Consider the following 72,089-nt stretch of genomic DNA (forward strand, 5'->3'; position numbering starts at 1 on the left):
ACAGTAAATGTTGCTTAACGTTAATTCTCTTTATCGTGAAAGTAGTATATATATACATATTAATAGTCTCCAATATTCTGATATGACCAATACACTAAGGATTATGTCAGGTAATCACTCTCCTACATACTAAAAATATATTATAACTGAGTGAAATAGATTTAGAAATGTATCAATAAGTGAACATAAATACAGACAAGTCTATTCAGAACACTTGAATCATACACAAAAACTATGTAGTCCATAGAATGAACCCTTAGAGTTGTGTTCACTAGAGTTGATAATGTAAATACGTTTGAATGAACAATACGTCATAAATCTCTACGTATCACTCACATGCTTTCAATTAGAGACAAATGAAAGCATAACCTGATTCAGTTTATTTTATGTCCACCCATGAATGTAGTTGTGACAAATTAAAAGAAAAAATGAAGAAAGACAACCTTAGACCATAGTGATCACTCACTGATGATGAAACAGAAGCTATTTGCCCTGATACATGGCCATGTGGGTGAGCAATTTATAAACTTCTTAATACTAATGCATAGTTATAATATCAATTCATATTATGACAATATCATCACAGAATATTGAACAAAATGCTAGTCAAGGAAGAGCATTACTGAAGCTGTTCTGCACAGCCACAGTTCCTTAGAACCTCTACAATAGAGTGTTTATCAAAGACTGTGTCATGCAGCAAGATACAGGAGTATGCAGACTCCCTTCTTTGTTATTAAATTGTTAAAAGTAATGACACACTAAAAAATACAAAACCTATTAAGCTGAACAGTGCCTTAAGAAATCTCTCTATCTCATATCTATTTAATTAGTGTTCTACTTGAATTTCTCATCAAGAATTATAATTTACAAATCTGTCTTATTTTACTACTTGAAGCAGTAGCAAAAGCAGACCATGAAGACATTTTCTCATGGGCCCTTTACTTTAAAGAAATAAAGATGAAATTCCAAGGTGAACTCATTTTACTAACCATCTCAATAAGAAACTGATAACCTTATTATTTAAACAGTTGTCAATATTCAGTAAAAATATCAGCTGCATAATTGTCAGCTATACAACTAATGTCTGAAGGATTAAAGGTAGTTTATGTTATAAATCCCTGCCTTAACCAGATGTGTAGCATACAGAATATCATTTAGGATTTGCGTTTCTTAGGTACCTATCTCTGTAAATGTGTAATTCAAACAATTCTTGGTAGAATTAATGACATCTAAACTACTTTATTATACTAATTTATGTGCAATTTTACTATAGGTTTCCCAGTACTGCCCCGTCATCAAGGCAACTCCCACATTACATCAACAGACACTCGCAAGGCTGTTTGAGATGCCAATTTTATGAGTTATAGAACCATGACTTAACGTTTTGCTGGTAATAAATCAACTGTTCATCATAGAAAATAAGTACACATGCCGACACAATTTAGTAGTGCAGTTAAACAACTACTTGCATGCTGGTGTAAGAATTTTAGCTAATTACCAGCATCTTTGCCACTTTACTGAAAGTTGAACCCCACTTACCAAAGATTAGAAAGCACTAAAGGGTGAGGAGAGTGATCAGTAATTTACTATCTACTGTATTCACTATTTACTTGGTTAATACTTAATCAATTCAATTGAACATGTCTAGGCAGTGTAAGCAGAGGAAAATAACAACACTGTACAGTACAGGGTTTACTATGTTATCTAATAAAGCAATGTGCACATTATATTCAAATAAGCAGGAGTTATAAGTACAAGGTAATAAGTCCCTTTGTAGCTTCTGAAATTAGATGATTTCTGTTACCAGATTAATAAAGTATTTAGTATAATATGTCTAAAACCTATCTTAATTTTACTTATTATTTGCACAGAAGTATATCACAACTGCAGCTAATATGTGCATCTCACACACGTATTTTCCTATTTACACTTGCACCACTGTAACAGATGCTTACAAAACTATCAGACATGTCATTTTACTGGATCACCATAGCATGGTGTATCTTTTAGCCTAGGTAGGAATAATTCAGAAGTAAGAAAGGACTTTGGTTTACTTCAAGTGTAACAATGTAGTCTGCAATGCTTCTATTACTTTTTCAATTGGATGTTATTCAATGTTACTGTAAATTCTTCTTTATTGTGTTACCTACATGAAAAACAGCTACTCTGTCACTGATTTCACACATATTCTTTTTATTTATTTAAAAGAAGTCAGGGTTTATAGATTTTAATAATCCAAAGACCATGGCCAGGATTCACTAATCCTCCGTGTAAGACTAAATAAGTCTTACTCAGAAGCCGCAGCCTAAGAGTATGATGTCAGTGCGTCATGCATATTCATGAGGGCATGCTGACTCAACTCTAAGGCTAACACAGAGCGTGCACGAGTGCAGGGGGCATGTCAGACTGCAGAGCAGTCCAAATATCCACGCCCCTGCAAGTGCCTAAACTGCAAATGTCAACTGAAATGAGCGAGTCCACTCAAATGTCTACATACCCAACATTACACTCCCCCAGATTCTAAATCCCTGTACAAGTTTAAAATGTAACGCTTTCCTTTTTTTTTTTTATTATTCCTGATATAGTTGCCCATATTTGCGCGTGTTTGCACGGGTTTGCCCATTGCTTAGCTACAGTTAGCAGTGTAGACATCGAAGAGGATAATAAACTACTTATATTCAAATTAAGCCAAATAGCAATAGTGTAGTGGTAGAGCCTTCGCACAAAGAGAAGGCATTCCCAGTTCGTGTCCCACCACTCCCTTTCCCATTTTCTGTAGGAAATCTGTGCATAAAAATAACTCCTGACATTTACCTTTTAAATTTTAGTAAAATGCATTGAAATGGCCTCTGTAGTAGTGAACGATATTATATATATATATATATATATATATATATATATATATATATATATATATATATATATAAGAAGGTGAAATGGTCATGCATACTGATAATTGCATAAGTAACGTATCTTAAGCAATGTGAAGCACTGCTAAGCAAAGTTTACTAGTATTAAGCACAATTAAGTATAAGTGCTCAAAGCTTAGCACTGCTTTAACTAGCACAATGGCTTTGCATGGAGCTGCGCATCACGCCAACTAGCACAAACAAAACATGTTTGTGCGGAGCTACTCACCGCACTAATTAGCACATCGGGCAATGTAGAGCAACATAGAGCAACGTCGAGCAACGTTGGGGAAAGATGAGCAAAGTCGGCTAAACATAGCCACACCTCCTAGTCGGTCTGGCCAGTAGTAAAATAAAAAGCAATGACGTGCCTCGAATCCGGGATACTGTGCACCATAATCACAGTACTAAACCACTAAGCCATGACAGCTTTACATATGGATGCATTTCCAACACACTCATATATATCAATGGAAGTTTACCCATTGCTAAGCAGGTTTACTTTTAGCTGAGATTTTTCAAAACCATGCAATCACAAATAGGTGTGGGAAATGAGGCATATTTAAACTCCATAGGCGGGAATAATTACCATAACTGGTTGTAGCTCCCATATGCAGTCAGTATGGCCGGTGTTGGAGAGGGCTCTTGTTTTTGAGTGCAACGGCGGGGCATTGAGAAGTCAAAAGTAATGGTTTGGCTCCTCGTCCATCATCATGATGCAAGACTCCTGCAGGGCCAGTTTCAAGGCACTGAGTACAAAGTGGAAGCCTGGAACCGTCTAGCACATGATCTCACCAGTGCCACAGGTGTCCCTCGGACTGGTGAGCAGGTCAGACACCACTACTCAGACCTGAAGAGATGCAAGGAGGACCAACTGAACCAGTGGATACAGGAGGCCTGTGAAATGGAAAATGCCCCACTACTGAGTATGTAGCCATGGAATGAAGTATGTAAGAATTGCTATAGTAGTCTATATTATGGATAGGTATGTCTCAATATCCCTTCATTCACAGCTGCAGGTGTCCGTGCTGTGAATCAGCAAGCCTATGCAGATAGGCTGCTAAGGCTGTGACACCAGGCAGGTTAGTAATTATTCAGCATGTTTTGTTATATAAAAGAAGTGAGAGAGTCTGAAAAAGAGTGTTGTAATCCATTAATAAAGGTATAATAAGTCTTGAATAACTTCTCTGCATGTACTGTTATATAAAATAAGTGAGACAGCGTGAAAATGTGTTGTAACCCATTAATAAAGGTATAATACGTCTAGAATAAAAGTCCTCTGCATGCACTGATATATCAAATAATTGAGAGAGCCACTAGAAAAGTGTGTAATGTAATTAATAAAGGTACAATTCCTGGAGTGTGTCCATGTCACTTTCTTTGATATGTTGTTGTGCCCTTGCATTATTGAAATAGTACTGTTGTATTAAGTGCAGTCAACCCACACATGGGTAGGCCCATATAAAGTGGATGAAGGGAGTGGCAGTAGCTGTTAAGCATATATACAGTCCTCAACTGTTGGTTCATGGCCGGCATGTACAGGTTAATCTGGCACATGAGTAGCTTGTTATTGTGTTCCCTAAAAATGTCAGTGTGCTGCTAGAAATGTAGAGGGCTGTTAAAATATACCTGATAATGTCACCTGAACACATCCAGATATGTAGATATATAAATATAAATGAAATATATAAATACGTAGCAGTAACATCTGCATCCTGGACAGTTTGTATGTCAGATACAGGTCAGAACTAGCAAAACCCATGTCACAATTTAACAGACATTTCCTAGTGTAATAATACATGTAGGGGATATATAACTGCAGTCAATAGGAATGTAGTGTAAACTATAAGTATATATAAGTTGTTAATGGAGGTATCTTTTACACCCTACTGTATGTGCATAAACAATGCAATTCCACACCTCAGTGGGTATGTCTAATCTCATAACATTTGTTGGGACACATGTCCTGTTGGTTTATAAAAATCTGCATTTATTTTGATGCATGTGCCCTGTTCACATACCACAATCTTGGTGGCCTGTTGCCACCAATTAATGCTGTTGGAATGTCCACTGTTGTTCTATATATGCATGTGTTATGCTTGCTGTTCAACTGTTGGAACTCTGGTGTGTTGGGTCAATGGGAATACTTCTGCATGCTGTTACACCTAATTTGGAATGCTATTGGCTATTACTAACCCATATTGTCATTAAATCCTCCTAAACATAGAATGTATGGGAAGCCCGGTCCCAGTGGACCCACCTGTCCCACCGCAGCTGGCAATGGCAACTGGCACCAGCAGGTCCAGTGCCCAGCCCGGGACCTCCTCCTCTGTTGGCCCTGTGCCACCTTCGGCTGGAAGCACTACAGGGGATGGGGCTCATCCCCCTGTGCAAGCGCGGCCGGAGGAGGGCCACCTATCACCCTCAGAATGGTCCAGGCTGTGGTGCATAGGGAGATCGAGCGTTCAGTCGCTGATCCTCTACGCCAGCTCGAGGCAAGAGTGGCGCAACTCACGGGTGAGCCTACCCCTCCTACGCAGCCCCCAGCACAGCCACCCTCTGAGCTGTGAAGGTGCAGTGGTGACTGCCCATGGGTGGGGATCTCAGTTCCACTGTTGCCATCTGTGGGCTCATGGGCTTGCGAATTCCAAACATCTTTCCCGTCAATGGTGTTCACCCACCCCATGTGTCATATTCTGCCCCTGTATGCATCTTGTTTGTCTTGTCTGTTTACCTCCTCAACCTACCTCCCCAAATATACTTATTTCCCCTACCCCACATTCCACTCTCACCTGAAAAAAAATAAAAAATGGGCAATCTGCTCCCACAAAAAAATGACGCCCCATACATTGCTGTCCATTTTGCACACAAGTCTGCTGGACACATAAACTGAAATTTAATTGGCAGTAAAACATACTTCATTGTCCTCACCTCTCTCTCAGTGGTGGAAGGTTTCAAAATTCCCTCCAAATTACTAGTATATGCACAGCTGTTGCTTTTAAAGAAATGGGCAGCTATGGACCTTCCCTACACCCGTCCTGCACATCCCTAGCTGTTTTCTCTACTGTCGTTTCCTCTTTGTGCCCCTTTTTCACCACTGTCCTATCTCCCCATTTTCTTTTCTTTCAAAGAAATGAGCGTAGGGGTTAGCGGGAGTAAGCACTTTTAAGCAGTAGTTAGCAGGTTTGAGCGAGTGTGCACTTGTGTGCACTTAGCTTAAGTATTGCTAAGTGTCACGCAAACCTGCGCAAACCCGCTTACGACTGCTTAAAAGTGCCTTAGTCACCCTGCATGTGAGGGCCCTTGTTCTGCTCAACAGCAAAATAAAACACCACTGCCAGTCTCGAACCCCAGACCTTGTACACACTAGACTGCATGAAGTACCACTAAGCCACAGTAGATATACTGCAGGTTGTTGCTGAAATATATATATATCATGCATCAGAATGAGTGAATGTTAAAGAAAGATAGGAAAGCCATAACACAAAACCTGTACTGTGGAACTTTACCAGCAGTTGTTGAATAATTGCATTACATGACTGTGATAACAGAACCAGCCATTTTAGCGGTAAATAATGTTACAGCATCACTTTACAACCCACACACAGTATCATAGCAGGACAATCCCGACCCAAATGTACAAAATACCTGTGTGTTCAAGGTCCAGCAAGGCTGTAGGTTGGCATACTCAGTACTGGAATTGTCCAGTTTTCATGAGCATCTTGTGCTAATGTCAACAAAAAAAAACACAAACTGTGCAGAAGTGAGTACATTAATATCTACAGTATAGCAGTTCACAAACAGTGCATGTGCCAAATGAAAACATCTCAATAACTATGTATGTATGGCAGCTAATTGTATAAGTAGAAAAGAAACTACATACTCCCATGTATCTTGTGTTAGCATTTGTAGGGGTGAGTACAATTCTACACTGACAACTGTGTACTGGAAGTGGCAACATTCAGGTCTGAGTACAACATTCAAATCACTGACTACACCCCTATCATCAGATACAAGAAGTATGCCAACCTTCTGACTTACACAACGGTATCCACAGCAAACAAGCATGGTCCCCACTTTGGAAAGCTGAAAGGGCTACGCCTACTTGACTTAGCAATTTACAGCATTGGGTTGCTATGACAGTGAGTACTGCAAGTACCACACAGCAGGCTGCATGCAATTGCCAAATGGTGGCCAACAATTGGTGCAGAGGCCATCACATGTACATGTGCTGATACCTATAAAAGCAGGCTGTGCTTGCTGTCCACACATGCAATCATTTCATTGCAGGTATGGAGACAGAGAGAGAGAGCGACACAGAGAGACACAGACAACAGCAACAGAAAAAAACAAAAGATATAAAAGAAAATATATTGAAAAAAAATAAGATATAAAAAAAAGTTTACAAAACACACAGAACTGACTAATACAAACACATACAAAGGAAAGGTATATAACAGATATGTATTTACTGGCATGTAGTAGATGTTTTTGAAGAGTACTTTACATAGTTTGAATCATCCATATGTGGCAGCAGTATGTATCTATGCACAGATGCCCTGCATAACTACTGCCATGGAGAAATCAGTGTGTAGCTGTGTGCAGTGGGATATGACTGTGACATATGTAGTTCAGCATTAAATGTCAAACATCTGATCCATGTTATCTGTGTTCTGTACAGTAGTGTGTACAATGTCTGTTTGGGGGAGTAGCGCATACAGTTATATAAACATAGATGTGACAAATGCATGATAGTCATATTAACGTGTAGCTTAGCAATGACAGCAGCTGTACCAGGCTAGTATGCTAATCTAGCATTTGCAGCTATATATACACCCTCTAATATTACTGTCTGCTCACATGTGACACCTGTTCATGTTGCAGCAAGGCCCAACAGGTCAGCCGTGAGGTACATGGACTTACAACAGTGTGGTCCTTGTGTGTGCATGGCACACACATACTGAGAGATCTGTCTGTGTCAGATATATATTAGCATCTGTACATGCGCATAGAGCAAGGGACATACTGCAACTGTTTGTGAAAGGTGGACATATATATGCTGTTGAAGGTTGTTATGTGCATATTTCTATGTAGGTTGTAGTGTGTGGCAAACAAGACAGCATACAGTGCTGGTATATGACATGTGCTGGTTAAACTCTGTGGGTATGATTCGTCAGGTTTGCAGTATTGCAGCCAGTGAGGCCTGCTAAAGCTACATGGGCTGAGAACACCTTCAATGCATTCCGCACAACACTGTGCAATATTATGACATAACTGTATACCTCACGACCTTCGCATACTTGATATTCCCACCATGAATGGTGGACTGTATATGTGCCTATATGTATATCTATATGTACACCAATGGATGTTTATATGTATATGTGTATGTGTGTGCGTGTGTGTGTGTGTGTGTGTGTGTGTGTGTGTGTGTATATATATATATATATATATATATATATATATATATGTATGTCTTTTGGCTTTTCCCGGTTAGGGGTCGCCACAGCGGAACTCCGGTCCGCTAATGATTGGCAGTAGACTTTGTTATGTGCTGGCTTGCCGGACCTAACGCACAACCTTCAACGAAGGAACACCCATTCACGCATGTCGACACACAGAAGATGCTCTAACTGAGAATCAAACGTGCAACGTCTAACTGTGAGGCGACAACGCTACCGCAGCACCACCACCGCAGTTTTATACATATATATATATATATATATATAGAGAGAGAGAGAGAGAGAGAGAGAGAGACAGGGTCATATTTACTGCAACAGATGCCTGGTGACAAAGCCAAGGACTCAAGCTCAATGTTGACACTGCATTGGCATCTCTCCTTGCAAAAACTCTGTACACATTAACTACCACATAGGTGGTAATCTACTTAACACTGAAGGTGTGATGAGAGACCATGGGACACAGGTGGACAGTAGTGTCCCCTTTGATAATCACAATGCCACACTAGTCATGTAATCTGTCTACGTGGCACACATCATCACAAAAGGTGTGTCATCCAGGGAAATACAGGTCAGTGTTCCCCTCTACTCCACACACATAAAACTCATCATAGAGTACAATGCCCCATGTGGTATGTATCTCACAAGACATCTACAGCAACTGGAAAGGACACAGACATACCTCACAAAGAGTAATACCGGCATCAAACAGATGCCCTATGCAGACCATCTCACAAAACCACAGCTAGACTGTGTCACATACCACCTACCCATAGGTGACCTCTGCCTAACATACCAAGCTATGTCAAACCCATAGCTGTTGGACATGCTCCACATAAACAGATCACAATCCCTACGAGCTACACGCTCTAGGGACCTAAACCTTGTCACCTCAATAAACAGCACATGCTGGAGGGATAGATTCCTATCTGAGAGACATCCCATACTCTGGAACAAACCACCTATCAATAGCAAACAAAGCTCCTAATTAGAAGTAGTCATAAATAATCCTGATGATTGTATGGGAGATAGGAAATAAACCCCGGGAATCACCTCTGTGGCTCTGCTTGACAGGGCCACGTGAAATGAAATTACATGTGTGTCAAAGGCCAGGGTAGCATATGGCTAGACATCTATAGGCCCTAGGGCCAATAGCCTATTACCTACCTATGAACCGATACACACCCACATGTACTTGTTGCAATAATTGCTATGTGAGGTTGACTGAGTGTGATGGTGAATGTATTGGTGAATGTGTCAGAGTTCTGTATATGTGTGATAGCTAAGTGGGAAACTGTTTCTGTCATGGTATTATGTGTCCTAGCTGTGATCCCAGCAAAAGATGTGTATGCTATTGCTAGGCAGAAAAAGCAGTATGCCATATGGTCTGACGTAGTCCCTTGGTGTTGACTGGGGTGTCCCATTGTAGGCTACAGCAGTACATGTATGCTTATTGAGTGTTACTGCTGGTGAATCCAACTCCTGTATGAACTGTAGTACTACCTGAAGCTGTATGCCTAAACAGCACAGTATGGTGTATGTCCACATTTCTTGGAACCACTGTTTTGTGTGTTCCCCGTAGTCCTCACAGATGACATACCTCAGGCATAAGGTTTTGTAACTACTGACACACAGTACTGTATGGTACACAGGTAAAGGTCATCTGGGTTGCCATACCTTTGTGTCTGGTATGTATGTCTGATGTGTGTGTGGGTATGCCTGTACCATGGCCTCGGTCATATGTGTGTTACAGGATATAAGTGCATATCTAGCAACATGTATAGTCTAGTACAGCAGTATGCCACCTATATTAATGAATGTGCACATATGTTAGGCAGGGGTTTGCCATCAACGACTAGTGTGGTATACTGATAATACTGTAACTGGACTTTACAATCATAGCAATGGATTACATGTTTCTTTATGCATTAGCTTAATATATACCTCATGTGGCTAGGTGGTGGATTGTGTCGCATACAGTGTGCCATGTACTGTTGTATAGTCTTACATACTGGTTTATCTTTGTTGCTGTGCAAAACATGGTTTGATATATAGAGTGTGCCAGGCACTGTCAAGCAGTTGTGGGTTGAGCACTGATATGTGGTATTGAAAGTGTGTAACCTCTGACAGCCAATAGGTTGCTATATATGGCAGTTAATTGATATCTGTACTTTAGACTAAGTGTGCCACATGACTTGCTCACACATATTGTTTCATTGTCTTCCAGGGTCATGGCCCACCATCATAATCCCTCATATAGCCCAGCAGAGGTGGAACTGATTACAACCAGCTTGGTTCAGCACTATGCCCTGCTGTTCTCAAGAACCAGCCAGGACCAGCATGAGCGGACTGCACTGTGGCAAGATCTTGTCCGTAGGGTAAATGACATAGGCATGCATAACCGGACATATGAGCAGGTACGCCATCACTGCAGTGATTTAATTAGACATGTCCGGCAGCGTGCGTCTGATATCTGTAGACAACAGCTTGCCACTGGTGGTGGGGTAGCCATCTACCTCCCCCTCACCAGAGTGGTGGAGCTGTTCCTGAGCCAGGTGGCTCTTGGCCAACAACAACAACAACAACAACAACTAATATGCATCATCATGGAGGCCGGAGCCACCCAGCAAGTTGACATGGAGCGTGTAGGTAACATGGCATAGCTGTAGACTACTGTTTCCTCTATTGGTAGATCATGCTTATGTGAGATGTGTACTGTGTAGTTAGAAGATGTGGTGCCTAGTGTTGTGCAATACTAATAATTAGGAATATAATCTGCAGGCCTGTGACTGTCAACCATTGTACTACTGTAAGATTGCAAACACACAATAGCAATGCCACAGTTGTTGCCACTGACAAACTGTCTCATATCCTTGTAGGTCCCCCTGGTGTGACAGCAAGGCAGCAGACCCATGCTGGTGAGTGTGTTCTAAATTTAATATTGCTAATTAAATGTGCATGTCATAGGTGAGGTGTAGGCCAAGTACACTTCACACACCTGCGCATAATGCATGCTGTGCATGTTTGCTGTGAGACTATGCACATCTCAGTAATGTGAGTAGCTGCCTCAAACACATGCAATACACAGAGCATCCCACACAATTGTGGCAACACTGTAGTGGACATTGGATAGGCAGAGTTGATACACATGCACACAACATACACAACTGTGTCATCCGCAGTACATGTTAACATGCTACACATAGCGTATTTAGACACCCACTGTAAGGTCACACTCCAGTATCCCAAATGTCATCCACACAGCACACATAATATACCTGAGGGGTAGAGGCCTCTCATGTGGTTGTGCGACACTCTTCAACACATAACACATTCATGTTAGGCAATGCCCCCTATTGAGCACCTTACAAACCCATGTAACAACTGGCTGTGAAATGGTGAATGTAGCCATGGTACTGCAGTCCAGGTACAGCATGCTATGTGCTGGTCTGCCACACATTAGTAGCCTTGAGTGACCACATGATGCTGCATGATGATGGCTCATGGTAATGCACCCCATCCAGTTATAGTGGCCACAGTACTACACATATCATTAATTGCTATGCACCAAAATGTTGTGTGTGTGCAAACATATGCACCTATACACAATATGCATAGCAATCACCATTTGTACAAAGTGACACACATATGTCTTGTAATGCTATTGTGTGTATAGGTTACATGACACACATTGTGTATGTGTGATGTTTAATGTTGCAGTTGTGTTGTAGCATGCCATGTCATGGCTGGCACTGGCATGTCCGCAATATGTCCTACACTCACCATAACCACTGTACAATGGCTATGTTGAGCAATGGTATTCCATCAGGTATACATGCACCACTCATCCTGTGTGTATACATAGCATGCATGTGCTAAACCTGTGTCCACAATAATCTGCTAAAGACACAGATGCTCTAATCAGAAATGGATATCTATGTGACCCACAGATACACATCCAGCCATGGTATGTATACCTGTGAGTGATGGTGAAAGGGACATTGCAGAGCTTTTAATACTTGCACAGCAATTTTGTGTCCATGTACACATTGCATTCCAGGGTGAGGCCAATCACTGAACAACAACACACATGCATCAAAGCCATGTATACTGTTACTAGCAAGGGCTGTCTACGCTCACACTGCATGCTTTTGAGCAACATACGTCCTGCATGCTGACACGTGTGATATAAATGTTTGGCTTGTCATACTGTACCCCACCATCACCCGCTATTGAGTATGTTCTGGATTGCTGGTGGTGTGTGTGTGTGTGTGTGTGTGTGTGTGTGTGTGTGTGTGTGTGTGTGTGTGTGTGTGTGTTTATATGTTTGTTTTAGTGAGGAGTGTATTTGTGTGCATGTGTTCATTTGTGCATGTGTGCATGTGTGCATGTGTGCATGTGTTCATGTGTGCATTTGTTCATGTGTGCATGTGTGCATGTGTTCATGTGTGCATGTGCGCATGTGTTCATGTGTGCATGTGTTCATGTGTGCATGTGTGCATATGTTCATGTGTGCATGTATGCCGACATCATGTACAGGTCGTAGAGTGTGTTTCCTGTCTTCCTCTCACAGGTGCTGAGTTTGGGCTGGTTCACTGCAGCAGGGAAACTGATGTCACTGAGCAAAATAGTGGTAATGATGTGATGATAGGTGTGTTGAGGCACAGGCATGTTTGCCAGGGTCTGTCATTGGGCCACCAATCGACAGTACACAAGTGTCCACCCAATCCATGCACACAGTCATACTGCCAATACATCCATCACCAATGCCCTTAGTTGAGGGACAGCGTACAGCCGACATTGGCCAGGACAGTGTGGTATCTATGGCACATGCATCCTGATACAGCAGCCATACCCAGATGTCTGGAAGGGTACCACATAGGCAGATGTCCAGGGGTTCTCGTCGGAGCACTGCTGCTCATCATGCCACTGGCAGATGTGCCACAGGTCTTACAACCTCATGCATGTTCCAGGCTGTCATGGAGGCACAAGCACATATGGAATGGTACACCAGACAGGGACTAAGGGCACAGATGGCACATAACTCTGCCATAATTGACAGTATCCGTGACCTAGCAGGTGCCATCTGTAATTACACTGAGGTCACTGATAGACATTGGAGTGAGACATTAGATGTCCTCTGCAATGTTATGTCCATGTGTCAGGACAGTGTGGGACGGTTGAGTCGTCAACGTGGACATTTGCCAGCAACATCAGCAGCTAACAGTCGCCGCGGACGTCCCTCAAGTCACAGCCGCTCCCGTAGTGCCAGTACTGGGTGGGCTGTCCATAGAACGTCCTAGAAGACCATGTGCACATGGCTCTGGACAGTCCCAGCAGGGACCTGGATCCAGTGTACATCCATCTACCTCTGGGGATAGTACCCAGTCTGGCTTAGTACCTGATAGTGTCAGTAGCACCCCTGCCAGGCACAGGTACCGTATCCATGGCCAGAGACAGTGATCTATAAAGCCTGGCAGGTACAGTCTGTGGCTGTCCCACAAATACCCGTATATGGCAGCCACATGGTGGAATTGTGTGCATGCAGACACACACACACATAAACAAGACACCTAGGGCTAACACATACCCGCACACATTACATCAACATTGGCCCATAGCAGTACTCTTGGCACTCACACACACACACACACACACACACACACACACACACACACACACACACACACACACACACACATACACACATACATGTCGATTGTATGGCTCACTGTAGGCCTCTGGCAAACCAACAACACACCCTGTGCATATGATGAAACCTGTGCCACCTCCTGTCATCTGTAACATTGATGCAGGAACAGGCTACCATGGTGCTGATGCTCAGGGTGACTTTATAGCAGTATAGTAATGTTAGCATGTTGTCAGCAGTAGAGTGTAATGATATGCTTGAAGGTATAGCTGAGCAGGCATGATGCATTAAAGCGATGATTGACAATGTAGTAATGTTTACACCAGGGTTAGTTCCAATAGTGTATTGTCCGCCCATGTGCCACTTGGCTGATGTGTGTACTATTGGCAGCATGTGTTAGAGAGTGGACAGTATGTGTGGGATGTGTGTAGCACAGATTTGCAGGTGTACATTTGTGAACATGGTGGAGGTGCACTGTCTGCATGTACATGCATAGTGGACACATGGGCAGGGTGACATGCCCTGTATTACACAGTAACACTCCATAGTTTCTATTGGTGACCAGTATGCATTGTACTACACACATTTTGGAACTTGACTACACATGTGTGTATGACATGGTTTGACACTGTGCTGTGAGTGATACTGTTACTATCTGTCATTGTTTTGCATTCTGGTAGTATACATAACTTCAACAGCCTGACCATAACCAATCATTAGATGATGTCTTGACAACTGACACACAGATGTAGGACACACAGTAACATTTGAATCCTTCAGGTACTATACTATGCCAGTAACCAGTGGTATTCACCTGCACCCATTACTGAGACCACTCCTGTTTGGCATATAGCTCTCTTAGGTACAAACAATCACAGTAGGGATATGTCCGTCCATGTCTGGTAATGCATACTGTGGCCTATAATACATTCTCCAGATGACACACGCATCCTCCACAAAGTTCTCACACAGACAGAACCCTGTTGTCAAACCCATGCTGTAAAGCTATAAGCCAACCAAAGCATAGTCATCTACCTTTACGGAACATAGTATCCCCACAGTACCACATAGGTAGTAGCCACCAACATGAAGAACAGGTACCAATGTGCACATGCAACCAAGTGGTACATCATCTCTCCTTTGATAATCACATTTCCAAAGGTATTTTGAAATCCCTTGGTGGATCACATAAGCAATAAGGGGTCTGCATGCATATCCACAAAGGTTGTTGTACACCTATAATGAATAGCCATCATTGACAGACTTTGCTGCATTTGAACAGGTCTGACATATACCTCGGCCATAAACCCTCACTCACACAATTCAATAGAAACCGTAATGAGTGTGTGTGACATGGACGACCTAGGCTAGGGATCACTGCAGTGGCTGGCCTTGTCACAAGCATAGATATGTGACCTAAGGTCTGGAAAGCAGCAGCACACTCTGGCAAAGATGACAGATGTGTTCTTGGAGAAAGCAGGGTTCCCACACATGCAATAATTGAGGTCACATGTACGTATATGTATTTGCCACACAGCTACCTCACATGTGCAATGCACATACTGTTGTCATACAGTAGTAAAAGCAAAACCCACAACACATTGACCAACAGTGTCGCACACATAGAGCACACACACACACACTCACCAAGTGCAGGATTCAAACCCCTACCTACTTCATGATACTAGAGGAGTATGCATTAACACAACACGCTATACACATTACTGAGAGTTCTCTTTTCCACAGGTATATTTGTAGGATGGTGACATCATCAGACTTGACCAAGATTAGTATACCACTTTTAAGGTGTTTTACTACTCTCCAAAAGGGTTGCTCCTCTCCAAGGAGATCACACACACACACCCTTGTTAAGTGCAGGATTCAAACACCTACCTAACTTGTTTATGATACTACAGGAGTACACATTTACACAACACGCTATACACATTACTGTGAGCTCTCTTTTCCACAGGTATATTTGTAGGATGGTGACATCATCAGACTTGACAAAGATTAGTATACCACTTTTAAGGTGTTTGAGTACTCCCCAAAAAGGTTGCTCCTCTCCAAGGAGATCGCACACACACACTTGTCAAGTGTAGGATTTAAACCACTACCTAACTACTTCATGATATTAGAGGGGCACGCATTAACACGACGCGCTATACACATTACTGTAAGTTCTCTTTTCCACAGGTGTATTTGTAGGATGGTGACATCTTCAGACTTGACAAAGATTAGTATACCACTTTTAAGGTGTTTCAGTACTCTCAAAAAAGTTGCTCCTCTCCAAGGCAATCACACACACACTTGTCAAGTGCAGGATTCAAACCCCTATCTAACTGGTTTATGATACTACAGGAGTATGCATTTACACAACACGCTATACACATTACTGTGAGTTCTTTTTTTTCCACAGGTCTATTTGTAGGATGGTGACATTATCAGACCTGACAAAGAATAGTATACCACTTTTAAGGTGTTTGAGTACTCTCCAAAAAGGATGCTCTTCTCCAAGGAGATCACACACAAACAAACACCCACACTTGTCAATTTCAGGATTCAAACCACCACCTAACTACTTCATGCTACTAGAGAAGCAAGCATTAACATGACAGGCTATTCACATTACTGTAAGTTCTCTTTTTCACAGGTATATTTGTAGGATGGTGACATCATCAGACTTGACAAAGATTAGTATACCACTTTTAAGGTGTTTCAGTACTCTCCAAAAAGGTTGCTCCTCTCCAAGGAGATCACACACAAACAGACACTTTTTTTTTTCTCAAAAATCTTTTTATTAAATTATGGAATATAACAAGACATCAACCAACAAACATTGTATATATAGTCAATTAGGAGTTGATTTAAGTTATACAACATTGTAAAAGCACATTTCAACTCATGAAAGTGAAAAAAAAATCAAAAACAAACTTTATATACAATATATACAAATGGTAACCAGGATGCAAATGATAGAATGAGACCACAATCATATGAGAAAATAAAGTAGAAGAATAAATAAATTCCACACTGTACAAAAGATAAAAGTTTATAATCTAATATTCATCATTAATAATAGAAAGGACCTTTTCTAAAACTTTATTATTTAAAGCCATTTTTTAGGACTTTTCAACATAGTTTTTTGTGCTGAAACGTACAAGTATGCCATTGTTCTAAAGGCATTGCAATTCAATTTAGTACGGTCAAGCCAATTTCTGGAAATGTAAAGTTTTATAAGAGAACAGATAAATATGAGTACATGTGTATCTGGTTTAGACAGATGTATCTTAGGTATGTGTAGAATTGCAGTCTCCCAGGAAAGAGTTGACTTGTGATACCCCATTTTCTGTAACCTTACTTTCAAGGAGGTCCAAAGTTTATGAGAGAACTGGCAATACCAAAAAATATGTAAGAGGTCAGCATTAGGAGAGAAGCAACAAGGGCAGGAAGGAGAGTTATTTGCATCAAATTTATTAAGTTTGGAGGGAGTATGATAAGCATTATTATTTATCATCAACTGAGTATAGAACAATTTCTTGAAAGGGGAGTGTTCCAAAGTATTTCTAATGGCCAAGAGTTTTTGTTTCTCATTTAATTGAGGATTATGTTTGTCCCAGAAGTTAGAAAAGAGACATGAGTCTTGAATTAATTTGTTTATCAAATTATAAGATTTTGATAACCTTTTCTCAGGTAATAATAATGTTCTAATTACCATATCAAAACCAGATACACATGTACTATCCCTTGGGATTATATAAGCACAATTAGCCATAATTACATCTCTTAACTGACGCAGAATTATAGTATATTTACAATTGACTTTCAGTGTAGTTCGAAGATTTGCCAAAGACAAATCTTTGTGTTTCAAAAGATCCCAAACATTCATATTCTTTATAAGGGGATATTTAGTTAAATTAAATGGTGCATTATCTAACTTTAAGTTAGGGTTCAGATGAAGTGGTTGTATTAGATGAAAAATATTATCAAATTTAATACGTTTTAATAAGTCCTGAAATGCTTTGATCTTATGTTTTAGAAAGTTTGAGATTTTAAGTGAATTCAAAATATCTAAGGAGATAAATGGAATGGCAACAGGGTTTATGTTTTTGGATAAAATATACTGATGCCATAACTTCATCCAAATTGGACATTGATTATAATGAATGATATTCAGTTTAGAAATGGACAGTAGTTTGCTAGCCGAAATAATTAAATAACAGAGATACAAATTTGGTAAACCTAAACCACCCCTATCTTTAGAAGTTGATAATTTAGAGTAAGAAATCCTAACTGTTTTAGGGAACCACAAAAATTTAGCTAGTTCTTTGTTAACTTTATCGAAAAAAGATTTAGGAATGATTTGATCAGAAGAGTTGAATTGATAAAGAAATTTGGGAAGAATATTCATTTTAATGATTGCAGCTTTGGAAAGAAGTGATAAGTTGAGAAGTTCCCATCTACGCATGTCTAACATTATTGATATCCATATTTTAAGTAAATTATTTTGAAATGAAGACAGATTATTATGATCTATATGTATACCCAGATATTTAACCCCAAAAGTAATATGAAAATAGGAGACTGGAAATAAATATGGTTTATGTGCCAGATGGTTTACGGGGAATATATAAGTCTTTTGGGAATTAATGTGATAGTCCAACGCTAGAGAAAATTTCTCAATGGAATTAATTATTTTTTTAAGATCTGTAATAGGAGTTTGAAAATATATAACTAAATCATCAGCAAAAGCAGAGAAAAGTAAATTATTGTTTAAAATCCTAGGAATCCTATGAAATGTGTTTTGTGCTAAGTATAAAAGTAATGGTTCTAAGTATAGATTAAAAAGAAAGGGAGATAAGGGGCATCCCTGTCTCGTGCCACTAGTAATCTGTATAGAATGTGATGTGGATCCGTTAATATACAATTTGGTAAAGGATTCTTTGTAAAGGGTTTTGATAAAATTAATATATGTGATGGGAAAATTAAAGCAAGACATTGTTTGAAAGAGGAAATCCCAACTCACTCTATCAAATGCCTTCGATGCATCAAGAATTAATGCATATATTGGGTTGTTGTCATTTTTTGTAAGATGAATAATGGATTCCAAAGAGAGAGTGTTATCCCATACATGTCTGTGAGACATAAAACCTGCTTGTTGTGGGGAAATTATTGATGATAGAACCTTCTTCAATCTGTTGGCAAGAATAGAGGATAAAATCTTGATATCTAAATTAATTAATGAGATGGGTCTATAATTATGAGGGTCTGTTTTATCTTTGTTGTTTTTAAAATTAGAATAGTTTTTGAGGTGTTCCAATAAAGATCCGAAATGTCATTTATTTTTATGTAGTTATAAACTTTAAGAAGGAAGGGTGCAATTACTGACTTAAATAATTTAAAGAATTCAGAAGTAAAACCATCAGGACCTGGGGACTTACCAAGTTTGAGTCTATCAATTGATTCAGATATTTCAAGAAGACTTAATGGGGCCGAAAGAATACTTTGCTGATTTTCATTCAAAGTAGGAAATGTTATAGAACTAAGAAAACTGTTTATATGATTAATAAATTAGAAGATTTGGAATAAAGATCAGTATATAGTAATGTGAAGAGTTGCATAATTTCCTTGTCCGTGTTGTATAATTTATTTTTGAATTGTATGGGCGATATTTTGGGCCTATCAAAATTATTTTTAATTATTCTAGCTAGGGTTTTTGAAGGTACTTGAGCCCATTCAGAGTAGGTAACTAATAATCTTTGTTCCTGTATTGAAAGATTATTTTGATGTAATAAAATCAGATCTTTTTGAGAATTTATAATTTGTTTATAGACAGCAGGATCAGAATTTAATCTATATTGATTCTCAAGAGACTGAATTCTTAGTTTTAACAATCTTTCTTTATTATTGAATTGTTTTTTAAGGTATGAGGCCTTACCAATAAACATACCCCTTAACCTTGCCTTACACGCCCATTGAATATCATAGGGAATAACTGTTGAGTCTAAGTTGTTTTCCATCTCTTGAATTATTTCTATACACAGTTTACTAACTTCTTTATTAGAGAGCAAGTTGTTATTCAAAGTCCAACAGTTCCGTTTAAATGCATAAGCAAATTTAAACTCGAGATTCAATTTTAATAAAATTCTAGAATGATCCAAAAGAAATCTGGGCTCAATAATAAAATCCAAAACTGATTGTGTAACAGAATTAGATAAGAGAAAGAAATCTAACCTTGACCAAGAATGATAACATTTTGAATAATAAGTGTATATATCTTTTTTCTTTGAGTATTTAATGTATTGTAAAGTGTCTATAAGGTTATAATCCATTATTAAATCTTCAAGAGCAGAAGATGCTTGGTAATTATATGAAGAGGAAGAACTAGTTCGATCAAGATAAGGGTTAATTACAGCATTCCAGTCTCCGGTAAAATAAACAAATGCTGATGGTTACAAGGACTGTATAAATTTAGAACCAAAAGTGGTTTATCAAGATTGTATATATTAGAAGTAAAGTAGCACCATCTACCCTCCTTGTCATATTTTTCTTCAATAATAATCCCCTGAAATTTTTGTTTAATTATAATAGCCACCCCCCTGGAATTAGAGGTATCTCCCGAGGCTATTATTTTTTGGATCCATTTTTTATTTTTATCCTTGTACCAATCATCTCTAGGTATATGTGTTTCTTGTAAAAACATATATGAGCTTGAGATTTATAGATTAAATGAAACAATAAAGATTTCTTGTCTTTATTTTGGATCCCTCTTACATTCCAGGAATCTATTGTTAACAGATTAACCATACGTCAATCTAAAGTCCATTAATATTGATGGAATAAACTAAATAAATTTATAAATAAAGAGAAGATGAAAGAAAGGAACAAACATAACTTAATTTTGTTAAAATGATTGTTCTGAGTACAGATAAGTTTCAGTATAGGATTCATTGTAGTCTCATTTTCTTCCTTCTTCCCTAACCCAGTGCCTATCCACCTTAACCTAACGAAAGAAGGAAGACAAAAAAGTCTATACAAAAGAAGTAAGTACATAGTCACCCTTAACATCAAAATAAAAAAAAGAAAATTATGTAAAGTCCTAAAAAGGACTATAAACAAGTTATCAAAACTAAACATATTTACATATCTATCAAAACACAAAATGCCCGGCATACACATTCCCTATTCATCTGTATATTCACAAGCTCCTATACAGGTAAATATGATTGTAACGAATGTAAATAAACCATGCTAAAACAGCATTATGATATGAATTTGTAAGGAGATATAGTGGTACATAAATATAGTTAATAAAACAATAATATGGCTAAACACTGATAATCATAAATGTATATGAAAAAAAGTTAAATGTATGTCATAAACCTTAAAAATATATGTTGTTTAATGAAATGGAGTATTGTCAGTTAAATATAAAATTGCAATATTTTTATGTTAATAATATATGTAAACAGTTAACACTAATTAATATTCTTCACTTAGATTAAATTAATTAGTAAGGCTCTAGTAAATGTGGTGTCTAAATAGTAAGAATACTAACCAAACTAGTCTAAAGTCCTACTATAAAAATGACATCACGTGACATCTAAAATCCATTCAAAAATTAATAAAATATATAGCATGTTATTATAAAAATAAATGAGAGCCTCTTTATGAATCATGTTGTTCTTATATTCTATTATATATAAATTTATCATTCAGGTGTTTGAATCATACACATTAGAATTTATAACAAAGGCATCATATAGCCCTTAGCAACTATGCCTAAAAAATATAAATTCAAATAGTACAAGTGACATATAAATTCCTAAACTTGAATAAAAGACTTATTATTTGTTTATAATGAAGGATCAACAGCAAATAACGGACCCTAGTTAGTTAATCACTATCCCAGGTTCAGTGTGAAACAGATAATAATAAAATAAAACACATTTAAAATTATGCGCCTAGAGCTAACTAGAATATATGAAACAATATAAACATGAATGCTTGACTCAATGCACGACATACTGAGGTAATGGAATATGTAAAGAGAAGTTAAATCAGAGTCAGGCAGATAAATAGCCTGCTTCACAGGCACAGAGGCAGCAAAGCCTCCGCACGTCCGTGGAAGGCTTCCTGACCTTGTAACAAGCTTCTTGCAGTAGATAAATCAGAATAGCCATCCTGAGCGAGAGAAAATAACTTACTTGCAAAACTTCGTGATGGATTAATCAGTTGCTGTCAACTGCGCAGAGTCTTAGCGGTTGTCATCAGGTCCAACAGTACGAAACCAGGAAGTCATTGTATTTAGTAATCAGAAAACACATTTAAAATTATGTGCCTAGAGCACTAACTAGAATATACAAAACAGTATAAAGATAAATGCTTGACTCAATGCACAACATACTGAGGTAATGGAACATGTAAAGGGAAGTTAATTCACAGTCAGGCTGATAAATAGCCTGCATCACAGGCACAGAGGCAGCAAAACCTCCATATGTCCATGGGAAGCATCCTGACCTCGTAACAAGCTTCTTGCAGTGGATAAATTAGAATAGCCATCCTGAGCAAGAGAAAATAACTTACTTGCAAAACTTCATGATGGATTAATCAGTTGGAGTCAACGGCGCAGAGTCTTAGCAGTTTTCATCAGGTACAACAGTACGAAACCAGGAAGACATTGTATTTAGTGATCAGAATATTCAGGGATTCAAATTACAGTTACCGATCACCTTAGAAGCAAGCAGTTAAGTTGCAGACAACGTAGCGGCACTCAGGATGATTTCAACAGGACGAACATGTCACAGTTTCCTTGGGAATCATAACGTCATCATGCAGGCAAAACAGAAGGGAAAATAATTTGGGACTATGAACAGAAAACAAAACAACAGAACTCTAACCAGGTTGGTGGCGCTACTTTAGCACGAGAGTCTAGAAGATTTTCCCTCCATTCTGTTTGGGTGATATTTCATACAGAAAACCATATATCCACATAAACAAACTATAATGGAGTTTCTCAAAAATTATGGCACATTCATATAATGGAATAAAGATGTTTAAGATATTATCATCTCTATAAACCAATAAAAACAAATATTACACACTATAAAGTCAGAGTGTTTATTCGTGTGGTAAAGCTTGTCATAACTTTTGTTATTTAAAGAATATTTACAATGTCATGTAAAATCACCAGTTAAATTCCAAAGTACTTACAATGGTTAGGAGAATTACTTTTGTATGACTGTGTCAGGAAGGATTTTGAATAATTTCAAAAAGATATCCTTAGCTTCTTGAGGTTCTGAAGCCATATAACTTCTGTCATTATAACTAAAAGAAAGTGTGTTTGGATACCTCATTCGAAATTTTATTCCCCTTTTGATTAGGTCAGCACAATAAGGTGATAATTTTTGTCTGTTCAGTTTTATTTGTGGGGGTAAATCCTGTGAAAAAGTCAGCTTATATTTATTCCAGATGAGATATTTCTTACTCTTGACTGCTTCTAAAATACTTTGAGTGTCCTGGTAATTTAGTAATCTTGTATAAATAATCCGAGGTAAAGTAGAGTCTTGTCTGGCACGCAGGGCTCTATGCGCTCTTTCAACAATTAAGGTGTTAGTAGTTGTCTCAAAGTTAAGTAATGCATCAAATATTTGTTTAGTCACTGAAATTAAGTTTTGGTTTTCATAAGATTCCGGTAATCCTCTAATTATTATATTATTCCTGTGACTCCTTGCCTCTAAATCCAATAATTTGGCTTGTATTTCTGTAATGAGAACATCTTTGGATTTTAAATCTTATTTCCATATCCAGATTTTTATTTTCAATTATGTCCATTCTGTCATTAATCTGTCTTAGAGTTTTACCAAAGTCAGTAAATTGTTCAGAAAAAGACTGAATAGCACTTTGAATGGGCTGTAGTGCCATTTTCAAATCATCTAAATGAAAATTGGAGTCATTTTTATCTTTAGTACTTACTTTAATGTTCTCAGTAGCTTGTTTGGTGGTTCTTAATCTTTTAGAGCCAGAGTCCTTTTCTGGAGAAAGCATAGAGGAGAATTTGGCCCTGGTTGTCTGCATCTCCATGGAGTCAGAGTTGCCAGCCATGCCAGGAAAAGAGGTGTGACAACAGGAATACTGACCCAGATAGGAGCTTCTATAGTGCACGTGTCCAGAGACTGTTGAGGCCAAAAGATAGTCTGAGGTAAAATAATATAAAAGTTGCACTTTTTCCAAAAATGAATAATCCCAGAATGAAGAAAATATACCAGAGATACTTTCTGTAGAAAAAACGGTGGAAAAAATTCTCTTAAAAGTTATTAAAAATTGCTGGTAGTATCAGAGTATTGAGGAGCTCAGTTAATAGGGAGCAGTCTATCTGGCGGCCATTTTCGTTATCTCCACAAACAGACACTTGTCAAGTGCAGGATTCAAACCTCTACCAAACTGATTTATGATACTACAGGAGTACACATTTACACAACACACTATACACATTACTGTGAGTTCTCTTTTCCACAGGTATAGTTATAGGATGGTGACATCATCAGACCTGAAAAAGATTAGTATACCACTTTTAAGGTGTTTGAGTACTCCCCAAAAAGGTTGCTCCTCTCCAAGGAGATCACACACAAACAGACACACACTTGTCAAGTGCAGGATTCAAACCCCTATCTAACTAGTTTGTGATACTACAGGAGTACACATTTACACAACATGCTATACACATTATTGTGAGCTCTCTTTTCCACAGGTATATTTGTAGGATGGTGACATCGTCAGACTTGACCAAGATTAGTATACCACTTTTAAGGTGTTTTACTACTCTCCAAAAGGGTTGCTCCTCTCCAAGGAGATCACACACAAACACACTTGTAAAGTGAAGGATTCAAACCCCTACCTAACTGGTTTATGATACTACAGGAGTGGGCATTTACACAGTGCACTATACGCATTACTTTGAGATCTTTTTTCCACAGGTATATTTGTAGGATGGTAACATCATCAGACCTGACAAAGATTAGTATACCACTTTTAAGGTGTTTGAGTACTCTCCAAAAAGGTTGCTCCTTTCCAAGGAGATCACACACAAATAGACACACACACACACACACACACACACACACACACACACACTTGTCAAGTGAAGGATTCAAACCACTACCTAACTACTTCATGATACTAGAGAGGCACGCATTAACATGACACGCTATACACATTACTGTAAGTTTTCTTTTCCACATGTATATTTGTAGGATGGTGACATCATCAGACTTGACAAAGATTAGTATACCACTTTTAAGGTGTTTCAGTACTCTCCAAAAAGATTGTTCCTCTCCAAGGAGATCACACACAAACAGACACTTGTCAAGTGCAGGATTCAAGCTTCTACCAAACTGGTTTATGATACTACAGGAGTACACATTCACACAAAGCGCTATACACATTACTGCAAGATCTCTTTTCCACAGGTATATTTATAGGATGGTGACATCATCAGACCTGACAAAGATTCGTATACCACTTTTAAGGTGTTTGAGTACTCCCCAAAAAGGTTGCTCCTCTCCAAGGAGATCACACACAAACAGACACACATACACACACACAGTTGTCAAGTGTAGGATTCAAACCCCTAACTAATTGGTTTATGATACTACAGGTGTACGCATTTACATGACACACTGTACACATTACTGTGCATTCTACTTTCCACAGGTATATTTGTAGGATGGTCACATCATCAGACTAGACAAAGTGGGTTACATTAGGTGACATTAGGTGGGCTACATAGAAGGAATATCTAAACACTTTGGCCATGTGATCATCAAAGGAGAGTTTACTATCTAACTGTGTCCCCAGGGCCTTAATGACTTTCTCCATACATACTGGAGTACCATCTATGTGGTAATTTGCTTGCACTTTGTTTTAGCCAAAGGGGATGACTATGCATTCTTTGGCATTCTGCTTGAGGGCATTGTTTTAACACCAGGTATCTGTCTCTGTAAGCCCCTTCTGGAGGATGTGTGTGTCAGCCATAGAGTCGATTATGGATCACAGTTAGCAGTCATCTGCAAACCTGTTCAGCCATACTCCTCCCATGCTTGCCTGTACCTCTGAGCAGTGTCTACTGAACAGGTGGGGTCCCAGGACCAAGACCTGTGGGATGCCATTTGTGACTGGCTTAGAGTCGGACATGGCACTCGCAACTCTGAACATGTATGTTTGATCTGTGAGCCACTTGACCACCCATCCTGTGACATAGCTGTTAATGTTCAAGCTGGTAAGTGTGTCCATGATGACAGAGTGGGGAATGGTGTAAAAAGTCCTTAGTGAGGTCCAGGTGGGCTGTGTGGACTACTTTCACCTCCATCTATGTCCTTGGTAACTGAAATAAGTCAACTATGTTTAGGAGGTAGGATCTGCCTTTAACAAGGTGAGGTTGTGTAGAGTCCAGTGTCTGGAGGTCCCCAATGTCTCTGTTTATGGGTTGCATGACAATTTGCTCAATAGCTTTGTAGACCAGGCTGAGTAGACATATAGGGCAATGGTTTCCAGGTTCTGTTGTGGCACCCCCTATGTGGAGCTGGATGACTGTTAGTGTATGCCATTCTTTGGGTACATAGCCTGTGGTACGATTGAGTCTGGGCAATGAATGTAGGTGAGGGTGTAGTTCCTTTTGGGGCTAGTGTAAGACGCAGCCTGGGACACCATCCCGTCCCATTGATGCTGTGTTCTTGGCTTTGGAGAGGGCTGTCTTTACCTGCATGTCCATGAAGTCTGGGACTCTGCATCCTTCTGTGTTGGACACAGGCCCTTTTGGGGGTGATGGGGGGAAGTTTGCACTGAACTTGTCCCCCAGGATGTGGGCAATGAAAGCTGGTTCAGTGTATTTCTTGTCATTTGTCAGTAGCTGACACCATATTTGGAAGCTGACACCTACATGTCTGGTATAGCTACCAAAGGCTTTGTGGTTGTTATTCTTACATTCCTTGGCAATTTGTCTTTAGCAACTGGCCTTGGATTATTTTATGAGTGATCATTGTTTCTTCCTAATAATGATCAGTGATGCCTTTCCTTTAGTGAAGTTGGCTCTATCAGGTGTTAGTTTCCTCCTTCTGTTGTCTAGCTTATTTATGGGCAACGACCACCATGTTGTTTTCTTATTTTTGGAGGAGTGCATCTTGGTTTTATTTGTGATGTCTCGATCCATGCATCCCTGTAGATGCTCATAGGATGCACTTGTAAATGATTTGGCAGATTGTATACCATTATCCTATAGCAAGAGGGCTTTGGAACTTTCCACTTTGGTCTTGGGAATGTGCAGTTTGCTTTTGAAAATGTCTTCACAGTGGTTTCATTGACTGGGTGGGGGGGGGGGCGGGATGTGGATGTCCAGTGTGATTACTTTATGATCTGATATTACCAGCGAGGGGTTTATCTCTGTTGTGGAACACTGGTACCCCATGTTGGTGATGATCATGTCCAGTATGGGTGTCACCTTTAGTGGGCATGGTGACCAGCTGTTCCAGGGTTTTAGAGTTTTTAAACTCTAGGAAACATTGGGCAAAGGACGCTGTACACGAGTAATTCTCCCACTCAATGTTTGGGTAGTTGTAATCACCTCATATAATGGTGTTTGATAGGACCTTTATATTTTCCACTGTTCTCAGGAATACTGAGTGAGGTTCCTGAGACAAGGTAGGTGATCTGTAGCAGGCTACAATCTTATGAGCAGCCTTTCCCAATGTTAGTTGCACTTGCATGGTCTCCAAGGCTTCATGCTGTGCCACTAACCTGAAGGTGAATGGGTACACCCCTTCCTTTTGTATTTCACTCATGGTTTTGGGTCCGAAGGTCAGAGGGATTGTGAGTGTTTTATGTGGAGCATGTCCAACAGCTCTGTGTTTGACATAGCTTTGTATGTTAGGCAGTGAACACATCTGAGTAGGCGATATGCAACGGAGTACAGATGGAGCATTTTGAGATGGTCTGTGTATGGCATGTATTTCAGGCCACTAATGCTTTTTGTGAGGTATTGCTGCAGGCTTTCCAGTTGTTGTAGTTGTCTTGTGAGGTACATAGCAAAAGTGGCATTGTACTCTATTATAGTTCTGGTGAGTGATGAGTAGAGGGGAACAATGTCCTCTTCTATTCTGCATGAGACACATTTTCTGATGAGGTGTGCCACATAGCAGGGTTTCCTGACTACTGTGGGGATGTGATTATCACAGTTGTGTCCACTGTCCACCTGTGACCCAAGGTCTCTTGTCACACTTTCAGTGTTAAGTATACTACCGCCTATGTTGTAGTTCTTGGCTACAGAGTTTTTAACAAAGGGGATGACAATGCACCTTTTGGCATTGAGCTAGAGCCCATGGCTTTGACAACAGCCATCTGTCTCAGTGAGGCCCTTTTGTAGGATGTCCACATCTTTAGTGTTTACAATTATGGCTCCTAGTTTGCAGTCCTCTGGAAACTTCAGTAGCCACAGACCTTCCATGTTAAAGTTTACTTCAGGGAAGTAGATACTAAACAGGACAAGACACAGGACTGGACCCTGTGGTACTGCACTCATCACTGGTCCAAAGTCATACTTGGAGTCTGCTACTTTCACAGTGTGTGTTCTGTCAGTAAGCCTGTTGGCAACCCATCTTGTGACATAGCAATTTATACCTAGTTCAGTGGGTTTATCTATATTTCCAGAGTGTGGGGTGGTGTTGTAAGCCATGGCAGGATCTACATAGGCTGTGTGACCCACCTTACCCTTGTCTACGGTTCTGGTGACTGCTTCAATGTCATCTATCAGGTTTAGGAGACATGATCTGCATTTTACAAACACAACATGGTTGTGGTCCAGGGTTTGGGGATTACCAATGTAATTTTTTATATGTTGTATGATGATACATTCCATGGCCTTGAATAGCGGGCTCATCAGGCTAATGGGGTGCTAGTTCCTGGGGTCCGTGGTGTCTCCACCCTTGTGTAGTGGGATAACCATCACTCTGCACCATTCAGCAGGCACAAAGCATGAGGTGAGGCTATGACTGCACATGGTATGTCAGTGTGGTGCCTGCTCGTTCTGTGGTTTGTATGGAACACAGCCTGTGAAGTGATCTGGTCCCATGGCTGCTGTGATACTGGCTTTGGAGAGTGTTTTTTACCTGTGCAGCCGTGATGACAGCAACTTTGCAGTCTTCCATTATAGAGATGTGCTCTTTCATGGGTGAGAGGGAGTAAAGTTAACACTGATCCTATCTGCCAGGATGTTGGCAATATCAGTTGGATCTGTATATTTAGTGCCATTGAGCTGTAACTCAGAACAGATCTGAGTGTAGCCATGACATGGACCTGTCTGTTGGGCAGAGATCTCCTAAGTAGACAGTATGCAACAGAGTACAGATTGGGTTACATTCAGTCTTGTTGCATGGGGCAACTATTTGAGGCCAGTAATCCTCTTGTTAGGGTACGTCAGTGGTCTTTCTGGCTGATGAACGTGCCTAGTCAGATTCATCGCAAGTGTGTTGTGGTACTCTCTGATGGGTCTGATGACTGATGAGTAGTGGGAACCTCCTTTGACCTACATGCACAGACCTTGGCAGTTTGTGTGAACACATAGCATGATTTTCTGACAACTTTGTGAATGTGTTTCTGGAAGTAGAGATGTCTATCCACATTTGTCCATAGATCCCTTATTATCACCTCTGGATTTAGCATAAGTGTGTGAGCATGCCCAGTATGACCTTTCAGTATGTTGTTGCCTGGCATTTGCTTCATTTATTTGTGTGTGAGCATGCCCAGTATGACCTTTCAGTGTGATGCTGAATGAAATCCACTACATTTGTTGGAGTGTGTGAGCATGCCCGGTATAGACATTTATACTATATGTGTATGGAAAATCAAGTTGCATTTATACAGCAGGGCTCACCTTTGTGTCATAGATCAACAGGGATCATGCTGTGTCTGCAGGGCTTCCATGAGACACTTTGCATAGACTTATTAACATTTCTACATACAGGGGGGACAGCTATTCTTTGTACATTTCTTCCCGGGGGCACACCTGATTGTTGCTGTGGGTATACATAAGATGAGGGGTTCACCTGACACTTATACACATTTGCTATGCCTGCACTGCTATGTATGGTACACCATTTCCATCTGTACTGTTGCCTATCGTACTGGCTTGAGGCATACTACTGTACTACACATCTTAGCGTCCAATGTCACGTATATTAGATTGCGACTTCATAGCCTACACAACCCACATCACACCACCTGGCCTGATGTTTTCTGTCTGCATAGGCCTGTGGGGGAAGTTACCCATATGCCTCTTTAGGGGCATGTTACAGCATTTCTTTGTGTTTGCATTAGTGTGCAATTGTCCTGCTGTGTCTGTGCTACTGCAATGCTCCAAAGAAATCCAAGGCAGGGAAACAGACCACCAGAGTAAAAGGCAAAAGCAATGAGGCTTGACCACCAAAATAGCGTAGAATCAATTTAATTTCCGCTTTCGTCAGAAGACTTCATCAGAATACACATCACAAAAAATAAGCATCCTTAAATAACACTTCAATTAATCAATTAACCAGTAAAAAGCATTAATTAAAATATGTCCAACAACATTAAAGTGCAAATCCATATTATTTGAACAAGGAAGCAATGTTATTTTTGTTAATGCTTAACTTGCCATTCTTTAAAAAACATTTAATGTTAATGGTCCCATTTAAACCAGGGTATCTGTCAGATTTTAATCGGACCTGCCACAATTTGGTTATGGCCTGGTGGGAGGATTTCTTTTTAACCCCGTTAAAGACCAGGTTTGAAATGTTGGTATATTTTAGGTTTGTCGATGATTTGTTTTTTATCATTGAAGGGAATAGAGAAACAATGGGAGATTTTGTTATGGAGATTAATGAACAGGTTGGTTTTTTAAAATTTGAACTAGGGAATTCTGGATTATCTGTTAATTTTTTGGACGTCTCCTTGAGATGGGACATCTTAGAAAGTAAATTTAACAGTAGAATATATCGCAAAGAGACTTTCACAAATAGTTATCTTCATTTCGATAGCGCCCATCAAAAACACACCCTTAAGAACATTCCAAAGGGACAGTTCATCAGGGCCTGTCGAATGACTTCATCCAAACAGGATTTGTTTGATGAAATTTCTTTCATCAAAAATTTGTTTTTAAAGAGGGGATATCCCAGTATTGTGTTGGATGACACTATAACACTGGTTTTAAGTAGGAGAAACACCCATTATCCAGCTATTTTGGATTATAAGGTGGATACCAATTCCGACGTATTAACTTCTAACACATCTATTAATACAGGCGTTGTTGGTCCTGTTTGTTCCTTGGGAATGAGTATAGATGGGCCGGCTATAAAAAACTTGATTGAAAGAAACTGGAGAATTATTCAAGGGAATGATGACATTTCTAGAGTGTTAGGTGAGAAACCAGTTTTTGTTTTCAGAAATACTTTTAACATTAAAAAGGCATTGGAGGCTAATTATACACCATTAGTTAGTAATAAAACAAACACAAAGGGTGTTTTTCCTTGTTACAATTGTAACACGTGCCGATTTTTGTCTGTAGGGCCATTAATAGTTATTGAAACTATGGATAAGACTATTTCGGTACCTGAATATGTTAACTGTTGTACCAAGGGGGTAGAGTACATTGGGTTATGTTGTACATGTCCAGCTTTTTACGTTGGTATGACAACTAGATGTTTAAAAACTTGCATCCGTGAGCATTTATACAGTATTAAGACTCACGATGAAACCAACGCCTTGTTTAAACACTCTGTTGTTTGTAGTAATTTTAAAAAAGTTTTATTTTCTGTTCTTGAAGTTTGTAAATCTGATTTAAGGGGGGGGGATTTTAGAAATTTTGTTGAGCAAAGGGAAGCATTGTGGCAGGTCCGATTAAAATCTGACAGATACCCTGGTTTAAATGGGACCATTAACATTAAATGTTTTTTAAAGAATGGCAAGTTAAGCATTAACAAAAATAACATTGCTTCCTTGTTCAAATAATATGGATTTGCACTTTAATGTTGTTGGACATATTTTAATTAATGCTTTTTTACTGGTTAATTGATTAATTGAAGTGTTATTTAAGGATGCTTATTTTTTGTGATGTGTATTCTGATGAAGTCTTCTGACGAAAGCGGAAATTAAATTGATTCTACGCTATTTTGGTGGTCAAGCCTCATTGCTTTTGCCTTTTACTCTGGTGGTCTGTTTCCCTGCCTTGGATTTCTTTGGTTTATTTAGTTGTGGTGTTTCGTTTGGTCGCTACTGCAATGCTATCATGGCTTAGTGGTTCAGTAATGTGACTATAATACACAGTATCCTGGGTTCGAGCCCTGTCACTGCTTTTTATTTTCATGCTGGGCAGACCAGACTGCTTAAGGGACAGTAAAGCTAATATGAGCATGTTTACCTGACTTTGCTCAACTTTGCCCGACCTTGCCTAACATTGCTCAATGTTGCCTGACGTTGCGCTAGTTAGCATGGGCAATTTTGTTTACATATACTAAATATTGGTAAAAGCTGCTTAGCACTGCTTTATATTGCTTAAAACATGTCAATCATGCCTCAGGTTGTGCTGCAGGGCTGCTTATGTTGGATGCACATACTACACTCCCTATACATGTTTGAAAACAGATAGTGTCAAGTTAGGCATCCCTTTTATTTTATGTGCGAGTCAGAGAGAGGTATCATTTCCAGGGTTCCTACTGAGCCAGTGTATGTGCTAAGCATTGCCTCTTTGCCAAGGCCAAGGCATACTGGGCACGCCTCCTTCTGCCTACTGGGGCAGGCTCAGGTTGTTCCTCCTCGAGTCATGCTGTGCCTGTGCAGGCCTTGGCAATGGTGGGGGGCTGTTTGGCCCTTCCCCATGCTGTTCCTGTTGCAGCTGTTTTTGCAGGATCATATTATGTAGCATGGCACATACCATGACAATTTGGGTACATGTAGTTGGTGAGTACTGCAAGGCTCCACCAGATGTGTCCAGGCACCAGAACCGTGACTTGAGCATCCCAAACACACACTCTATTACATTTCATGTTTGTGTGTGTGCCTCATTATGGAGTTCTTGTTCAGGTATGTGTGCATTTCTGATGGGTGTCATCAGCCACAGTTCCAGTGCATATCCAGCATCCCCCACTAGGTGACCGTCAGGGATGTCCCCATTGGCAAATGTCTGATACAGCTGCGTCAGATGCCAGATATGGGAATCGTGGTAGCTTCCAGGGCAGCCAGCACACACATTCAGCATTATGCCCTGGGCATCCCACACGACCTGGCAGTTGATGGAGTGGAAGCCCTTGAGGTTGATGTAGGCTCTACCCCACTCACCGGCTGGTGCTTTGATGTGTATGTCCGTGCAGTCAATTGCACCCACTACCTCAGGGTATTCCGCTATTTGCTGGAAGAGATGCATATTGATGGCCAATACCTCACAGGAATTGGGGAAATATACATGATCTCCGACATGTGCTGACATGGCATTCAGGAACTGGTGCAGTACCCTGGATGCTGATGCCTGTAAAATCCCCATCATATCACCAGTTGGTCTCTGGAAGGTACCTGTTGCTAGTATTCTTAGGCCAACACATACCTTGGTTTCCACTGGGATGGGTTCCCCTCTGTTGGTTCTGTGTGTGAGGCGTGGCCTGCACAGCTCAACAATTTGCTGCAGGAGGTCACTGTCCACTCTGTAGTGCTCCACTATCTCCAACTCATGTAGCCCCTGGTAAGTTACCCTGGGTCTGTACAGTCTTCTCCGTCTCCTCACTGTGGGTTGCTCAGCAGCATTCACAATGGCACCACCCTCAGCATCTTGCATATGTTGCCTTATAGTAGCAATGGCAGCCCCTAGCATTTTTTTTGTCTCAGTTAAGCTTTTTAAGTTTTCACTTCTCTTTGTAGACTGCAGTGTTGCAGTGTTTCTAAGAAAAACATGGGGAATGTTGTTTGCAGAGTTTTAAGCGCTGGGCTGGGCTGGGCTAGTGTACTGCCTGTGTAATTGGCTGATTCTGATTGATTTCACCTGGCAGCTCTGCTAGATCTCCTTGGTTAACTTCCTACTACTTCTTTTCCTTCCTTTTCCCTTTCTGTTTCCACAGGGGGCAGCGACGCGCAAACAAGCGCAAACAAGCACAAACATGCACACATGAATGCACACGCGCACACACAAGCTTACACAGGCTTATGCAGGCTTAGGCAGGTGCACATGCATGCACACAGGCTTAGACAACCTTACACAGGCTTACACGGGCACACACACGTGCACACAGGCTTAGATGGGTTTACAGGCATGCACACGTGCGCACACAGTGTATGCATCTTTGAAAGAAACTTTAGTGATATCCACGGAGTACACCTTAGTTTTCTGGGTTTCAGTTAAGACAACTGTAGACACACCTCTTCCAGTCCTGAGTAACTTACAGCAAACACATGCCACTCTGCTCCAATAAGCTTACAGTCTTTGATATATCCCCTCATGATGTCACCTATTTTCTACTCTGTAACTCCCCTAATCTTACTCTTACACTCTAAGGACATGGTTCACATGGCAGGGAAAATTGGGATTCACTATCCTTATCCTCATTTGCATAGGATTGCCTAGTAATGCTTGGTTACATCTCTCAGACTGAGCTTCCCCCCTTAGCAACCACTACTCAGTAGCCATGTTGTCTACAGCCTGCCATTACACCTGCATGGCAGATGAATATTTTTAATAAAATACCTATTTTTGGCTTTTATTTTTTTTTTGCTGGTTTTTACAGCACTGCACGTTTATGTGGCACTGTGCTATGCTTAAACATCGGAGATTGGGGAAAAAATATTTTTTATTATTTTGCAACAGATAAAAATGCCAATGGCCTTATCTTTGGCCATTGGCATGCTTCCTCAACTGGATGCATCCTTTATTTGGAGCTGTCATAGCTCTGTTTTGCTATTTGCAGAACGGTACTCCGTTACCAACGGAGTACATTTCTGCAAATAACATTACTCTTACTCGGACAGGTTAGTGTTTCCTGGATTGCAAATTTACCTCATTTGCATAGCTTTCCCCAGCAAATGAGGTAATTTGCATAACATAACACTGTCCATGCAAGGGTAGTTTTAGGAGCTCTCATGCATGCCCCTGCCGGCTGTTCCAGGATTGCTCGGCAGACATATTGGCTGTCTGTAGTCTTACTCTACTCTTAGACTCCGTGCAAGCCTTCGTGAATCCGGCCCCATGTTAAATGAGCTTAAAATATACTGATTGTGCAACTGATATCACACTACAAGCACTACCTTAACAACAGACAAGCAGGGGATTCCTTAAGTGACTATTTCCACCTTAAATCTTTCATAGCAGTCAAGGGGAGCTCTAACTAGTACATAAGAATGTTTCAAATAACAGCCTTGTCAGAACCTAGTAACAGAACTCTGTTTATAGTGACACTAACTGTTTTATCCACATTTAAATATGGATATCTATGTTACTTTTAAAATGGGAATTTGAAGTGTAGTGAAGTCAGTAAGCCACAGAAACTATGATTAAAAATTTTCAATTCCTATTATGCAACAATGAGGTGAACTAAATATACTATTAATAAAAAGGGAGATGAGAAAAAACATTTGTGTATATGTTGTCTCTGTTCTTCCTTTACATATAACTAATTATACTAAGGTGAAAGATAACATTTGAATCTGGTTTTCCTGACTGCCTATGAATGAGATGTAACTATATTTTTAGAAGTCACTTTAAGTTATAAAACCATTTAACATTATCAGACACAACCACTAGACTTATGATGAGTATGTTGCATAAAGTATAAGTTTAAGAAAAAGTATAAATGTCTCAGAGTATAACAGGCAATATAAGAGATAAAATACATACATTTTGAGGTAAAGTCGAGAAGTCTATATCTTTGTTGATTCTTTGAGAGATTTGGAAGACTGTGTAGTTTTAAAATCAGTTCTTTCTTTTTCCTTACATCAGACCAAGTATTTTTTTTCTGGAGACCTTTTCAAATTGGTGGAAACAGTCCAGTCCATTTCTTCAGGAATTGTGTTGATATTATTATTCTTGATGAAGGTAGAATGTTGTTTAAGGTTCTCAAGTAATTTGAATAGAAATTTCTGATTCTAGCAGGATATACCATCTGCACTTTTATTTTATTTTGTTTGAGAAGTTTCACTAATGGCCACGTTTTTTTCCTTGTTTCTAACACTTTTATAGAATAATAATTGTCAAGTCTGATCTGACTCTTTCTATGTTATGGGACTTTTTCTCCAGGCTGTTTTTAAAATGAGCTCTTTATCCAAGAAGGACAGGAACTTTATCACAATTCATCTTGGTGGTGCATTAGATGAAGATGGTATAGATTTTCCTATGGCTTTGTGAGCTCTTTCTATTCCATTTGATAATCCTTCTTTTAATTCAAGCACTTCAAGAAGCCAGGAATTCAAAAAGGTGATGATGTTTTCTCCCTCAGTTTTTTCTAAGTCCAAATATTCTTCTATTAGTTCTCCTCTCCCTGTTCTCTAAATCAATCACTTTATTAAGTAGCCAGTTATTTTGGTGAAGTAAGATTCTGTCTGATTTTCCTCTTCTTTGAGTCTTCCATCTATGTCATTTAGTGATGTCTCCATATCAAGTAATTTACTTTGTAGTTGCTGCAGTTTTTCTTTTAGTACATCTGCTTTTGGCAGTTCTCCTTGAGACTTTCCAAATTATCAGCGAATCTATCCATTTTCAATGACAGTTCATCTAATGTGGAAGACATCAGGGCGATATTGTACTTGAGGGCCTCACCAGTTCATTTCGCGTAGAAGTGGGCGTGTTGCGATTTGAGTGACAACCCAGTCTGCATAAGTAATTTGCTTGTGCATACATGATATGAGAATATTAATGTAAATTAAATGTAAATGGTCTTGCAAATCTCACTTTACGGTCATTCAGTCTATTTAATCAGAAAACCCAAAATTTTAACAGTACACTCTATAATTCAGGAGTTTACAAACGTGCAAAAAATGACAAATAACGCCAATAACACGTACACTTTCCTAGTGTTAATACAGTTGACCTAAGTCAATGGTCAGAACCACGCCTCTCGCACAGTAAAAAGCCTGATGACATGTTTTGCTGCTAACGTTTGATTTTTCTGAATCTTTTTTGGTTTCATTTGTTTGGACAGTAAAAAGCCTGATGAAATGTGTTTTGCTGCTAACGTTTGACGGTTTCATTTCTTTGCTGGTTATGGTACAATAAAACCTGTCAATTACTGATGTTGGTAACAGTTTACTGTTATATTTATTGTTATATTACATGTCAGTGCACTTGTTTTCTTTTTACATTTTGTTGTACATTCAGAGGGAATGCATATTCATGAATGATATATCACGGGGGTGGGTTTTGGGTGGGGCTTGCTACTGCGCATCTGGTGAGGCCCTCATGTACAATATCGCCAACATCAGTTGTATCTCCTTCTTCAGAGTAGTTTCTGAGTGAGAATTCTTTAAACTGGCCATTACCAAACAACTGTGTTGTTCTCCAGACTATTTTGACAGGAAAAACTCAATAATATTTTTTGAAATTTGGTAGAGTTGTAGTTCTTAAGTTCCTTAATATTTTTTTTCTATTTCTGGTTAATGAAAATACTTTTTCCCCTGTTTTCTAGTACTGTTTTGTGGAGCTCTAATAAATGCTGCTTATCTGTTTGCGATCTAGGCTCCGGCCAAAATGCATATAGTTCTATCAGTTAGAGGAAGGGAATCTCAAGCTTTTGCTACTGTGTGTCAGTATAGGTTTTGACCAGAGAAATTGCAGGGTTTAAGTATGGAGAGAAGTTGTTTATATTTAGATCCGAGAGTTCTATTAGGTGTGTATAGGTTGAGTAATGTACTAAGAGCTGGACATGCTGAGGGTTTGTAAATGATATTGTGTACTGTTTTAAGTTGTGGGTAGGTAAGATGATTTGGAAGGTCTAGCCATTGAATGGTATGTAGAGATTTACAGCAGTGTGTGGAATTTGCACTGGTGGAAAACTTGAAGATTTTGTTACAGCAGCTTTCAAGCTTAGCTTTTAGGGAAGACTGTAATTTGGTAAGAATAGGGGGTGCTGAAGAGTAGAGTGGGTATTAGGTAGGATATGACTAGGGTCATCTTTGTTTGGGTAATCAGGAAGAGTTTGTTTCTGTATAGAATGCGCAGTTGCAAAGTTTCTGTTTTTTTTCTGTGTTGCTTTGTATGTGGAGGTCAGACTTAAATTTATCATCAATTATGACAACTAATAATTTGGTATGTGGGACCAGTTCAGTTTCAGTGTTGTTGATGGAATACATTTTGAATCTGGTTTTGTCAGAGGTGTGAGACTATGGATTATTAAAGAGGAGTAGCTTTGCTCTTTTGAGGTTGAGCAAGAGTTGAAAATTGTTAAGCCAGGTATCAATAGAGGTAAAAGCTTGGATTATATGCTGTAGGTGCATTGGAGAGGTTGAAGAGAAGATGATAGTGGAGTCATCTTCATATTGAATAAGTGTGTCTTGGCAAGAGAAAGTATGTAATTTGTTGATGAGAATTTTAAAGAGTAATAGACCAAGAGCCTGTGGAATGCCAGTGATAGTGAGAAGATATGGTGGCATAGTGGATTTTCATTTTACTGATTGCTGTCCATTGGTTAGGTAGCTGGAGAACCATTGAACTGATGGGGGTGATAGACTAAGGGTGGAAAGTTGTTTGAGAAGTTCAGGGTGAGAGAACATATCAAAAGCTTTTGATAAGTCTAGAAAAATTGCCGATACAAGTTTTCCAGAGTTTCTTCCTCTGTTGACAATGTCTTTGAAAGATTATAAGGCTTTAGATGTACTGTGGGCTTGGAAGAAACCATGTTGGGTATTGGTGAATAGATTGCTTTGTAAAATAAGCTGTGGAAGTTGTTTTTGAATATATTTTTATGGAACTTTTGAGCTTGGGGGAAGAGATAACTAGAAGATGGAAAGTTGTTATGTCAGTAGAGTTACCTCATTTGTGCAGAGGGGTTATAAGGAACATTTTCCATAAGTTTGGAACATATGATTTTGCAATGGATCTGTTAATAAGGATGCTAATTGTGTATGGTATGGCATTGGCCACAAGTTTTAGAAACTCTGGTGGGAGGTTTTTTTGCTGATGTTGAGAAATGTTTAGTTTATGAGTATTTTTTTTTATTATAGTTATAAGAACTGGGTGAAAAACAAACTGGGCAGGGTTGGGTGGTGAAGCATTGGGGAGGTGGCAGTTTTGTGAATAATATATAGAGGTGTGTTTTGGGTAGAGCTGGGGGAGTTTATTGGGGAAGAATGGGAAGTGTTTTGGAATTTGAGGTTAATATGTCTATGCATTTTATGAAATATGTGTTGAAATTAGTAGCTGTTTGAAGAGGTGTGTAGTCTGAGAATGAGGGTATGTTCTTTTTATTTCCTGGTTTGAGTAGGGTTGATATGGAGGATCAGAATTTTTGGGGCATGCGTCTGAGTTTATCTTGTATACGAGCACAGCATATTTTTTTATCCAGTGTGACTTCTTGTGTATATTGCATAGATGTCAGAATAACTGCAAGTTTGTGCTGTTTCTCTTTTTTTACCTGGTACACCATGCTTTGTCTCTATCTTTCATCAGGAGGTTGCATGATTTGGTGAGCCATGAGGCAGTGTTATTTTTAGTTCTTTATGGGGCAAGGTTGCTGAGCATGTTTAGAAAGTCTGCACTGAAGTGTTCTACAGATGCATTTAGGAGAAGATCTTTTAGAATTACTTACTTTATGCATTTTAATGATTCACAGAAGTATTCTTGGAGAAAATGTTGTGAGGTTATTGGTTGTTTTGAGTTTATGTTCCCTTGAGAGTTGAGAGATAGTCCTATGTGGGTTGATCATAACTGAAGGAATCTGGGAGAGTATTTTTTAAAGTAAACTTGGCTGGGTTGGAGACTAGTATCCAGTCAGGGATGAATTGCTGAATATTATTTTTACCACACCTTCTTGTTGAATTGATAAGTTGAGTGACCAGTAAAGGTATATGATACTTGTTGGGTTGATTGTGGAGAAGGTCTGCCAATCAATGTTTACATCACCAAGTATGATTTTTTTCATTGTTTATTACCTGAGGTACCCAGGATAGGATTCCTTCAAGAATGGGAATGTTATGATCTGGTACAAGGTATATGTTCTTGGATGCATTTAGTTATAGAAATGAAATAAGAATTTCTGCTTTATTGAATTTTGGATAGTAATTGAAAAAGGAGTTACTGTGTAAGCATTTGGAGGAGTAGGATTATTCCTCTCCTGCTTTTTCTAAATAAGAAACATCTTTATTAAATTATCACTTATGATAGGCAATCATACAGTTATATAAATGAAAACAAATTATATTGGCACAATTTTAGTTGCAAACATTACACATCACAGTCTATATTGACATAATTTTATATTTAATCATTATACATCACATACAATCTATCCAGTCATTATTAGTCAAATATTGCATAGCTCATTTAAATCCTGCCTTCGTTTAAACCTCATTCTTCCTCTGCATGTATTATTCCCACAATTCACATTTTTTCTACGTAATTTGCTCCTACCCTTTTCTAAAGATCTCAGTTACAGTTGTTTTATCTCAGTTACTATATTCACTACTTCTAGAAAGGTTGGTGTAGACTCTGATTTGCATTTTATATTAATTTCTTTTTGGCAGCCAACATAATTAGACTTAGCAAGGCCTTACTTTGTCTAGGCAATTCCAATTCTGTATTATAGCTCAAAAAATCATTTCCCCAGTTGCACCAATTTGCCTACCTATCATCCCTGACAGAGCAGTCTGTAGGGAATCTTTACAGTCTGCCAACTCATTACACTCCCAGAAAATATCTTCCCAATTATCTCATTCTTCCCCATCACAGCTCCAACATTTGCTGTCTACATGAGGAAAAATTCTTTGGAGTCTTCTTGGTGTATAAAAATACCTATGCAAACACTTCCAAGCAAAGATATTAAATTTTCTAGATATTGTTACATATTTTGGAGACATACATATATACCCCATTGTTTCTTTGTGAATTGCTTATCCAGTCTCTCTTCCCAATCTTTCTAACCTCCTCTGATTGATTATTATACTTTCCATGCAATATTTTGCATGCTCTACTAGTTATTCATTTTTAACAGCAGCTTCTGTTCTAGATTTTACTAAAAACTATACCAGTGCTGGTCTTTCACTTAGGATCACCTGTTTCTTTCTCTTTGCCTATGCTCTGATATCAATCCTTGATAGGGAAGGCACTTTCTAGCCTGCAGTCCCAATAAATTATTGGTCTCTTCCCATTCTGTTACCATTCTTGCTCTAATTATTTGCTCCCAATACCTTGGCTCTTTTGCCAGTTTTCTCCAATAAATTCCAGCTCCCTCTTGCCTGTTTTCTGCATCTCTAATTGCAGCAATCTCTATCAGCAGAATCTCCTTTTTCCTTTGTCATGTGGACATATTTCTTAAAATACTGTCTGCTACTTTATGAATATAATATTCTGCATGGTTATTGCTATTCTCCTTATGGATATGCATCCAAAAATCCCAGTTTCTCCTTGTTTCTTGAGCTTCCCTGTTCTATAATCATCCTTTTCCACTTCAATTATAGGTTTCTGCTTGTGGTATGTATAGGAGCTTTAAATATGTAGCTCTAAAATACCCCTTCAAATCAGGTAATCCCAAACCATCTTGTTCAATTGGAAGAATCACCTTATACCACTTTACTCTTGTGGTCTTCTCCTCCCAGATAAAATCTTTCAGCTCTTCATTAATTGCTATTTACAACTTCTTCTCTGATTGATAGAAATATGCCTGACATGCATATAAAACTAAAGGGACTAAAAATATTTTAACTGTTTGTATTTTGTTGTTCATATCCATATAACAGAGCTTCTAATTTCTCAGTTTTAGTATTATCTTTTGTTTAGTTTCTTCCTACACATTGTTAGCTTGCCACACCAGAATCCCCTTTAATCCATATTACTAAATACTTCATTTATCATGTTCCCAGAAATATGGATATTGCTGAACCAGTTCATGTATAGGTACATCATTTACAATATTGCCATCCTTGAATATCTGAGTCTCTTTATTTTTTTTTGCCAGTGGCTCTAAATGTAGTGCAAACAACAAAGGGGAAAGAGGACACCCCTGCCTGTTTTCTCTGCTCAAACAGAAATTCTCAGAGAGGAGCCCACCCCCTTTAATTTCTGCCTCTGATCCCTCATATATCCTCCTAATCAACCTTATAATTTTATCAGGGAATGCAAATGTTTCCATTGCCCTTCTCAAAGTCCCTGCTTAATATGTTAAATGCTTTCTCTGCATCAAGACCCACTAATAACAATGGCATTTTCTTACATTTAACTTCACTCTGGATCATCAGCATTCTGTTAATGTTGTCAAATGTTTGACTCGCCTCCACAAAACTACATTGATCCATATCTGTCAATTTTGGCTTCATCTTTGCCATTCTTTTAGCCATTATAGACATAAACACTTTATAGTCATGGTTTAGGATTGAAACGGGTCTGCATGAAGCTGAATCTGATTGGTCTTTACTCTCTTTAGATATTACAGCCACCACTGCTTTCTTCCAGGATGTTGGTGCTTCTCCTCCTCTTAAAATACTGTTAAATAAAATCTCCCAGATCTTTATCATTTTTCCCTCCTAGCTTCCAAACTTTCACAAGAATACTATCTATTCCTGTGGGCTTTCCTGTGGATTGTTTATACATCACCATTTTATCTCATCTCCTCCTATCCTAACTGCTAGTAATTCAGCCTCATCTACCTCTAACCTTGGCATGTTTAATTCTTCCATAACACTTCCATTTGTACCTTTTCTATATTTCTATATTTCTCTGCTTTATGCAGACATTCATAAAATTGTAAACATATTTCTTGTACCTATACTAGATCTCTTGTTATCTTCCTTGTTATAGGCTCCCAAAGCTTGCCAACAACCTTTTCTACTTTCTGTTGCCCGAGTTGTTGTGCTAAAAGTTTTTGTGCTCTGGTGATATCATCAAAAAAGTTGCTTAACAGTAATCTTTCTAAACTCATGTGTATTATTGAGGTAATCCCTTATTTTCTGTTTAGCATTCTGCAATTGCTTCTCTTATTGTTATGTGGGATTCCCCCTATTCTGCAGTACTTTAACTTTGTCAGTCCCTCTAAATAATTTTTGTTACTTCTTAACCATATCGCTCTCTAGTTCATTTCCACCCTATTTTAAACTCCACTTTAATTTTATCCCACTCTCTAGCTATATTTTCAAAAGAAATGTTTATCTTCTCAAATAACTCACAAATAATTTCCACCACCCATTCCTTAAATTCCTTTCTTTTCAACAGATAAGGTGAGAAAGCATCAGTGTCTCATGTTTATGTCATTACAGTTTAACGAAGCAGAAAAGCAACAAACATGGCTTCCTTTAAATATAATTAAAAAAAATATTGGCTTTATTGACGAAAAGATGAGCGCTTTCATGCCTCCTGGCACTTCATCAGACAATTAAATTCTAAAATCAAACCATATAAAAAGCTTTCCATTCATTACATCATTCCTAGCTCATCCTATCATTCGTCTACATCAGTTAAGTAACAAATTTATAAATAATGTAGTACAATCTATACAATCTTCACAAATATACTCCCATAATCTAATTCATCCTCACATAAAGCAAATTCTACATATTAAAACATTATTACAAACATAAAAATAAAATCACAGTAAAATACATCTTTGTACATCATGTTTCGTATTTGCAACTATTAGAAAACATCAGTAGATGGCAGCAAGATTGTTGAACAAATCAAGAATACAGCATTCCATACCTTACTCACTATAGAGCTTCTACTTAAAAATAGATTTCATTCACCTTATAAAAATGTACATGGAAATTAATCAGTAACCACATTGTGTCCCTTTACCTTTCATTTCTACTAGTACATTCATATATGGGTGAAAACACTCTTTAATACTAAAATCAATCAAATGACTAAAAGGGGGGAGGGGGTTCTCATTACAACTCATCCCTAACTCTTATCTTAATAATATATATAAAAAACTCTCCAATATTGTTTAATAATCCTAGTGCTCCAATGGTCTCTCTATCAGAAAGACAGTTTTTCTAATAGTTGCAAATATGAGGCATGATATACAAAGATGTATTTTACTGGGATTTTATTTTTATTTTTGTAATAATGTTTTAATATGTAGAATTTGCTTTATGTGAGGATGAATTAGATTATGTGAGTATATTTGTGATGATTGTATAGATTGTACTACACTGTTTATGAATTTGTTATTTAATTAATGTAGACGAATGATTCGATGAGCTAGGACTGATGTAATGAATGAAAAGCCTTTTATATGGTTTGATTTTAGAATTTGTCTGATGAAGTGCCAGAAGGCATGAAATTGCTCAACTTTTCGTCAATAAAGCCAATATATATATATATATATATATATATATAAAATATATATATATATATATATATATATATATATATATATATATATATATATATATATATATTTAAAGGAAGCCATATTTGTTGCTTTTCTTCTTCATTAAACTGTATTGGTGTGTATGCTTTTGATACACTTGCAGGAGCACTTCATTCCCCAGTTACTGAAGGATTCGTTGTTTACTATTGTTTATGTCACTACCCTGCATTTTTATTTTAGGTTATTGTTGCCACATGATCTAAAATAGTTATGCACATGTTCCTGAGAAATATATGTTTTGTCTAGTGTAGACCATTTTTTGTATCTTGGGGAATAATATGTAATTTCACAATGAATTCCCATTTCTTCTGTGCCAAATATTTTCATAAATTTCTTCGAAAATCTACCCTACTTTTCCCTTCTGGTCTCCTCATATACATCTTCACTGCTGCAAATCAAATTACAGTCCCCACCTATAAGTAATATTCCCTGCTGAAAGCTGACTACTTATCCCAGAATTTTCTTAATCTCCATTATAGCAGTTTTAGGTGGAATATAAATGCATGCCAGTGTAATCTTCCTTCCTTGCAAGTAGTCCCTTATTACTACAAATGTACCATTATTATCTTTATTATCCTCTTCTATCACTATTAGAGCTCCTCTTGCAATTAATATAAGTACTCCTAAGTACTCCTCTTCTGCTTTGTCCTAAGTATCCCACTGAATAACTATCCCGAAAACCTTTCTTTATCAAATTCACATTTTCAGTTCTTTCCAAATGTGTCCCTTGTCGCATAGCTAGTTGCACTATAAATGTTTTAATATAGTTCACTACACTTTCATTTTTGTATATTACTGTGAGACCATTTACATTTAAAGATAACATAGAACACGTGATTATGTTAAAAAGTTATTATTCCCACCTTTTATGTGTAACAACTTTTCTGTTAAATGTCTAGTTCCAGCTTTTGTTTTACGTGCATATACTAATGTTTGGTAGGCTGATCCTTTATACAGTTGTTTCTTCTAATATCCATTTAAGCCTATGTTATATCTTACAAAACTTTTTTTTATTGAAAGCCCTCAATCAAAACAAAAAAAAACAAACAAACATGCTCCTAATACATCCCTAAATCCTGTTAACATAATACAAACACAAACATATGTACCTCTTCAAATTTTACCCTCCTAATAGGAAGAATTGTCCCACACTGATTAATAGCCACACTCATAGACTTTGATTAACCTAAAGAGAAGGTTATGCATGCTAAAATACATGGTACAGCCTGCGCTTCTACTAAGTGCTGTTTGGTTTTGTCTTATCTATATTACTCACCCAGATTTGGAAAACACTTGAATGCTTTCAGAAAATATTATCTCCTAGCCATTGAAAGAAAACCATCAAAAGAAATAAGTATTTTGATGTTATTGCTTTTCATCAGATTGTCTCCATGGAGACATGAGAACCAGATACAAAATTGCTTCTAAAAACACTCATTTATTTGCTAGACAATGTTCGTTTTTATTGATTTGCTTTCTCTTAAAAGTTGTTACTAGATCATTCCCCCATGCAACAGTGAAAAGCAGCACATCAGTTTTTCTTGTATTCTGCTCTTTTGAACAGACGTTTCTTCTTTTTTATGTTGCAGTGCCTATCTTTCTTAAAACCGAACAAAGATAAAGAAAAGATGAAAAAAAAAAGACAAGGGCAGAAAAATAACTGAGAAAACGTTATTTTATAGTATGCAGATTATATTGTGCATTATACAAGCACTGCTACTAAGAGCAAAATTTTGACTTACTTACAGTTAACTCTTTTTCCTTTCTCTTACCTACTAAATTTTCTTCCAGACATTAATAGCATGATATAGGACGTATGTTTTAGAGTCCCCTACAAGTTTAACAAAGTCAAAAATGTCCAATATGCCCATTTTTTGTTCTTTCATGTTTCACAAATATAATTAATGTCTTGTAATCCCACATTTATTTGTCAGTTTTCAAGTTGCCAATTTTATTCCTGTTGATCTACATCTCACAACTCCAGTCTCGGCTTCATTTCCAACATACTCCCAGTTCTTCTAGTCAACTTTTGTGCTTTTTTTCTGTCTCTCAAGCATTTTCCATTGAAACATTGGAAAAGGATTCACTGCCACAGTCTCTCTCTGATCTTTATTACCGAAAGAACAAGAAGCAAAATCTCCTTCTGTTTCATAACTCACTTTTTGTTGGACAAACTTTTGTATTTCCTCCTTAGCATGGTCTGTATTAAAAATGATTTTGTCCCTCCAGGAAAGAATATTCTAAAAATAGCAGGGTACAGCAGCTTGAATCTTATGTCTGCTTCTTGACATTCCCTGATTAGCACAATACATTTACTCCTCTTTTGCCAGGTGTACAGTGAGAAATCATTTTCCACAAACACACTACTGTCTCCCACTTTCAGTACTTTGTCCTTCTGTCACAGTTTTGTCAGAATCAGCTCCTCCTGCTGGTAGGATTGCATCTTTACAATTAAAGGTCTAAGTTGCTTTCTCATGGCCAGGTATGGAGGACACACACAATGCCATTTTAATTAACAGCTCCTGCTGTGGAATACCATTTGTGCTGTCATAAAATTAATACAGTCTGTTCCTTCCAGCTTCTCTGGTACAGCAGAATATCTCATGTTTTTCTTGCATGCTTAGTCCTCTAATTCTATTATTTTCTGAAACATCTCTTCTTGAGCAATCTCATATTCAGCCAGCCTTGTCTTCATTTTGACGTCTGATTTTTGCAGTTTTATCACCTCATCTGAATATCTTTTTAAAGCTTTCTCCATTTTCCAGCCTTTTGTTATTTGAGTTGATATACTCCATCAGTGTTGCATTTATTTTAATCAGCTCTGAGTACATTTTTTCCTCCAGGTTACTGGAATCATGTCTTGCATTAAAGCTGGAGCTTGCACTGCTTTTTGCTGAACAGCTGCAGAATTCATCCCAGTCAGTATGTTTCCTCACCTTTTGTGATTAATTTTTTTTCAGGTTGTCTGAATTTCTTTTTTGTTGGCATTCATGCAGTGCACTTACTAGCCAGTTACTGAAATTTGCCCTAAAATACGAATTTACTGAATCTCTCTTCTGAGTTTCTGTTTTCACACTGGGAGAGCTGAAATTAAGCTGCTAAATCTGCACCCATCTTGGAAGTCCACCTTGCTATTTTCTGTTGATAATACTTGATACTGTGCTAGTGATGCATGCTACAAGAAAAGTATTAGTAGCACTTGCTAGCTCAACTCTTGAAGAACAGAAAGGTTAAAAGTAGATTGACAATTTCAGCCACATACCGATGCATGAAAATCAGCATAAAGTAACTGTAGTGCTGGAATGAAGGCAGACAGTTATATGCAGTTATGTACTGTTCTAGATGTATTAAAGGATTCTAAGGCCTAAAGCTGAATCACTGAATGGGTTTCTGAATTTGTGCAAAGTCTGGATTTGATGTAAAATAGCCTGTCATATGCATAGTCTAGTGTTAGTTAATGTAGGTACAGTAATCATTGTAACATAATGTATTCCCCTTGTGGGTAAACACATGCACACACAAACATTGGATTTGTTCATGTAATCATGGTATATCCTGGTATAATATATTAACCAATTCAAAGTTAGCAATACCCAAGGCCAGTACACACACAAATCTGTAACGATCACTTCACAAAATATAAACAAAATATTTTATTAGTTAAGTGTTTTCATCCAGAATAAACTATTCAAAAAAAAAGAAAAAGACCCATCAAGCTTAAATAAGGCCAACATAATCATGTGACCAATTAACATCTAATATATAAGAACCTATCATTTAAAAAGACAATACACATTAATTCAAACCATATCTAAAAAGTTATTAAAACAGACATATCTAAAGACATAGATATACCATTCTTAAGACATCTTTAAAAATAATTTATATTATACATTTAATCCAGGAATAATTTTAAAGTATATTTTAAAATATATTTTAGAATTACAAAAAAAAACTTTTCCAATTAAGCTCAAAGCTTAGCTCCCCTTAGTTTTAACACACTATTAATAGCAATATTATAATAAAACAGAAAAACAAAATAGCACATGACAACATTTAATAGATAAATACTAGCTTTCATGTAAGAATGCTTTCTCACGTAAATTAAAAAATCCATAACATACCGTATGTACAAACAATTATTCAATTAACAGAGTTAAATTAATCAATCAATGATGTAAGCCTCATTGTTTCAAAATGGGTTTAAAGGGGCAGTATTCATTCATGCCAGGTTCGTTAACAGCATTCAGCCTAGTAATCCATTCATACTCAGACACTTCAGTCCTATTAATAATGTCACCTCTCCTAACACCATTAAATATCATATACAATACTAAAAACTAAAAACAATGTGTAATATCATGAAGGAGAACATGTTTAGCCAAAGCATTCAAAGTATTTAATTTAATATCATACAAGTGTTGTACAATTCTATCATGTATCTTTAAAGTATTCAATTGTATTTATTACTGCTTGGTAGTAACTTGATTAAAGTGTAGCTATCATTCTAAGTCTTTTGGATTAAGCACTTGGGCTTCAGACTAGTTGTTTTACATTAGGAAGGTTTGTGGCCTGCACTGTAGTGGCAGGACAGGTAGCTTACATCCTTCTAAGTTGGGAACTGCTGATTGAGGGCTCAGTGTCTGTTATTCTAAAAGTGTATTAGTTCTGGTTTAAGCACTTGGGCTTCAGGCCAGTTATTTTACATTAAGAAGGTTTGTGGTCTGCACTCTTGTGGGAGGAGAGGCTGGACTCTGCCCTTCTGAGCTGGGAATTTCTGGTTAAAGGCTTATAGTGCCTGCATGTTTGAACTGTTTCTTCCTGAAATTGGTACACCTTGTTTGCTGTAGCATAGACTAGATCCAGGCCTGCTGAATCTAGCTTTATTTGTATGCTGCTTGTTTGTTTGCTTGTTATTTCCCAGAAACACTAATTCCACCTAAAACGCGGCTTTTCAGCGCTTCTGTGGATCCCTAGTGATATCTGCATTGCTTACTGTACTTATTTCCTTGTTCCACTTGAAAGAAAGTTACTGTTTGTCATTTTTTCATTTAAGTTACCTGTAACCCATTGCATTTAAGTTACCTGGCACTTGCTCACTAAAGCAATTTTATAAGTCAGCACTAAAATATTAAAAGCACTACACCCTCACAAACTCCCCTTGAGTACCTTGTTCCCCATTGGCCCTTTTTTTCAATTATAAAGGAACTCCCAATACTATTCTAGCATGTCCAAAGGTTAGTTGTCAATCTCCTCTCCGGTCCAGCTGGCGAATCTGGGAATCTTGAGGCAATGTCACAACTGCCTCATGTACACAGACAACCCTCTCCTCCTCCCAACAAATTCCAACACATGTGAGAGATGCAACCATATAGCCATACTAGAGGCTAAGCTCTCTCAACTCAGTACTGGCGAAACCAGTCAGGAGGAGAAGGAAACCACACTCACTACAATTCCAGTCTCACATAGACCTACCACAATAGCAAACCAAACACATAAACACACAAAAACATACTCGGAGGCTCTAAATAAAAATCTGCCTAAGCAGCAGAGACCTCCAAAGCAGACACCCAAGCAACCGCTACCCCAAAACAAAACACGTGCAACACATAGCTCACAAAGCCAGTGTGCCGAACAGTCACAGCCCTTAAGGCTAAACAACACACCTGATACACTTGTAATAGGTGACTCTATCGTCAGGCACACTGACGTCCCGCTCAACAGGCTGAACAAGGAGATCCGCCACATAACACAAGCACTCAGGACACTCCAAGGCAAGTACAAATATGACTCAGTCATTGTCCATGCTGGTGTGAATGACCTGAGACGTACCTCCCTGGACTACATGAAAAGAGACATAGAGGAGCTCTCTGAGCATGTAGCCCAGGCCGGTATGACCCTGACCTTGAGTAGCATCTTACCCTCACCAAGATGCCACAATATGAAAACAAGATGATCAATTTCAACAATTGGCTTAAGTATTGGTGTCATTCAAAGGGGATCCAATGCCTGTCAGCCTGGGATGACATGCTCGACATGCCACGATGCTTCGCTAGGGACGGCTTGCACCTGTCACCCCTGGGCTTTCGGATATTGGCAAAGGCTCTTGCTACTCCCATAGTGCCTTTTTTAGGCAAGGCTCAAAAGACAAACCCACCTCCATAGGTATCACACGGGATAAGAAACTAAGAGTAATGCTACTCAATGCCAGAAGTCTAAACCTCAAGATGCATGCACTCAAAACTCTCCTTAGCATGGAGAACATCGATATCTGTGCAGTAACAGAAACCTGGTTCAAGGCTCCCGAGAGCACCCCAGCACTACCAGGTTATACCTCATACCATGCTTTTTGGCCCCAAAACTTGGACTGTACCACAAAAGGAGGGGGAGCATCAATATTCGTCAAAGATACCCACACCTCCAGGTTGGTGGCACAGCACGAAGCATCAGAGACTATCCATGTGCAACTAACAGTGGGTAAAACTGCCTTCCAGTTTATCGCCTGCTACAGACCACCATCCCAAACCCAGGAACCCCACTTGGCCTTCCTGAGAACACTGGAAAATATGAAGGTCTCTCCAAACACCATTATATTGGGTGACTTCAACTACCCAAACATAGACTGGGAGCATTACTCTAGCTCCAACACCCTAGCCCAAAGGTTCCTAAAATTTATAAAGTCAAATGCTATGGAACAACTTGTTACCACTCCCACAAGAGGGGAAAACATACTGGACCTGATCATCACCAATATGGGGACTCTATGCTCCAGACCAGAAGTGTATCCCTCACTGGTAAGATTAGACCATAAACTAATCTCACTGGATATTCACATCCTGACTCCACCCCCTGCCCTGAAAACCACAGTGAAAAACTTCTCTAAAGCAAATTTCACACTCCTCAAAACTGAGGTGGAATCCTTCAAAGCCCCCGGGCCTGTGAAAAATACGGCCCAGACCGCAGAATCCTTTATAAACGCATTCTATGAACACCTTCAGGAATGCATGGATCATGCAATCCCAAATAAAACCAAGACCCAATCCTCCAAAGGCAGACGTCCTGTCTGGTGGACCCCAGCCATAAACAAACTAAACAATAGAAGGAGGAAGCTACTACATGATAGAGCAAAATCCCAAAAAGGGAAGGCATCTCTGATCAGTATTAGCAAAAAACTACGGGCACTCATAAAATCGTCTAAGGCCAGCTTTGAGAGAAAAATTGCACAGGACACTAAGGATAATCACAAGGCTTTCTTTAGTTATGTTAGGAAACTGGGTGGGAATTCCCAGATATGCTCAGAATTAGTCCAAAATGACAAAAATACACGAACCCACAGACATTGCCAACATCCTAGCTGACAGGTTCAGTGCAAACCCCCCCCCCCCACCAAAAGGGCAAATATTTATCCCAGCAGAGTGCTGCCCCCCTGACATCTCAGATGCTCAGGTAAGAGCTGCCCTCTCCAAAGCAAAAACACAGCATCAATGGGACCAGACGGTGTCCTGGGCTGCATCCTACATGAACTCCAAGAAGAGCTAAACCCAAACATAAAACTACTGTTCAATCTCAGCCTTACTACAGGATATGTACCCAAAGAGTGGCGTACAGCAACAGTGGTCCCTCTCCACAAAGGTGGTGCCTCAACGGATCCTGGAAACTATTGCCCCATAAGCCTGACCAGCTTGGTCTGCAAAGCTATGGAAAGGATCATCATGGACCTCATAAATAAAGATATTGGGGACCTACAGACACTGGATCCTACCCAGTTTGGCTTTGTTAAGGGCAGATCCTGCCTCTTAAACCTGGTTGATTTCTTTGAAACAGTCACCAAGGCCATTGACGAGGGGAAGGTGGTCCACACAGCCTACCTGGACCTTGCAAAAGCCTTCGATACAATACCCCACTTGGGCATTATAGATAAGCTCACCAGCTTAAATATAAACCCCTATGTCACTAGATGGGTTGCAAACTGGCTCAAGGACAGAACCCACATGGTTAGAATTGCTAGAGCCATGTCAGACCCCAAACCAGTTACAAGTGGCGTCCCACAAGGCTCAGTCCTGGGACCTCTCTTGTTTGGTATATATTTCTCGGAGGTACAGGCCAACACGGAAGGACTGTGGCTGACTAAGTTTGCAGATGACTGCAAACTGGGCGCCATAATCGACTCTCCAGCCGACACAAGCATCCTCCAAAAGGGCCTCATAGAAACAGACAACTGGTGCCAGAGCCATGGCCTCAAGCTAAACGCCAAAAAGTGTATATTCATCCCCTTTGGCAAAAACAAAGTGCCCACAAATTACCACATAGGTGGTAATCCATTAAGTATAGAAGAAGTAATTAGGGACCTGGGGACCCAAGTTGATAGCAATCTCTCATTTGACAACCACGTGGCCAAAGTGGTTAGAAAAACATTTTATATAGCCCACCTAATCATGAAGGGATTCACATCTAGATCAGGGGAGGTCATCGTGCCTCTTTACTCATCCCTCATCAGGCCCATAATTGAGTACAATGCCCCTTTTGGGATGTACCTTACCAGACACCTGCAGCAACTGGAAAGACCCCAAAAGTACCTCACCAAGAGGATCATAGGGCTCAAACAGGTGCCATATGCTGCCCAGTTAAAGAAACTCCAGCTCTACTCAGTGGCATACCACCTGATCAGAGGCGATCTGTGCCTGACGTATAAAGCCATGTCCAACACGGAATTAATGGACATGCTGCACCTCAGAAAATCCAAATCCCATCGAGCTACGCACTCGAGAGACTTGAACCTCAGCACTGAAATAAATAGGACATGCTGGAGGGACAGATTCATAACCCAGAGGCTCCCTTCACTCTGGAATAAAATCCCAGTCCAGGTTAGGCAGAGTCCCTCATTGACTCTCTTCAAGAGGAATCTTGATGAGTGGATGGGAGATCATAGGTTTACCCCGGGTATCACTTCTGTTTCACTTTTAGACAGAGGCACAGTATACTAACATCGAAAAAGGGCATAGCAAAATTAATTTAAAATGGGTGGCAAAAGCCAAACACACTCTGGCTAGGCTTATAAATGCCCTAGGGCAGATAGCCTAGTATGAACCTATGAACCTATGTAAGCTTCTGTTCATCTTGCCAACATAAAATGATGTATAAACTGTGCATTTGGCCAAATAAACTAAATTAATACTGTTACAACTGGCATACTGAAATAATTCATATTTACACTTTGTAACTGGATGTATGAAACAGTTGGCTGCATCAATATACCTGCAATAATAACATTACATACTTGGGAAAGTGCCCTTTACAGTCTGTAAATCAATTCCCCTTATATAGGAATTAACTGAAGCAGTAAATCTATAACAGAGCTGTCGATTCAAATTACATTTATTCTTAAAGACTATCCTGGGATTCATACCAATGATCTATCTAATATCAAGTGATGTTGTCAAAATAGACCAATTCTCCTTTGTAATATTAAGTATCAGTCTAACATTACTTGAATAAGTCATGATATAAGAAACAGACAGATTACTATTGATATTAGTAACTGGTTCCCAAATGTCTTCCCATGATTCCAATATGAAACAGGGTATAAATGATAAGTCCAGATAAAATCATTTTAGGTAGCAGATGTAGGAGACTCTCTCTGACACCCTCCCTGTAGGAGGAATAAAGACACCGTTTTTTAAGTTTCCAGTAGTTCATTCAGTTAATTAGGTAGATGGAGAAGTGTTCTTGTTCTAACGCAATACATTCAACAGGTCAATTATTTAAAGGAAGTTACAGACAATGGTAGGAGAGCCATTGGAACTTGTAGATGAATGTATGTGTATGTATCTTTAAAAAGCTATCCAAGGGCTTGCACAAGTGTATAAATACTGAGCACGTGCAAGCAAGACTGCCATTTTATAGTAAGCTGTTGAGATGTAAGCATGTATGTATGTAAGGTCTGTCTGTTAACTAGTTTGTTTGTATTTTATAATGCTGCTATCCATCCTGAGGTATTTCTATGTATTAAAGCATCTAAACAAAATACTCCACCTGCTTGTCATCTATGTTAGAGGGAGAGAGAGAGAGAGAGCGAGACAAGTGACATGGTGTCAGAAGTGGTATGTCTAAAGGGCATGAAGTTATAGGCAGCATGGAGGACTATACAAGAGTGAATCATCCCTAAAATGTGCATACTTCTCAAAACAGGTCAGAAATGAATGTCAGGTATTATAATTTGCTAAGCACTGTTTCTTTTTCGTAAAATATGAAATGAGGCATACAGAACATTCTAAATGATATTCGCATAGACCGATATTTACAATATTCATAAAAATACTTAAATTACTTAGGAAAATGTTTGAAATAAAGTCCGAATTGCATAAAATGAATAAAATAAAGGGAAATGACCTCATTGTCACAAAGCATGTATTTTCATATTAAGCAAAGATAACTGAGTAATCAGTATTGTATAAAGTGTTAACATGTTTGTGCAGTGTCAGAATAAAGTTATTTCACAAAAATCTAGCCATTATAGAGCATATTTCATAAAGTACACTATTTCAAAGAGTTTATTGTGCATTTGAATGTTGTTACAAGCTCACATAACAGCTTGTTTGTACATAATTACAAGGGCCATATTTTCAGTGTGTTTGTATATATTTTGTGGGAATGGCAGATGGATTTCAAAAACCCAGTGCACTTGTGTTTGACAGTAATATTGCAGGGAACTGGAGAGTGTTTGAGTAAGAGTACACCATTTTCATACAGGCTGCATTTTCAGATAAAGATGACCGTACGAAAGCATTTATTCTGCTTAATTTAGCTGGGTCAGATCCAATAAAAATGGAACGTTCATTTCTGTATGCACCTGCTATCTATACAGGAGAGGGGGGAAAACCGTCACATTGTTGTACAGGCTGAGTCAAGGGAGGACCCTGAGTGCTTAAAAAGTAAATTTAGAGAAATGTGCAGCCCCTAGACAAATGTTACAACGAAAATGCACTTATTTTACACAAGGGATCAAAAGCCTGGTGAAACATTTGCAGCATATATAGCCGACTTGGGAAATAAGGCTAAAACGTGCAGATCTGGTGATTTAAGGGATTAATTGATAAAGGACAGACTTGTGTGTGGTATTAAAGATGATGCTATGAGAAAGATTTTGCTTCATAATTTAACTTTGAATAAGGCCATTGAGATTTGTCAGCTATATGAGCTCACAGAAAAGCACACAAATATGCTTACAAATGACAATAGCTCAAGAAGGCACAGTGATAAAGCTCATGTTGATAGTATGAAGCTCATTGCTAAAAGAAACAGGCCCATGCGCATGGCAGCAACTATAGCCCCTGCAGCACTCACTGGTAAACCCCAGAGATTTCCAACAAATTCCAGAGTTTGCATAGTCTCAGTGAAGCATAAGAGTGAGTCAGCAAACTCAAAGCTTGGGCCCCAACCTACTTTTATTGCCAACTGTCATAATTGTGGTGGAAGTCATGAATCTAAAAGGGAGAAATGTTTAGCTTTTGGTCAGCTGTGCCATAAATGCAATAAATGGAATAATTTCATAAAGTTTTGTAAATCAGAAAGCATACATTCTTTTATTAAAAGGGAATATTTTAAGAAATGAGTTGATCAATTAGAGAGCTGCAACCCTACTCTTTATGTGGATGGTGTATCAGTGCTTCTTGAAAAAGTGAATGCAATAGATTTAAAGACAAGGAATGAAGTATTTTGTACTGTTCAGATAAATGGCAAACCCATAGAGCTGAAAGTTGATACAGGTTCCAAGTGCAGCTATGTCAGCAGAAATATTTGCTAGAGTGTGTCATGGTGAAAGGCTTAATTTGGCAAGGTCTGCAAAGCTTGTTGCTTATGGAGGTGAAGAAATTCAGATTGAAGGCTCAGTAGTGCTTTCATGTTATTCTGCTGGAAAAAGCTACGACTTATTTTATGTGGTCAAAAGGCAAATCCAGTCATTATTAGGGCTCAGAGACAGTTTGAAAATGGGACTGCTTTCATTTAATAAGGAAGTCCACCATGTTAGCTTAAAAGACTATTACTCTAATTTTGCCCAGTACATTTTTTCCACCTATGATGATCTTTTTGAAGACAAAGTAGGCAAACTGTCAGTTGTGTACTCCATGAAGTTATACCCAGAGGTTAGTCCAGTTATCAGACCAGCATAAAAAGTTCCAATAGTCATGCAGGACAGAGTCAAAGCTGAGTTAGATAAAATGGTGCAACAAGGTGTGATTCGTCAAGTTGAAACTCCAACTGAATGGATATCTTCCATGGTGGTAGCTCATAAGAAAAGCTCAGATAACACCAGAATATGTATTGATCCAAAAAATTTAAAGAAAGCACTAAAAAGACCTCATCATCCAATGTGCACAGTCGAAGAAGTCATGTCCTTGATGCCAAATGCCACTATTTTTTCTGTCTTAGATGCAAAGAGTTTATTTTGGCAAATTCAGTTTGACATGAAATCATCATTGCTCACTACTTTCAGTACTCCGTTTGGCAGGTACAGATTTTTAAGAATGCCATTTGGGATAAATTCTGCAAGTGTGCAATGGAGCAAATGTTTTCTGGTATATTAGAAGAGCAAAGCGACTTAAGAGCAAACGCTCTTTTGTCAACACATAAAGCCCGAAGTCTGAAAAAATGAAGTTACGGAACAGCAATTTTTTTTCCATGGAAAAAAATCGCTGGGCCATTCTCGGGACTTTGCTGTTTTCTTCACTATGGTACGATCTTGGAGTTGGTATATTTAAGTAGGGTGGGTGTGGGGGGCACAGCCCCCCAACATCGGGGGGTGTGGGGGTGAAGCCCTCTGCTTTATTTTGTCTTTATATATATATATATATATATATATATATATATATATTTTTTTTTTTTTTTTGGCACAGAGATTTTTTTTCCCTGGGAAAAAAATCCCCGTTCTGTAACTTCGCTCTTTTCAGACTTCGGGTTTTACATCTTGAAATAAGAGCATTTGCTCTTAAGTCACTTCGCTCTTCTAATATAGATCCATTTTTTTCTTGGTATCTTTGTGCTATTATAGAAGATGACATACTAGAAGGAGGCCATGATGAAGCAGAGTAACACAGAAACCTCTGAAAAGTTCTAGAAAGGTCAAGTCAAGTGAATCTTAAGCTCAATCCACACAAATGCAAATTCAGGCTACAGGAAGTTACTTATGTTGGTCATTAATTTACAAGTACAGATCTATGGCCAGACCCTTCAAAACAAACAGCCTTTCTTGAGATGCCAGCATCAGATAATGTTGAAGCCCTGCAAAGTTTTCTTGGCATGGTCAACTACCTAGGCAAGTTCTTATAGACTTGAGCCAGCTATCAGCACCACTTAGAGAGCAGACACATAAAGATGTATCCTGGTCCTGGGAGCAACACCAAAGAATATTTGAAGTCCTGAAACAGAGAATTGCTTGTCCACCAACTCTCAGGTATTATGATATTCACAAGCCAGTTACTCTTTCCTGTGATGCTACGAAATTTGGTCTTAGTGTAGTCATTCTATAAGAAGATTAACCTGTTGCCTCTGCATCAAGTACTCTTAATAAAACTGAGATGCAGTATTCCCAGATCAAGAAAGAGCTTTTGGCAATTGTGTTTGAATGTTCGAAGTTCCATGATTATGTTTATGGTAGACCTATCCAGATCGAAACAGACCACCAATCTCTAGTCACTATCTTGAGAAAGCCTATGCATTCACCTCCAGCCCAACTGCAACGTATGATGCTGAGATTGCAAAAGTATAATCTCAATCTTGTCTAAAAGAAAGGCAAACTTCTTTATCTTGCTGATACTTTATCCAGATCGCCCAGAAACACCACAGAACAGCATGAGAATGAAAACCTTTATTTTGATGTCATGGAGTTGACAAATCACACAGCCACAGATCCAGTCTAGGATGGCCATCAAAACAATCTAGTTTATCTCAAGAAGTGCAACCTTATTTTCCATACAGAGATGAGATTTTGTCTGACAATGGTATCATTATGAAAGGTCTGAAAGTAATTGTTCCACAGTCCTTGCAACAAGAGTCCATTACTATCTTACATCATGGTCACCCAGGTACTGATTTCACCAAAAGAAGAGCTAGAGGGCTAGTATTTTGGCCTTCTATGTCACAAGACATTGACAGAGCACTTTTATCTTGTTCAGTGTGTAGTAGTACAAAGCCACATCAACAGAAGGAAACACTTCAGCTAAACCAGATTCCTGAACTACAGTTGGTTCACAGTAGCCACCGACATCTTCGAGTGGAATGGTCAACATTATTTGGTGTTAGTAGACTCTTACGCCAACTGGTTCGAGATTGACCTACTTCCTAATCTAGCATCCAGTACTGTTATTACTAAGAAGAAACCAAAAACGAAGCAGAATCCAGACCAAAATATACTGATAACCAACATGTGGTAAAGGCGTTAATGGTGTGCTTTATTTCAACGTTGTGGCTCAATAAAGAACTTATTTTTCGGTATATCCTGCTTCATTTTTCCAGGCTTGTGCTTGTTGGTTATTACTAAGAAGCATCATTTTGCAGTACATGGTAGTCCACACAAAGTTATTTCTGGCAATGGCATGAAGTTTACAAGCCAGCAGTTCAAAAGATTTGCTGAGGAATGGGACTTTACTCATGTCACGAGTAGCCCTGAGTTCTCACAGTCAAATGGTTTGGCAGAACATGATGTTCAAAGTGCAAACAGACAGAAGTCAAAACAGGATAAAAGTGATGTTTTCTTGAATCTGTTGAATCTCAGAAATATTCCTTATGATAAACATCTTGGTTCACCTGCTCAGAGACTTCTGTCAAGACAAACCAGAATCACATTACCAATCAGTAGTCAATTGTTGGTTCCGTGTATCTAGAACAACAGGTCATTGAGAGCTAATCTATTGAAGAAATTCCTAACCCAGAAGTCCTACTACGATAAAACCAGCAAACCGTTCAATCCATTATGAGGAGAAATGGTAAGTATGCAAGCTTCCAGAGGTTATGATCGGATTGGTGTCGTGAAGAATATTTGTCCAGAGCAAAGATTATCCACTGTGGAAATACAAGGAGTAGTCTTTAGGCAGAATTGGAAGGATTTGCTACCAGTGTCTGAGCCTATACAACAGCACATACCCTGTGAGCAAGAGTCTTTATCTCAGAGTGAGTTGTCTGGTGTTTTATTTCCAGAGGAAGTTACAGAGAATATTCCCATTCCTGTGATGAATCCAGAAGTTCCTGATATAAGTTATGCACAGCAGACTATCCCTGTTGCAGAATTCTAGCCAAACTGTTATGTTACAGCATATGGTTCCATCTCTAAACCCTGTAGCTGATGTGAAGCAACTTGGGCATGAACATTTTGTTTCTAATGTCTATAGTAATGCATGTCTAACTCTGATATTATTTTTATAAAGGGAAAACTTTTTAAGAGGGAGGATGTAGATGAATGTATGTGTATGTATCTTTAAGAAGCTATCCAAGGGCTTGCACAAGTGTATAAATACTGGGCACATCCAAGCTAGACTACCATTTTCTAGTAAGCTGTTGAAATGTAAGCATGTATGTATGTAAGGTCTGTCTGTTAACTAGTTTGTATTTTATAATGCTGCTATCCATCCTATGTTTCTATGTATTAAAGCATCTAAATGAAATACCCCACCTGCTTGTCATCTATGTTAGAGAGACAGAGATGAGCGATAGAACTGATTGGAGGAAAATCTGTGTGATGAAAAAACAAGGAGCCAATCCTAAAACTTAGAGGTTAGCCCTCATTTGAATATTCCTGAAAGATATGTAATTTATTAGAACAAGAACATTCGTCCATCTACCCAGGGTCGACTCATGCCATTGGACTGCAGCTGCTCCCAGTTGTAAAATGAAAAGAACAGAAAACTACAGCTGTAAAATGTAAAGTCCCAGAAATCCTATTTGGACTGCCATCTAACCAGTCCGGATTACAAAGAGAAGGCATCAGTGTAGATGCCCAGAAGTCTGCAACATCTGCAGTCTAGATAGCAACTGATTGGCTCCCAGCTCATATTTGACACACTCTCAGACCCAGGCTTTATTGTCTCACTACTGCAAGGCAATATACAGGGGTTTGTGTGTGTGTGTGTGTGTGTGTGTGTGTGTGTGTCTGTGTGTCTGTGTGTGTGTGTGTGTGTGTAAAATGCCCCAATTGAATATTCCTGCTGGCTAGATTTATTCAGGCTCAAACCCTGTACCTTGGATACAGGTAGCAAGAGCCTGAATTCCCTACCCAGCACCACTGCAGATTTTTCCCTCATATTTTTCTTCTGAATCTGTTCTGTTCCTGGTAAAATCTGTGTTTTTTTTTTATTTTTGTAGTAAATAATGATAGGCATTTGAATTTCAGACTTCATATTCTTCAGAAAATACATGGTAACACTACACAAAACCTTTTATTCTAGCAATTTTCTAAGTTTATAAGTTCAATATTTGAAAATTGCCCCTATTTTTGGGTCTGTATTCCCCCATTATTGGCTTTGTCCAGGTTTTTTTGTGCTAAGAGGTTGAAAGCTATGGTGAGAACTGAGAACTGAATTCACTGAATATGTTTGGAGGCTGTATTCCCCCATTATTGGCTTTGTCCCGGTGTTTTGTGCTAAGAGGTTGAGAGCTATGTTGAGAACTGAATTCACTAAATGATAGCCATTTAAGTTTCAGTCTTCATGTCTTTCAAGAAACAGCTTATATGGCATAGTGGTATGTTGCTCTGATTGTAGTGCCCAGGGTTCTGGGTTCAACATTTGGCAGTGAAATGCGTGGTGGTAATGTAATGTTTTATTCTATCAACTTTCCAAGATTATACAAGCAATGTTTAAAATGTGTCTCTGGTTTTTGGGCTTTTGCCCCCCCCCCCAGTAAATATTGGCTTTTTACAGATTTCTTGTGCTGCAAAGGTGAGATACACAGTTGAGTGTCGAGTGGATTTTACAAGGAGCTGACAGCTTCATGGGAAGAGAAGTTTAGTGCTGCTTATGGCCGAGTCTGCTTGAATTGTTAATAGCATAATAGGTTGAATACTTGTTTTTGATGCAGAAGGCTGTGGGGGTTCTACTCCCACAAAGTTTAGATGCATTGCTGATACTGTACTGTGTTGTACTTTTAAAGGGGGTGGATGCTGCAGTCCTGATAATGTCCTCTTTAGCAGAGATACCTAGTAACTATGAACCTGTTATCAGTTTGATATCAATTCCCTATTGCAATATTACTAGCTTATCATTTTTTTAATGTAACATAGGCAATTTATTCCTCAAGGGCAACAGTCACTTTATTTGTAGATGAAACAATGAAATATAAAGTTGTTTGCTAACAGCAACCTCTTCATTAGTTACAGATCTCTTTAATGTAAAATTATTTAGTTAACTTTTACTTCTGCATAGAGTGTGCATATTTACTGATACTGGTGGACTTTAGAAATTTGAGTAGACTTTTATGATGGAAATGTTCTGAATTGGGCAGTTTTGTCATTATTGGTGAATGTATTTTGTTTCATTGTTTATTGGAAAAATGTTCAAAACAATAAATGTAAAACGCTCTCTAACAACTGTACTGTATTATACAAGGAATATAATTTAATACAAATCAGGAAGGTGTTTATTGATTATCTGATCAGCTCAGGTACATCCCCTCCCGGTTCTTGGTTGGATGTGTTCAGTTAGGGACCTGTTAAATCAACTGTCTACAAGCACAAACTTTTTTGTTACTGAATATTTTCACTGAGTCTGAATGCTACTGAAAGTGATTAAGCCAGATTGAAGCAATCACTTCTCTTAGATCTTCATTTTTTGGGGGGGTACTTATTGTCCACACCTAGGGAGCTAAGTCCATCATGTAGAATTTCTGCTGCACAATTCTCCTGGCTGAACCGTACCTCTCAACTGTCCAGATTTTCACAGAATTAATAGATTTTTGCTTCTTATTTTTGGTTTGTTCCTCATACAATTTGTGGTTTTCTGGCAAATCATTTAGGAATAAAGTCACTTAATAATGACAGACATTGAGTTTCAGACTTCATACCCTTCAGAAAAATGTATGATAAAGCAAGACCTGTTATTCTATCAACTGTCTAAGTTTATACAAGAACAATTTTTAGTACTGTTTTTTGTTCCCCCAATATATTTGGCCTTGTGCAGATTTCCTGCGTTAAGAGGTTGAGAGATATGCACAAATAAATCGCTTTCTAGAATCAGGTATATCCAAACCTCTCAAATGTCCCTGATTTTGGTTCAGAATGTTGCTCTCTCCCTAATAATCCCCTCCGCAAAATGACAATTTTGGAAGAAATGTGGAGGATTTACAATTAATAAATAATTGTAATGATCAGAGTTACAGATTACTTTTATTTTAGAAATGCATGTAGATTCTCTTATTTTGTCAGCTGCAGAGCATAACAGTACTAATATTAAAAAAGTGTCCCTTTTTTGACAGGTTCCTAGCTTTATTGTGTGGCTATTTTATACTTTTGCATGACGTTTTTGGTCTGTTTTTCATAAAATTGTAGTTTTTTGGCTAATTAGTGACAAATTATTAAAAACTGACGTTAGAAAATAATGACATTCATTTGAGTTTCAGATTTCATACCGTTCAGAAAATTCATATAAATGCAAGACCTATTATTCTAGTATCTTCCTAAGTTTGTAAGAGCAATATTTAAAAATTGTCCTTATTTTTGGGTCTTTGTCCCACTTCTATTTATGGTTTTTTCCAGATTTCTTGCTCTGAAGTTGAGAGGTATGACAAATGTGTCAGGGCCATCACCATCAGCCCGAGACATTTCAAATTGTGGCTTACTTGCTGCACCTCACTCCCCCATGTAGACACTCTGGATGTGTCCGAGCAAGGCAAGGAGCAGTTATGCAGTGTAAGTGTGCAGAGTATCCCCCCATCCAAGGTAGACACAAGTACTACAGTGGCTTTTCATCTGTCTTTGATTTTGCAGAATGTTTTGGTTTTCTGTCATATTTTTATACTGTTGATTTATGCTTATTATTCATAAAATGCATGCTGTTGCAGTGCCCTGTTGCTCTCTGTTTAAGTAGCAGTGCTTTAATGACCATCAGGTAAGCTTGTCGGAGATTGTAAGATGCAAGTAAGCTTTAATAAGTATACTGTTAAAGAATTATCAACATTGAAAGCCTTTTTGTAGTTGCCATGCGGAGAATATTTACATAGCTCGATAACGTATAAGCCTTGGGTATTAAAATGCATATGACAGTATTTGTAATAAAGGACAGGATTACAGTATTTTCAGAAGCTCATTACATTTGTTGGAGACTTGCAGTCATCTTTGCAGGCTTTACCCGTAAACTAAACAGAATGGCAATCTATCATGTGTGGTCCATAACCTGCACAGTAATCCTTTAAGCAATTTATCTTGAGCTTTTTTCTTGTTTGCTGTTCATTTTTTACGTTGATCATGTTTCCCCATGAAACAAGTAGATAGTTGTTGTCAGGCAGCACCGCAGCAGGTCTTTTTTGAATAAGAAACATTTTTACAAGTGGGGGTAATCGGTATCACAGAGATTGCTACTTTCAGCATGTTACTTGGTACTTTTATAAAGCTGAATATAAATTATAATTAGAACTGCAGTGCAAGGAGAAGTGGTTTGAGTTGAGTGCTGCTTGTCTTTTTATACTTGATTTTGACTGGCATTCCAGTAATGTATTTAAAAAGTAATTCATTTTTTCATGCCTCACAACCTTTTTGTTTCCATCTGTATATTAAGTAAGCTGTCATGTAGCCAATCCATTGGAATATTTTTTTTTCTTCTCCAATTCATTTTGTCTTGATTGGAGTCACATAATGACGGTTTGGAACCCAGGGCACCGTATTTAATTAAAGTCCCAGTTTTTGTGGTTTTGAGCATAGGTCTGCCCCTTTCTAGTTGGCCACACCCCTTCCCATTGGCCCCACCAATTCAGCTGTCTCCTGCAGCCCCCCTTTGATTTGAAGTCACCAGCTGCCACTGCATCTACCTGCTTAACTGAATAAACTACTCAAACCTTCAACAAGGTGTCTTTATTCCTTCCACTGGGAGGGTATCAATGAGAGTCTCCTAGATCTGCTAGCTAAAGTGATTTTATCAAGACATAATTTAGGCTCCTTTTCTTGTTAGTCCTGTCATCCTCTGGGTTACATGTGGGATAGCAGACTTCACTTGAGCCGTATGGATGACCAAGAATCCAATATGGGGACATTGTATCATTTTGATGTTGTTTAACAGCATTAAGTGCAGTAATAATTTCTTTATGGCTATACCTTCATTGTAAAATGTCCTTAGACATGAGGTGAGCTTCAGTTTCAAAAATGGAATCATCTGATGTCAGTCTTAGATATTCTACAAAACTGCCCTTTCAAAATACTTTTAAAGATATAGCCAGGATGCATACTATGTCATTGCAAATAATTATTTTTTCCTGGTCTTCTTCCTATATATTCTAGTAGCAAGATGTCCCATCTCATCCCAATATAGCACAATATCCAATAAATTGATAGTATGATGGGAACATTTCAATTCAAAATCCAAGAAAGTAGTGCTTGAATTTAAATACATTCCGTTTTTGAAACCGAAGCTCACTGCATGTCTAATGGCTGTTTACAATGAAGGTATAGCCATAAAAAAATCATTACTGCACTTAATGCTGTTAAACAACATCCAAATGATACCATATCCACATATTGGATTTGTGGGGAGACATCTGGGGAACTAATTACTAATAGCAATAGTAATCTGTCTGTTCCTTATATTATAACCTAGTCAAGTAATGTTATACTGATAATTAATATTATAAAGGAGAATTTGTCTAGTTTGACAACATCATATGATATTAGACAGATCGTTGTATGAACCCCAGAATAGTCTTTAAGAATAAATGTAACCTGAATATATTGACTATTCCAGTTAATTCTAATATCAGGGGGATGGATTTGCAAACTGTAAAGGGCACTTTCCTGTGTATGGAAAGTATTTATTGAAGCTATATTGATACAGCCAGTTGTTTCATGTATCCAGTTACAAAGTGTAAATATAAATTATTTCAGTAAGTCAATTGTAACAGTATTAATTTTAGTTTATTTGACCAACTGCACAGTTTCTACATTGTTTTATGTTGGCAAGATGAATAGAAGGTTATGTGATAGAATTGCACAAAACTTGTATATTATTAAGAAACTAAACTTTTGACCTTGATTCTTCCTTTCCTTGGCTCTAAGCCTGGACACGTTACCATACAAATAAAACCACTATCACCCAAAACAAATATAAAACACTACGAAATGAAGTCAAAAAAGATATTACCTTAGACCACAAAGCCTATTTCTCCACTCTCCAAACCAACCACACCACCAATCCCAAACTATTTTGGAAAGGAATCTCATCTCTCCTCAACCCAGGAAAAAAAAAGAAAACCCTTGCCCCAACCCAGATGCCTCTGACATGGACTTGGCCACCCAATTTAACTCTTTCTTCATAGAGTCCATAAGCTTAGCTGACATCATCCTTTACCAACACCTCTACAACCCCTCCTCAGCATGCTCCCATCCCTTCCTCCCCTAGCATCCGTTTCCTCCAACCTCCACCTTTCTCTATCAATCCCATCTCTATATCCACCATAAACAAACTTCTCCTAAAATTAAAACCTGGTTCCAGTGCCCCTGATAAAATTCCCTCCTACTTCCTAGAAGTAGTCACAGAAGCCATTGTTCTCCCTATCAGCATACTAATTAATCGGTCTATCTCAGAAAGGCAGGTCCCCCAGCTCTGGAAGATGGCCTTTATTATTCCTCTCCATAAAGGTGGCAATAATAATGACATCCCAAACTTTCACCCTATTGCCATCCTATCCCCTATTTCTAAGCTACTTGAAAAGTGAGTACACCAACAACTCTTACAGTACCTCATCAATAATCAGCTTCTTACCCCCACACAACATGGCTTTAGACCAGGTCATAGTACCTCCACTGCCCTCCACTCCTTCCTACAAACAATCAACAAAGCCCATGACTCTGGCCATTTTGTATCCACTCTTTTCCTTGACCTCTCTAAGGCATTGCCACTATTTCCCACAACCTCCTTCTTTCCAAACTCTCTAAACTTAACCTATCCACTTCCTCTACCCAGTGGTTCTCAAGCTATTTCACAAACAGGCAACAAGTAGTTAAATGGAAAAAAGCTACCTCACCCTTCCTTACTACATCCACAGGCATCCTCCAAGCAAGGGAGCCCACAGGATTTTTTGTAGGGGGGGTGCAAACCCAGAGCCCCGCCCATGCATCCCCACACGCCCACAACCCCCACCCCCAATCCCCACCCATACAGTCAGTCTGGTGTCCTCATGACTTGGCTATTTCTCCCCATTTGCCATAGACACTGTTCAAATCTCTCAGTGTGCATACGGTTTTATGCTTTACTTCTACAATGATTACAGACATTTGGATTTAATTTACAACTTTTATTTCAAATGTTATAGCCCAAACACTGATAGACATTTAGTAAACTTAAACAAAACAATAATCTTACAATGAAAACAGACTTAGCATTAAAGCTTCTCTACCTTTGAAACTCACATTCACTGAAACAGTACTGAAACCCCCATTCAAAAAAATGCATCTGGCCAGTGGCAGGTTGTTTACCTTTGAGCTGTTTTCAAGCAATAGGCTCCTTCCACACCTTGTTAGGGCCATGCAAAAGTTCTTTGATTCACCTGATTGTATTAATTATAATATATAATTGAATTATGTCACTTATATTATACAGCACCACTTGTTTGAGTGTGTTTTATAGTTTTGAACATGTTTCCAGTAAGCAATGAAACAAAACATACAAACCAATAATGACAAATTGCCCATTTCAGAAAATTTCAACCATAAAAGGCCACTCAAACCTGTGTCATTACAAATCCCACCACTAGCTGTCATACTTTATACTAAACACAAACACTACAACCTTAGACACTTCTCCCAAATAGCCATCCCACTCCAACCCCACAAACCAGGCTACACTGTACCAATCATCTTTCTCTATCCTTGATCCTAAACTATGGGAATTCCTGGCCCCCTTTCCCCACCTAAAGGGACCATAATCCTCCTTCCCCACCCAGAATTTAAAAAATTCCTTAATTCCAAATTAAACTGCATTTGTCACACAGCAGGCCATGTCACCTAAGGTCTCACAACCTCTTACTTTATTCCTTTTCAGCTATTAACACTGCTTGATGCCACCTTCCCATCCTTCCCTACCCTGACACTTATTCCCCACAGCATTTCCACCATAATGTAAACCAGAAATATAATCACGCAAAATGTGAGTTTGTCTATTAATTGTTGCTACATCTCTTAAATGCTACTGTACTGTTTTGTTATACTTTGTATTTCTGTTCTGTTCTTGATATGTATAGCTTACTGCATTCTCCATTCTTTGTGAATTATTTCACCAGGCCAGAACCTGAAAATAGTCAGTTGTGATCAGTGCAATACCCTAGTAAACAAATGTAAAATAACATAGATAAAATAAAACATACAGAGCATCATATAATGCCTTCTAAACAGCATGAACCCTGACTTATCAGACCTTCTGGAATTGCTATTCTACCATAGCCTCCAAACTGGCTTTATGCCTCACTAATGGAGATCAGCAATAGTCATCAGTCTGCACAAAGGTTAGCCATCTACAGACCCTGGAAACTAAAGACCCATAATTCTCACTAGTCTTATATGCAATTGTCATCCAAGGACACTTAAGAAGTGGAAGAAACATTTGCATTATTTTCTTATTCTGGAGGTCTTGCCTATTTCAGAGAAGTATGTACTTAAAACTTTATGTGAGATAAAATCTGCATCTATTTCTCAACTATTCCTAAGTTTTTGCTCTGTCCCTCATAATTCTTTTTATTTCCTGGTGAATCATAGAAGATCATAGTCAGTGCCAAAATTAGAGTTTCACATATATTTTTGTCCAGAAAATGGCATACTGATACAAAACACGTGTTCTATTAACTTTATAAGTAAATTAGAGGAATATTTAAAAACTGTCCCCAATTTTCATCGTATGTCACCCCAGAATTCTTAATCAAGTAAGGTAAGTTTGACATCACATCCTACATGCTTTATTGGTTTTAAAAACTAGTACAACACTTTGAACTGTTTTCCTTCCCAGTAAATGGTAGTACATAGAGCAGGTAAAGCTCCATGTACTACAAAGAGTTATGATTGGGTCTTTGATTATAACCCTTTATTACATCTTTTCAACATGGATGTCACGATTCACTTCTCTATATATGGACTCATTTGATTATAATCGCCATTGTGTGCTTCAGTAGTTTATTTATGTGCACATACATATATATATATATATATATATATATATATATATATATATATATATATATATATAAAATCATATTACATAACATATTTATGATATATGTAATACATTTATGTAACGGTTATAATGCATCCATGGTGTAGTGATAACAAAAACAGTTCCAAATATCGTTTGCATTGAACATATCCCAAGTTAAAATCATGGGTTGTTCAAAAGCAGCAGATGTTTTATAATGTAAGAACTTGTAACCTACACAGTCTGGATCAACAACATAGATCACATGTGGTAGATTAAGCCATGTCTTGGTGAGTCCATGTTCTTTAGAAGCCAGATGGTTCCAACTTCAGTTACTACTTGCATAATGGCTCATATCTACTGTTTTAAATAATAGCAAGCTGGAAGTGGTACTGTTGTGGCCTACTTATACAAATATCTCTGATATGCATCATCACCACCAAATGGATGCCTTCTATTATCCTTCCTATGGGTGTAACTAGGGTATCTGAGACTTTGTTATCAACCACGAGGTCCACCACTACCAGAACGTAAGCTAAAGTGCTACAATTTTGTTGTAAGTATAAGTATGATGTGGGTGTGCGGAGCTTCTGGCATAACGGACAAGCTTCTCACATCGAGTGTGACACTTAATATTTTGACTCTTGTGGATCACAGAATTAACCTACATGACAGTCAGTCTATTTATAAACTCCTTATAAAGCAAATAATTTCTGCAGATTGTGCAATGGCAAGGATGCATTAGTGCATTTACAGCAGATAGAGCATTTGTTGACTTTCCTCTTGTATCTTACAAATTCAAGCATAACATCACTCTGACAAATCACTGCATCAAAGAAAAAAAATTTTTAAATGTTTATAAGCTACTTCCATCTGAGAAAAGGAGGTACGGCTCTATTCTTCCATAAAATGACTTCACTTCTGTAGGATATTACTCAAATGTCTTAGAGACTGCCATATAACATTTTGCTTCATAGTTATTTCCAAAAGGAAATGCAGGCTAGATTTAAGCAGCTTTAAAAATAAACATCCAGACCTCAAAGGTGCACTGTGCCCAATTTAACACATCTGCAGGTTGTTTATTATAGCAATAACCCATGCCTGGGTGTGGGTAATGCGGGATTTACCCACGGTTGGCGTGGTTTGGTCCCGAGGGTGAAGCCCAAGGGACCAAACAAAGACAACCGTGGGTAAATCCCGCATTACCCACACCCAGAAGTGGGTTATTGCTATTATACTATGACATTATTTAAGAAAAGAAATAATTACTTTTCTTAAATAATGGCATTGTATAATGCCTCTTTGCTGCCCTTCCGCAGCTGTCTGGTATCCGCGGCAGTTCTGATGTACTGCGCATGCCTACGCGGTACATCAGAGCTGTGGCCAAAAGCAATGGAGAAAGCAAGATCTCAATTGCTTTTTACTGTTTCGCTATGTTAAATGGGTTTAACATAGCGAGACAGCTTTAAAATAAGCAACGGAGATGTACCCATTTAACATAGCAAAACAGTAAAAAGCAACGGAGATCTTGCTTTCTCCGTTGCTTTTTTTTTTAAACCTGTCTCGCTATGTTAAATGGGTTTAACATAGCGAGACAGCTTTAAAATTATTTTAAAGCTGTCTCGCTATGTTAAACCCATTTAACATAGCGAGACAGGTTTAAAAAAAAGCAACGGAGAAAGCAAGATCTCCGTTGCTTTTTACACACTGTGTCACTATGTTAAAGGAGTTTAACATAGCAAGACAGCTTTAAAAAAAGCAATGGAGATCTCTGTTGCTTTTTTTAAAGCTGTGTCTCTATGTTAAACTCTTTTAACATAGCGAGACAGTGTTTTAAAAGAGACTTATACTAATGGAAAAAGTCCGGGCGACCGGATCTTTTTCCATTAGTATAAGTCGATTTACAACATGCACGCTGGCCAATCAGCATGCAAGTTTTGGAATATTAATGGGGGGTCATGGTATAATATCTGCATTTACTAACATTACTTCAACACTACTATACAATGAGGATTCATTTGCATTCAGAAGTGAGCTTGCTGATTGGACAGCCCAATCAGGGTGCCCATTGTAAATCGAGCATATACCAATAGAATAAAATTAGGCCACTGAAATACCATTAAGTGGCCAGACTATCTATTGGAATATGCAGAGGAACAGTGCAAAATAGAAGAAAAATCAGGTGCATTCCCAGTGCAAAATAAAAGAAAAATCAGGCACAGTCTCAAAAATAACGAATGAGGACTGTGCCTGATTTTTCCTTTTATTTGCATCCCTTGTAAAATGTGAACAGAAAAAAAACAGCAAAGTAGATTCTCTTTTCTCCATTGCTTCCCTTGCACTGTACTGATGTACTGTACATAAATCCCATGCATGCTAAATATGTCAATAAAGAAGGATAAATGCGGGCACACTTCGGTGCCCTTATGCAAAGACATTATATAAAAAGGTAAGCAATTTGTTTCTTAAACAATATCATTGTATAATAGCAATAATCCACTTCTAGGTGTGGGTATATCAAGATTTACCCATGGTTGGCTTTGTTTAATTACTTGAGCTTTGCCCTTGTGTTCAAACCACATGGATAGTGGGTAAATCCTGATGCACACACATCCACTGCTTAAATTATAATAACAGCAAACACTCTGCTTCCTCACCAGTCAGAGGGATGATTGGAGCATATCCTGCCCAGTCAGTAATACTGCCTCCTCACATATCGGGGAGCAGCTGGCCCCCTACCACAATTAATCAATTCACAGCAGATTTGTTCTCATTCTGCAGTGTCTGACTCCATGTACTCTGAGTTCATTAGCTACTTTTCTCTCCTACAATCATGCCCTTTATCCCATCCTAAGGTATTCCACTTGGTCATCGGTGTAGCAGTGTCATGTTCTACAACTCCAGTATGCAACCATTTTCAATGTAGCACTAGAACATTTTTTTTTACTATTACAAGACTGGATGTTCCTTTACACATGCTTGCCTCTGTACTGTGATTAACTTGGAGTACAAATCTTCATTTCTGTCTGCTCTTCTCTCAGTCATAAAATTGCAATTTTTTTCTGGTTAAAACAATAGTTTATATACCATTCTGTTACTATGCCATGTGCAAAATAACAAAAAGCCATGTT

This window comes from Protopterus annectens, chromosome 6.part0, assembly GCF_019279795.1.
Source record: "Protopterus annectens isolate FY-2018-M chromosome 6.part0, PAN1.0, whole genome shotgun sequence".
Taxonomy (NCBI): domain Eukaryota; kingdom Metazoa; phylum Chordata; order Ceratodontiformes; family Protopteridae; genus Protopterus; species Protopterus annectens.